At 46.0% G+C, this 54,550-nt stretch overlaps 1 protein-coding gene across 1 annotated transcript; it reads left to right on the plus strand.

The window, feature by feature from the left end:
• On the plus strand, positions 22,378-52,253 carry LOC102159232. The gene is made up of 10 exons (XM_021079867.1): positions 22,378-22,383; positions 23,132-23,453; positions 23,610-23,743; positions 23,782-24,047; positions 25,670-25,715; positions 29,355-29,909; positions 35,751-36,087; positions 36,261-36,675; positions 48,246-48,291; positions 51,719-52,253. Exons 1-10 carry the CDS (start codon positions 22,378-22,380, stop codon positions 52,064-52,066), a joined length of 2,475 nt encoding a protein of 824 aa, XP_020935526.1. The 3' UTR covers positions 52,067-52,253.

A 54,550-nucleotide genomic window follows, 5' to 3' on the forward strand; every position in this document is an offset into this window, starting at 1 on the left:
GCTTGGAATCCAAGCTGCATCTGCGACCTCCACACCACCTCACAGCCACATCGGATTCCCAACCCGCTGAGCAAGGCCACGGATCGAACCCGCATCCTCACGGATACAAGTCTGATTCATTTCTGCTAGGGAACTCCCAATGTTGTGTCTTTTTGTATCACTATGTGCTTCAGTCAATAAGCCTATGTTGGCTGCTTCATATATGTGAGCTCTGTGCCGGGAAATGGGTCAGGAGAGGGTTATTTAACCCAACAAGTAGATCTTCCTAGGCCTATTCATTTTATTCCTAGAATCCAGAAAGTAATAATGTAATAATAGTTGCCGTGTATTAAGTTCCTATTCTGGGCCCAACAAAAGGACAAGCACTATAAAAGTTATAATCAGGTGCACAGCGGGGTCTAATTCATATTTTTTTGTCTTTTTAGGGCTGCACCCACAGCATACGGAAGTTCCCAGGCTAGGGGTCTAAGTGGAGCTGTAGCCGCCAGCCTACACCACAGCCACAGCAACTTGGGATCCGAGCCACATCTGTGACCTACACCACAGCTCACGGCAACGCTGGATCCTTAACCTGTTGATCAAGACCAGGGAACCCATGTCCTCATGGATGCTAGTCAGGTTTGTTAACCACTGACCATGATGGGAACTCCTTATTCATATTTTAACAATTAGATCACTCTGGCTCCCAAGTGGAGAAGCATCCTAGGAGAAAAAAGGTGAAGGCAGGGAGGCAGGAGGCTAATATAACACCCCACCTTAAGATGGCAGTGCTTAGGTTTAAGGCATGTAGGAAAAGTGAAAGGTTCGGGGAGGTGTTTTTGAGGCAAGTCCAGAGGATATGCTGATGGATGTTTGAAGTTGGAGAAAGAGAATGAGACAGCCGACCTGCATTAACTCATTGAACCCTCATAAAACCCCTATGATGTCACCACTCTTAGTCTCCCCACTTGTCCGGTGAGGAAGCTGAAGGTCAGACAGGTTCATGCCTTGGTCCACAAAACTCTGCGAGTCAGGCTTTGGACCTGCTCTCCTAACTGCCTCCTCCCCATGACTAGTGGCCTTTTTTTCTTCCCACAATGTACCTCTCTTCCTATTTTCTTTCTTTTTTTTGTCTATTGTCTTTTCTAGGGCCACACCTGCAGCACATGGAGGTTCCCAGGCTAGGGATCCAATCAGAGCTGTAGCTACGGCCTACACCACAGCCACAGCAACATGGGATCTGAGCCACGTCTGCGACCCACATCACAGCTCACGGCAATGGCAGATCCTTAACCCACTGAGCAAGGCCAGGGATTGAACCTGTGTCCTCATGGATCCTAGTGGATTCGTTTCCACTGAGCCACGATGAGAACTTCCTATTTTCTTTTTTTCTTACCCCATTTCTTTATTTTTTGTCTTCTTCTTCCCTCCTCCTTGACTGAGGATAGATAAGATTGTGTTTAGTCCAGAGGGCGTCAGTCAGTCAAAGAGGCAAGTAACCGAGTCCTAGGTCAGGCTGATGCCCTGATGCTGCAAAGGGCAAGGGCCTTTCTCTGCTCAGAATCACCACAAAGACCATGGTTTCCAGTATTGCCTCTCTTGGCAAGCTTCAGACTTGCGTCTGCCTCTCCATTTAACGTGCCAAAAATGTAAAAAAAAAACCCAAAAAACAAAAAACAAAACAACGAATAACCAGTATTTGTAAGTACACAAAATTTAAAAAAGAATAGGGCGCTCCCATTGTGGCTCAATGGTAATGAATCCAACTAGTTAGTATCCATGAGGATTCAGGTTCGATCCCTGGCCCCACTCAGTGGGTTAGGGATCCGCAATTTTCATGAGCTGTGGTGTAGGTCACAGATGTGGCACAGATCCTGAGTTGCTGTGGCTGTGGTGTCGCCGGTGGCTACAGCTCCTATTCGACCCCTAGCCTGGGAATTTCCATGTGCCATGGGCGCAGTCCTAAAAAGCAAATAAATAAATAAATAAGATTAAAAAGAATATAACACTGCTTCAGAGTACACAAGATCTTCCTAAAAATAAAGGACTTGTGAATTGTCCACCCTTAGAAAGGGTCTCTATATCCTTCCTCATGACAGACTCTCTAGGGGTTTTTCTTTGTGATTCGGCTTATTGGGGAAGGCTGTGTAATTATGAGTCCATATCACACAGGAGGAGGCCCAAGTCGAGTAAGCTGTCTGATATCCTGAATCTTTTTTTTTTTCAGGTAGAATACTTTATTTTGAGGGATCCATAATCTAAAAAGAATTCTTACAGTCTAACAGATCATTTCTTTTCAAAACCAAGAAGCATTTCATGTTAAATGTGTAAATGTTTTATATTTCAAAGGGAAAATAGCATTTTTTGGCCTTAAATTATTGAACTAGAGTTGATTTACAGTCTTTCAGGCGTACGGCAAAGTGATTCAGTCATATATATGTGACATATACATGTTAATATATATATATTCTTTTTCTGATTCTTTCCATTATCGGTTATTACAAGATATTGGATATAGTTCCCAGGGCTAGATGGTAGGTCCTTTATCCTAAATCTTTTTTTCAATGGCATATGGAAGTTCCCAGGCCAGGGACTGAATCTGAGCTGAAGCTGTGACCTATGCTGCAAGTGTGGCAACACTGGATCCTTTAACCTACTGTACCAGGCAGGGGGGATAGAACCCAGGCCTCCAAAGTGACCCAAGCCAATGCAGTCAGATTCTTTTTTTTTTTTTTTTGTCTTGTTTTGTCTCTCTCTCTCCCCTTTTTTTTTTTTTTTTTTTTTTTTTTTTGGTAGCACCTGCTGCATATGGAGGTTCCCAGGCTAGGGGTCGAATTGGAGCTACAGCTGCAGGCCTACGCTATAGCCACTCGGGATCCAAGCCACATCTGTGACCTACACCACAGCTCATGGCAACGCCAGATTGTTAACCCACTAAGCAAGACTAGGGATCGAACCTGCAACCTCATGGTTCTAGTCAGATTCATTAACCACTCTGCCATGATGGGAACTCCTCTAAATAGTTTTCAAATATTAACTCAATTTTCTTCACTACAACACTAATTGGGAATCCTATGCAATGGTTCTCGGGTGCACTAAGCATTGGGCAGAGGTCTGTATTTGTACTCTGACCTGGATTTGTCACTAAAATCCTGTAGCACCTGGACTTTCTCAAGAGGGGCATCAGGTTCCTTCCTTCCTCCCTCCCTTCCTTTCTTTCCCATAACTGTGGTGTATGGAAGTCCCCAGGCTAGGGGCCGAATTGGAGCTGCAGCTGCCGGCCTATACCACAGCCACAGCAACGCAGGATCCGAGCCACATCTGCGACCTATGCTACAGCTTGCAGCAACGCTGTATCTTTAACCCACTAAGTGAGGCCAGGGATCGAACCTGCATCTTCATGGATAATAGTCAGGTTCGTTACTGCTGAGCCACAACAGGAACTCCCCACATTAGGTTTCTCGCAGAATGCATCTGAGCACCCAGAGTGCTTGGCAGACCTGGCCAGAGGATCCTGCTCTCAGAGGTCCAGGTAGCACAGAGGGCTTTGACTTCAGCATCACTACAAAGACTGAAAGCAAGCAGCCTCCAGCAAATCATTTCTGTTTAATTGCTAGCTTCTTCAGGATTACTGGCTGCTGGGTATGGAGGACTGGGTCAGGAGACATATCCAAACTGCTCCAGAACTAGAATGAAGTCTCTCTCTTTCCTCTCTGTGCCCAAATCAGCTTGTAAAATCAAGCAAAGCCTCTTCCTCTGGGCAGACACCCCACCAAGTGAGGAGTACTGGGCTGAGCTGCAATATAAGTCCCATTCAGTATACTTCTACACACCCCACAGGCACACATGTTTTCTAAACTCATGATTTCATTGATCAGAAACCTTTAAGTGGCTTTGTAAAAAATTTTGTATATATACACACACACACACATATATATATACACACTCTTTAATAGATTGTTATACAGTATTTGAGTGAATAGTGAAAATATATTTGCTCTTAGAATCATGTGCGCTAACAAGAAATGTTACAAAGAAAATATCTTTGGAGTTCGTTTTTTTTTTTTTTTTTTTTGCTTTTTTTAGGGCCGCACCTTAGGGATATGGAAGTTCCCAGGTTAGGGGTCCAATTGGAGCTGCAGCTGCTGGGCTACACTACAGCTCAGGGCAGCGCTAGATCCTTAACCCACTAAGCAGGGCAAGGGATGAACTTGCATCCTCATGAATACTAGCTGGGTTCGTAACCCACTGAACCACAATGGGAACTCCCTCTTTGGAGTTCTCTTATGGTTCAGTGGGTTAAGGATCCAGCAGCTGTTATCACAACAGTTCAATCCCTGGCATCTTTGATAAATTCTGTCAGCCTCAAAATTTTTTAAGTATTTTTATGTGTTATAAATATATAACGATATATCTGTAAATAATATAGAAAACATTTATAATACTCTAAAATTATAACATTATATTCAATATTTATATTTTAATTATTTAATACATCATTTTAAATATTATATAAAATATATTATTTATATTTAATATATTATATCAAACTGTTATAAATATATTATTTATATTATGTAAATATAAATATAATATTTATATACTGTACAAAATAACATGACATTCTTTATACATATATAAACCTGAAGCTCAACCTGAAGCTGACATACTGTCACCGAGACCAGACACCTCAAGAGGACCTGTCTCTGCTGCTGGCTACACTTCTGGACCTGACCAGGGATCTCGCTACGGACGTCAGTGCAGAGATGCACAGCTCCATCAGCAGCACCGAGTACAGGGAGTCTCTCTGTGGGTGCAACCTCAATGAAACCCATAACCTGGGAGTCAGCAAGGATGGGGAAGAACAGCATGTTCGGTGCCTGGATGGTGGCAAGTGCTTTAGTGAACTCCAGAAATCGACCTTTCCCTGGGGCAGCAGAGCCGATAGGAGAGAAGGAGGAAATACGGTCCAAACCTAAGGAAAGAGCACCAGCACCAGCAGCAAAAGGCCATGCTGGCTTGGGTGCTCCTGGCCCCACGGACTGAGGACCTCAGGAGCGCTGGGCTGAAGCCCAGGCAGCCCTGGGACAGGCAGCAGGCCCTCTACGACACCGCTTTCACCTCATTGCAGCTACAGGACCACAAGAACATTTTACAACAAATTTCCTGTCAGGACAAGTTAGCAAGGTAAGTGGCATGCTCAGGTGGCCTCCACTTTCCGGGAGGCACTGGCTGGGCCCAGGCCTCTTTCTCTCACCTGGAGCCTCTTTCCTCCTTTCCTAAGTGAAAGGCAAACTGGAAGTTCCAATGCCACTAATAAGAAATGCTATAAAAAGAATGCCTTTAATGAATCTTGTCAGCCTCAAAAATTTTTTAAACATATATTTTATATTTTATATAAATGCCATATTTTACATAAAAACTTGCCTTTAGGTGCCAGGCTGGAGGTAGTGTGTCCTGGCACCAGGCTAAATTTTTTTTGTCTTTTGTCTTTTTAGGGCCGCACTCACGGCATATGGAAGTTCCCAGGCTAGGGGTCCAATCGGAGCTGTGGCTGCTGGACTACACCACAGCCACAAAAATGTGGGATCCGAGCAGCTGTGATCTACACCACAGCTCACAGCAACACTGGATCCTTAACCCACTGAGTACGTTCAGGGAACCTGCATCCTCATGGAGACAACACTGGGTTCTTAACCTGCTGAGCCACATCAGAACTCCAGGCTAAATATTTTCATGCAGCATTAAAATGAATCAAACAAGGGAACTTGGGCCTGATGCTGTGTTTTTGTAAACAGCATTTAATTTGAACCAGGGTTGTGATCAGAGTGAGGCATGGCCAGTTGTGCAAGTAGAGGGTCAGATCCTCTCTGTATTTAACATTTTGATAATTTGTTCAAAATAATTAATTTTGATATTTATTTGGCCACACCCATGGCACGTGGAAGTTCTGAGGCCAAGGGATCGAACCCATGCCACCGCAGTGATCCAAGCCACGGTAGTGACAATGCTGGATTCTTAACCTTCTAGGCCACCTTGATTTTGATTTTTTTTTAATTGTGCAAAAAGTATCATTTATCGGGACTCCTGACATTGGAGGTCCCTTAAATTTAGTGTGGAGGGAAAACCATCACCAAAGCAAGGCCTCAAGCTAGATATTCCTGGATATTGTACCGGGGGGAGAAGTATTGTGAGATGGGTATTTAAAAGCAAGCATGATGAATGGAACATGGTGTATTTCATTTCATCTACAACCCCAAACACTGAATATTTGTGGTTTTCTACCTTCAGAAAGGAGCTTGCAGAGTTCCCTTTGTGGCGCAGTGGTTAACGAATCCGACTAGGAACTATGAGGTTGCGGGTTCGATCCCTGCCCTTGCTCAGTGGGTTAATGATCCGGCGTTGCCGTGAGCTGTGGTGTAGGTCACAGACGCAGCTCGTATCCCGCGTTGCTGTGGCTCTGGCATAGGCCGGTGGCTCCGGCTCTGATTCGACCCCTAGCCTGGGAACCTCCATATGCCGCAGGATCGGCCCAAAGAAATAGCAAAAAGACAAAAAAAAAAAAAAAAAAGAAAGGAGCTTGCATGTATGTGACTGAAGCCAAAACACAGGTTAGTAAAACTGGAAAAAATTATTTGTTGAAGCAGCCATTCTAAAACCTGCTTCAGGGTTTGGACGCCTTTGTCCTAGACATTTTTCCCCCTCTTTTTTTCAGCCGCATTTGCGACATTATGGAAGTTCCCGGGCCCGGGATGGGATCTGAGCCAGAGCTGGGACCTATGCCATGTCGGATCCTTAGCCCGCTGGCGCTGGGGATCAAACCCGCACCTTCACAGAGACAAGCCAGATCATTAACCTGCTGCATCACAGCGGGAACTCTAGGCATTCTTAGTTGTGTGTTTTTGTTGCCTTTTCCATGTTTGCAGAATAAGTTTGGAACTTTGGGTCTCTGTGGTGGAAAGTGGGATATGTAAACTCCTGCTTGTGGGCATTTCCTATTACCACAGGGAATGCGATTTTCTAAAGGAAAAAAAAAATAGAACTGAACTTCTAGTCCTTGCATACAATTAGAAAAAAATATATGGATAATACATAATTAATACATCAATGTGTTATATATAATATAAATAAATATGTGCATAGCTCTATGTAGCATATATATATATATATATATATATATATATATATATATGGAGGACTTCTGTGTGGAGACTATCTGTAAGATAGGAATAAAATTGATAAGAGGAATAAATGACATAACATACACAAGTACCCAGCACAATTCCTAGCCACAGAAGACGCCCTCAGAAATGTTCACTACTGTTACTCCGTAATATATCCTTATCACCGTGATATATTACCTGTGGAATATGTGGCATAATGAAAAGAGGCCCGATTAGGAACACACATTCTGGTTCTTTTAGAGATACACACTAAAATACTTACAGATGAGATGTGATGTCTAGATTTGCATCTGAATAATCCAGGGGCAGATGCAGGTGTGTTGGAGAATTGGTTGGGGTATTGATGAAACAAAGTTGGCTATGAATAATAGTTGAAACCAAGTGATGAGTACATTGGAGTTCATCCTGTGATTCTCTCTGCTTTTATATATGTTTGACATTACACATAATAAAAAAAACCCATGTTTTTGGAGTTCTCTTGTGGCACAGCAGGTTAAGGATCTGGCATTGTCACTGCAGCGGCTTGGGTGGCTGCTGTGCTGCAGGTTTGATCCCTGGCCTGGGAACTTCAGCATGTGGCAGGCATAGCAAACAACAACAAAAACACAAAACACATTTTTTTTTTCTGGCCACCCCAAGGCATATGGAAGTTCCCAGGCCAGGGACAGAATCTGAGCCAGAGCTGCAACCTATGCCACAGCTGCAGCAACGCCAGATCTTTAACCCATGGCACCGGACTGGGGATCAAACCAGCACTTCCACAGAGAGGAGCTGGATCGTTAACCCACTGTGCCACAGCGGGAACTCCCAACAACATGTTTTTAAATGACCAGGGTTGCAAACTCAAATGCTGACAAGGCCAGGCAGGTAGCATAAGAACAGCAAGGAGGGTGGGAACTGGCAGACTGGGGAAGAGTAAGGACCCTTCCAAAGGAGATGGCCGGTACTCAGCTCCAGCTCAGTGTTGCTGGGCAAGAAAGTTGGGCCAAGACTGCCAGGTTTTCCAGTTTTTCAAGGTTGGCCCCAAATTAAAATGTTTATATGAAACCTTCCATTCTTTAAATGTTGGCAACTGAAAAAGGTTTATCGAAAAGCATGCTGGCTGTCTAAAGCAGGTCTGCAGAATAGACTCAGGTTCAGCTGCCAACTTATAGCCTTTGCCTGAGAAGCCAAAGTTAAACAGTTTTCATTTTCTGGAGCAGAGGAATGTAATTGAAAGCACACCTAAAGCTAATAATTGGATGCCATTGTTCTACCCTGTAATTTCTCATCATAAGTCCTGCTCCTATATGTGCCTCAGTCTCTCCCCTCTGTGCCTACCTGTGAGTTTCTCTCACTTGATCCTTCACTCGACTTACCTAGTTCTGATCTCAAATTTCTGACCCCTGAGGAATAAGACATCATGATTGTCTAGGACAGGAAGTCCCACGGTAATGAACCAGGTCCCACTTGTCCTATTCATACTTGTGGGCACATTTTGTAGCTGTTATTTATTTATTTATTTTTGGCCCTGCCCATGGCAGGTGGAAGTTCCAGGGCCAGGGATCGAACCTGTGCCACAGCAACGACCCAAGCCACAGTAGTGACAATACTGGATCTTTAACCTTCTTGACCACCAGGGAACTCCTGTAGCTGTTATTATTGATAAGCAGGCATCTTGGGAGACTCTTAAGAAACATCATGCCTCAGGGACAAGGTAACAGGCTAGGAAGTTCATAGTACCCTGGAGAAGAAAAAGGGGATTTATGAAACTATCATCTCATGTGATCAAGAACATTTTCCCGAAGTTCAGCAACTCTTTCAATCTTCCTTCTTTTTCTTCTGCTATAGTAAGTAAACTTTTTTTTTTTGTCCTTTTGTCTCTTCTGGGGCCACACCTGCGGCATATGGAGGTTCCCAAGCTAAGGGTCCAATCGGAGCTTTAGGTGCTGGCCTACGCCAGAGCCATGGCAATGCCAGATCCCAGTCACGTCTGCGACCTACACCACAACTCACAGCAACACCGGAGCCTTAACCCACTGAGCAAGGCCAGGAATTGAACCTGCAACCTCATGATTCCTAGTCGGATTCGTTAACCACTGAGCCACGACGGGAACTCCAAGTAAGTAAACTTTAAATGTAATACTTTTTATTTTTAAAAAGTGTATATGGTATGATGCCAGTCTTATTAGATTCTCTTGCTGCACACACATCCGCATTTACCCTCTCTTCTTCATCCTTGTGTGCATAGGGATGTCTCTGGGAAGGTTCATCAACATCATCAGCCCTGATTATTTCATCTTCATGAGATGTGAGTAGATTAGTTCTTTATACTTTTGACCTTTACAGATTCCTTGAATTTTCATAACACCAATTATTATTTTATGACTAAAATAAAGTTTTATGTAAAGGAACAAATGGGAGTTCCCATTGCGGCTCAGCGGGTTAAGAACCCAACTAGTATCCATGAGCATGTGGGTTTGATTCCTGGCCTCACTCAGTAGGTTAAGGATCTGGTGGTGCCGCAAGCTGTGGCGTAGGTTGTGGGTGTGGCTGTGGCGAAGGCAGGCAGCTGCAGCTCGGATTTGACTTCTAGCCTGGGAACTTCCATATGCCACAGATGTGGCCCTAAAAAAAATAAATAAATAAATAAATAAAAGAAGTTACAGAAATTTGAAATTTTAAAAAAGAATCAATATTTTAATCTTGACTTTGAAGAATGGGAAATAAACTTGCATTGGCAGATAAAATGCAGGACCCTGACCTTTTTTTGGTCTTTTTTATGGCATATGGAAGTTCCCCAACTAGAGCTCGAATCGGAGCTTCAGGTGCTGGCCTAGCCACAGCTATAGCAACACCAGATCCAAGCCACATCTGTGGTCTACACCGCAGCTTGAGGCAATGCTGGATCCTTAACCCACTGAGTGAGGCCAGGGATTGAACCTGAATCCTCATGGATACTAGTCGGATTCTTAACCCGCCGAGCCTCAACAGAAACTCCAGGACCCTGACCTATATTTAAATTTCAAATAAACAAGCAGCGTTTTAGTATGTCTCAAATATTGCATGGGACATTCTTATGCAGAAATATATTTGTTGTTTATCAGCAATTAAAACATAACTCAGCCACCTGTATTTTTTATGCTAAATATTGCTACTGTAATACAAACATATTGTGATTTCCATAGGACATACTTTCAGTACTTTGTACTCTTCTCCCCATTCTAATTTATATTTTAAAAAGAGATTTTAAAAATATGTACTTCAATTTGAGCCATTCCTGTATTATACACACATACAGTATATATGCAGATATATACATAGATATATGACAGTATACACCCTATATTTTATACTATGATACACACACACACACACACACACACACACCGAACACAAAATGAATTGACTGTCCTGTTGAAATGGCCTCTCAGTGAAATATGTCCATCGCCAGTCCCTTCAGTTATTTCAAACACGGGGCTGAGAAAGAACACGGTCTCCCGTTCCGCTTAGACTCTCCTGAGGAACCGGAAGGATGCAGGGAACCGGTGGCACCGGTGACTCTTCCATGGATGCGCACAGCCCTTCCCGTCGTCCTCAGGAGCGCGCTCTAGGCGCGGGAAGGGCTTGCTCGACTCACCTGGAACCGTCTCCAAGGTTTCCTCTGCTTTGGGCGGGTACCCGGCATCGGCGGTCTGGAAGCCAAGGCGCCAGCTCGAGAGCGCCCCCTCTTTTCGCCGCGGCGACGGCGCTGGGGTCCCGTTCTGCTGCTTGGAGGGGGAGGCCTCGGGCTCCGGGGGGGAGGGTCGCAGTTGATCAAAGAGCCTCGAGCTCGCGGGGCCGCCGCTCTCCCTCGCATTCTTGCTCTCGGCCCGAGGACCCGGGTGACCTCGGCCATCCGCTGGGTGGCCTGACCCGAGGCTCCCGAAACCAGCCCTGCGGCTCCGGCTCGCGGTGCGGTTCGCGAGTGCGGTCCTCGGCCCCGCGGGGCGCCCCCTCCGCTTCCGCCTCCTTGTCTGCCAAGCGCGTCTGCTGCTCGCGCTGCTGCTGCGGGAGCGACTAGCCGGGACTCAGCCTCCTGGACGGGAACCGGGAGGAGGTGAGTGATGCGGCCGCACCTTCGCTCAGAGAAGCTCACCTGCCTTCTGAGTCCGCCTTATCTCTCATTCGCTTCTAAAAGGTCCCACTTAAGCATTTTCTTCCTTCTTTGTGCTCATCTTCATCCTTTAATTCAATCCATTCGCGCCAGCCCCTTATAAATCCCACTCCATATTCTCACTCTTCCTCAGGTCCATTCACTAAGTGTGCTGGTCTCCCACGTCCCTTTCCACCTCCCGATTTGCAACAGACACGACCAAACATCTAATCTACTGGAATTTACTTTATGTTTTTGTTCCCCACGACTCTGAGCTCATGGGAGGAAGGAGCCCTGTTTTATTCATCAGAGAATTCGCAGTGCCTGACCCTAAGCCGGCGCTCAACCGTTGCTTCTTGAGTGATGAACACACCTCTTTGGTTTAAGATAATAACAGGACATGTAAGTGGAAATTCTTTGTTGAGAGTTGGGAAGGGTGGAGAATGAAAGTTAAAGTAAGAGAGGAGAAAAAAGCCTTTCTAAGATCTCCCTATAATAATTGGGTATTGTTCCTATTATTATAATAAATGCTGTTCTTTTAAATATCCCTGCCTGGTGCTATGTATCATTTTCTTTCTCCTTGTCTTCTATTTCTATGTTTATTTTATTGTACCTTAGTTTTTTTCAGCTTTATTGTATAACTGACAAAATTGTTTGTATTTAAGTCGTACAAGTTAAATGTTTACAGCGTGAATTGACAGCCACAAGTAATTAACATTACTGTCACCTCACATGGTTTCCCTTCCCCCTCTTTGTGGTGCCAGCACTTAAAATCTACCCCTTAGTACATTTCAAGTATCAATACAGTAGTGTTAACTACAGTCATCATGCTGTATATTAGATCTCCAGAACTTATTTCTCTTGCCTAATTCTACTCTCTGCTTCTATGAGTTGAACTCTTAGATTCCACAAATAAGTGAGATCATGCAGTATTTGTCGTTCTGTATCTGGCTTATTTCATTTAGTATAATGTCCTCTGGGCTCCATTTTATTTCCTTTGTTTAATACCCAGAAGTGAGATTGCTGGATCATAGGATAGTTCCTTTTTTTTTTTTTTTTGTCTTGTCTTTTCCAGGGCCACACCCACGGCATATGGAGGTTCCCAGGCTAGGGGTCGAATCGGAGCTGTAGCCCCTGGCCTACGCCAGAGCCACCACAACACGGGATCCAAGCTGCGTCTGCGACCTATACCACAGCTCACTGAACGCCAGATCTTTAACCCACTGAGCCAGGCCAGGGATCGAACCTGAAACCTCATGGTTCCTAGTCGGATGCGTTAACCACTGAGCCACGACGGAAACTCCTATTTTTAATTTTCTTGAGAAACCTCCATACCGTTTTCTATAATGATTGTACCAATTTACATTTCCACCGACAGTATGCAAGGATTCCCTTTCCTCCATATTCCAGCCAGTACTGGTTATCTCTTGTCTTTTTGATAATAGCGATTCTGACAGGTGTGAGATGATATTTCATTATGGTTTTTTTTTTTTTTTGTCTTTTTGCCGTTTCTTTGGGCCGCTCCCGCGGCATATGGAGGTTCCCAGGCTAGGGTCGAATCGGAGCTGTAGCCGCCGGCCTACGCCAGAGCCACAGCAACTCGGGATCCGAGCCGCGTCTGCAACCTACACCACAGCTCATGGCAACGCCACAGCTCATGGCAACGCCACTGAACAAGGGCAGGGACCGAACCCACAACCTTATGGTTCCTAGTCGGATTCGTTAACCACTGCGCCACGACGGGAACGCCTTCATTATGGTTTTGATTTGCATTTCCCTTGTGAACAGTGAAGGCAAGCACCTTTTTCTTTTGCTTTTTTTTTTTTTTTTTTTTTTAGGGCTGCACATGCGGCATATGGAAGTTCCCAGGCTAGGAGTCCAAACGGAGCTGCAGTTGCTGGCCTATGCCACAGCCACAGCAACACCAGACCTGAGCTGCATCTTCAACCTATGCTGCCCCTGCAGCAATGCCAGATCCTTAACCCACTGTGCCAGGCCAGAGATGGAGCCTATGTCTGGGTGTTCTAGAGATGCTGTGCATCCCGTTGCTCCACAGCAGAAACTCCCTTTGCTCATTTTAAAGTTAGTTAATTAATTTGTTTACTTTTATTGAAGTGTAGTTGATGTATTTTTGCCCACTTTAAAATTTGGTTATTTTGTGCTTTGTTGTTTTGTTCTTTTGCTGTTGAATTGAGTTCCTTGTATATTTTAGAGATTAACCTCTTATAAGACATATGCTTTGCAAATATTTTCTTGAATTCCATAGGTTGCCATTTCACTTTGGCGATTGTTTGCTGGGTAGAAAGCCTTTTAGTTTGATGCAGTCCCACTTGTCTATTTTTACTTTTGTTGTCTGTGCTTTTGGCATCATAACCAAAAGTCGTTGCCATGACCAATGTCAGGAAACTTTTCCTTATGTTTTCTTCTAGCAGTTTTACTATTTTAGGTTTTATGTTAAATTTTTTACTAATTGGCACTCATTACCCTACCCCTTTTCTTTTTTTTTTTCTTTTTAAGCCACACCTGCAGCATATGGAAGCTCCTGGGCTAGGGGTCGAATCGGAGCTGCAGGTGCTGGCATATGCCACAGCCACAGCAATGCCAGATCTGAGCCATGTCTGCGACCTACACCACAGCTCATGGCAACGCTGGATGCCTAACCCACTGAGCGAGTCCAGGGATCAAACCCGCATCCTCCTGGATACTAATTGGGTTCATAACCTGCTGAGCCACAACGGAACTCCCTCTTTTTCTTTTTTTACCTTTTAAAAATTGGCAGGATTTCCCTTGTGCATCAGGTTAAGGATCTGGTGTTGTGACTGCAGTGGCTTGGGTTGCTGCTGTGGCATGGGTTAGATCCCTGGCCTGGGAACTTCCATGCTGTGGGCCCGGCCCAAAAAACCTGCAAAATAGTTGAGGTACAATATTATATAAGTTACAGGTTTATAACATAGTGATTTATAATTTTATAAGATTATATTCCATTTAAAGTTATTATAAAGTATTTACTATATTCCCTGTGTTATACGATATATCCTTCTAGTTCATTTATTTTAGTTCATTTATTTTATACATAACGGTTTGTACCTCTTAATCCTCTACCCCCGTCTTGCCCCTTCCACCTTCCCTCTTCCCACTGGTAACCACTAGTTTGTTCTCTATCTCTGTGAACAGATTTATCGGGGGCTGGTGATACATACTTGGAAGATGTTGATGATTAGATAGACCCAGAACTAGAAGAAGCTTATGAAAAGTTTTGTTTGGCATCAGAGTGTAAGCAAAAACAGCAAAATTAAATTTCAGTGTATGTTTTATTTATTTATTTGGTCTTTTTGTCTTTTCTAGGGCCACACCCAGGGCATATGGAGGTTAGGGGTCCAATCCGACCTGTAGCCTCCAGCCTATGCCAGAGCCACAGCAAAGCAGCAACGCGGGATCCGAGCCGCGTCTGCGACCTACACCACAGCTCACGGCAACACCGGATCCTTAACCCACTGATCGAGGCCAGGGATTGAACCTGCAACCTCATTGTTCCTAGTCAGATTCATTAACCACTGAGCCACGATGGGAACTCCTGTATATAAGTTTTATAAAGCAATTTAGGTTATGGTGATTTAGCAGAACAAAGGAAAGCAAGAAAATATGTCACACTTTTACCAGATTAAAGATGTTGAATTATGTTACCAATGTACACAACTTTAATTTTGTTTAACACTCTGCCAAAATAAACTTTATTCCCTATAATTTAAAATGTATAGGAGTTCCCACTGTAGCACAGTGGGTTAATGATCCGGCTTGTCTCTGTAGAGGTGCCAATTAGATCCCTAGCTCGGTGCAGTGGGTTAAGGATCAAGCACTTCTAGAGCTGTGACATAGTTTGAAGCTCTGGCTTGGATTTGATTCCGGGCCTGGGAACTTCCATATGCTTCAGAGGCAGCCAAAAAAGAAGAAAATATGTATATAATAGTTGATTATATGCATTTAATTCCACTGTTTTGGCTAAAATAAAACAATTTTGAAATAAACGAAATGTTGAAAGTAAATTTTGCCAGCTGGTTAGAAGCTTTTTCTTTCTTTTTTTTTTTTTTTTTTTGTCTTTTTGCCATTTCTTGGGCCGCTCCCACGGCATATGGAGGTTCCCAGGCTAGGTAGGCGTCGAATCGAGCTGTAGCCACTGGTCTACGCCACAGCCACAGCAACGTGGGATCCGAGCCTCGTCTACAACCTACACCACAGCTCACGGCAATGCCAGATCCTTAACCCACTGAGCGAGGCCAGGGATCAAACCTGCAACCTCATGGTTCCTAGTCAGATTCGTTAACCACTGCACCACGACGGGAACTCCTCCTTCCTTCCTTCCTTCCTTCCTTCCTCCTTTCTTTCTTTCTTTCTTTCTTTCTTTCTTTCGTTCTTTTCTTTCGTTCTTTCGTTCTTTCTTTCTTTCTTTCTTTCTTTTTCTTTCTTTCTTTCTTCCTTTTTATTTCTTTCTGGCCATGCCCACAGCATGGAGAAGTCCCTGGGCCAGGGATCAAGCCTGTGCCAGAGCAGTGACCTGAGGACAGTCATAGCAGGGACAATGCTGGATCCTTAACCCACGAGCCACCAGGGAATACCAGAAGTTTATCCTTTATTTATTTATTATTAGTATTATTATTGGCCGAACTCTTCGAATGTGGAAGTTCCTGGGCCAGGGATCAAACCCGAGCCACAACTGCAGCAATGCCAGATTCTTAACCCGCTGTACCACACAGGAACTTCAGAAGCTTATCCTTTATAGGCTAAACTTTTTTTTTTTTTCTGTCTTTTTGCTATTTCTTGGGCCGCTTCCGCGGCATATGGAGGTTCCCAGGCTAGGGGTCCAATCGGAGCTGTAGCCACCAGCCTACGCCAGAGCCACAGCAACGCGGGATCCGAGCCGTGTCTGCAACCTACACCACAGCTCACAGCAACGCCGGATCGTTAACCCACTGAGCAAGGGCAGGGACCGAACCCACAACCTCATGGTTCCTAGTCGGATTCATTCACTACTGCACCACGACGGGAACTCCAGCTTATCCTTTAAATTCTACTTTTCTTGAGGGAAAAAGTCTTAGCCTAGAAATACATATTACTGCAAAATGCAATATCCTTTTTTTGATGTGAATATTATAGCATTCATTTAGTTTTCCATTTACTGTCTCAGTGAATTGAGTTTCAAATATGAATCACAGTCATGCATATCTTTAGCATATCTATAGTCTTAGACTATATCATTAACAACTGATTTACATATACAGATACTGTTTGATTTCAAAGGCTTTTAAAAAAGGGATTAAAAAAAGACTTAGAACTCCCAACTAAACAACCAAGATTCTTCACTGAGGATTTATTGCAGTTACAGAATTGTTCTTTTTTTTTTTTTTACCTAACCTTATTACCCTAAAGCCTAGATATTATTCTGTTTTATTTATATGACTTTATCACTTTCATTTTATAGCATGTATTACATTGACTTTTATGCTAGAGAATTTTACTAGATATTTGTCACTCAAGTTTTCATCTGCTTTCCTCTTTCTTTTTGCTTTTTTTTTTTTTTTTTTTTGTCTTTTTAGGGCCTCATCCTTGGCATATGGATGTTCCCAGGCTAGGGGTTGAATCGGAGCTGCAGCTGCCAGCCGATGCCACAGCCACAGCAATGCCAGATCCAAGTCGAATCTTCGACCTACACCACAGCTCACAGGAAGGCTGGATCCTTAACCCACTGATCAGGGCCAGGGATCAAACCTACATCCTCATGGATACTAGTCAGGTTCTTAACCCGCTGAGCCACAACAGGAACTCGTTCATCTGCTTTCTTTTTCTTTTTTTTTTTTTTTGGTCTTTTTGTCTTTTTGTTGTTGTTGTTGTTGCTATTTCTTGGGCCGCTCCCGTGGCATATGGAGGTTCCCAGGCTAGGGGTCAAATCGGAGCTGTAGCCACCGGCCTACACCAGAGCCACAGCAACTCGGGATCCGAGCCGCGTCTGCAACCTACACCACAGCTCACGGCAACGCCGGATCGTTAACCCACTGAGCAAGGGCAGGGACCAAACCCGCAACCTCATGGTTCCTAGTCGGATTCGTTAACCACTGCGCCACGACGGGAACTCCTGCTTTCTGATATATAGACCTTGAGAATCACTTTTCTAATACTTTTACCATAACGTGGTACCACCTCAGCCCTATTTTACTAATATTTTTACCTAATGTCAAAAATCTTTTTCGGCTAACTAAAAGTAAAACTTATGTACAAGAGGATTGCTTGTAAATATGCATGTAAATAGTTATGTTAATAACACATTGTTTTACCTTTGGTACATCATTGTTAATACAGTTAGCTTTCCTTTCTGCTTGTTTGTTCAGTCCACTTTCTCTTTCTGCTGTTTCTTTTTTTTTTTAATCTTTTTTTTTTTTTTTTTTTTTTTAGTGTCGCACTTGAGGCACATGGAGGTTCCCAGGCTAGGGGTTGAATCGGAACTGTAGCTGCGGCCTATACCACAGCCACAGCAACAAAGGATCCGAGCCGCATCTGTGTCCACAGCTCACAGCAATGCCAGATCCTTAGCCCACTGAGCAAGGCCAGGGATCAAATCTGCATCCTCATGGAGGCTAGTCAGATTCTTTTCCACTGAGCTACGACGGGAACTCCATGCCACTTTGTTTTTACTGGATGTTTAAATTTTTAGTGCATTTTGAGTTGAGATTTTTTTCGGTTAAGCTTCCAATTTCATTTTCTGCCTGTGGCTCTCCAGTTTCTTGTTCCAGATTATACGTGATTTTAAGTTACCTATTTTCCTTCTCTCCATGACTTGTTTATGTCTTTGGTCCTTTTTACAGTACCTGGACACTTAATTAAACAATTATACATAGACAAATGTGTATGTGTTCAGCTCCAATTCGATCCCTGCCCTGGGAACTTCCATATGCCACAGGTGCAGCCCTAAAAAGACCAAAAAATAAAAATAAATAAATAAAAAATAAAGAGAGAGAGAGAGTGACTCGAACACCAATGTGTGATAGGTGTCTAGTGAATCGGTCCCATTTCAAGGGAAGTAAGAGCTCAGAAGTCCAGAGTACTAGAGGCTGGGAAAGCTTCTTCCAAGAGATGGGATTGAGCTAGATCTCGAAACATCTAAAAGTCAACAATAGGAGTTCCCGTCGTGGCACAGTGGTTAACGAATCTGACTAGGAACCATGAGGTTGCAGGTTCGATCCCTGGCCTTGCTCAGTGGGTTAAGGGTCTGGCGTTGCCATGAGCTGTGGTGTAGGTTGCAGACGAGGCTCGGATCCCACGTTGCTGTGGCTCTGGCATAGGCCAGTGGCTACGGCTCTGATTAGACCCCTAGCCTGGTAACCTCCATATGCCGTGGGAGCGGCTCTAGAAAAGGCAAAAAGACCAAAAAAAAAAAAAAAAAAAGTCGACAGTAATTAGCATATTGCATTTCTTTTTTTCTTTTTAGGGCCATGCCGCAGCATATGGAAGTTCCCAGGCCAGGGGTCGAATCAGAGATGCAGCTGTGGCCTACATACACCACAGCCACAGCAACAGCGGATCCGAGCCGCATCTGCAATGTATGCCTCAATGTATCTTGCGGCAATGCCAGATCCTTGACCCACTGGGTGAGGCTGGGGGTCAAACCTCCATCCTCACAGAGACAACATGGGGTCCTGAGCCTGCTAAGACACAATGGGAACTCCCCACGTTGCATTTCTTTTACCACTGAGTAGACTAAAGGCAAAGAGCTTTCCCCAATCCTAGCAAGGATCAAGAATGTCATGTAAGGGTAATTGCAGCTCTAGGTGGGATTTGATCCCTGGCCTGGGAACTTCCATATGCCGAGAGTGTGGCTGAAAAAGAAAAAAAAAAGAATGTCAAGTCAGGTCTCCCTCTGAAGGACGCCCACAGAGAATTCAGCTTCAGGGAGCAGCCCTTTGAGGCTCGAGCCCAGGCTGCCTTAGGTAAAGCCATCCTTAGGGAGGTGCCTGGTTCATGTTTCACCACATGGAGCACAAACAGCAGTCATTCTACAAGCTTGCTGGTCATAATGACCTAATATATCAGGTACAATTTAAAGAAAAATCATAGAATGTTGCCCTTAATGCCTGGTTAATGCACTGTCCCAGTGTCTGGACTGGATTTAGTGTGCAAATGATTCAGCTTTCTGGAACAAACCTGAAGCACCCATGCTGTCCCTAGATAGGGCAATGAATGCAAAAATGGAGGCACTTTTGTTGAGTTCCCTGGTGACTCAGAGGATTAAAGTTCTGGCATTGTCACTGCAGCAGCTTGGCTCTCTACGGTGATGTGGGTTCAATCTCTGGCCCAGGAACTTCCACAAGCTCTGGTTGTAGCAAAACACAAGCCAAAACAAAACGGAATCGCTTTTATTGCCACATATCACCAGCAGTAGTAGATATCCAGGGGGTGTCATTAATTTCCTCCTTCCCTTTCTAAGGCTGAGGTAAGATATGCAAATGCACCCTGAGTTTTCTTCTTTTTTTATCAGTGTAGACAGAGAAAAAGTTATATCCTAAAAAAACCAACTATAAAAAGTCACTTTTGAAGCAATCAGGCAATTCTGAATACAAGTGACTGGGTGAGGATAGCAAGGGATTATCATTACCATTCAGGTGCCCAGGTGGCACTGTGGTTTTGTAGGGAAAAGTGTATTTTTTAGAAAGTGCATGTACATAAAGATGCAGGGATGAAAAAACATGTTGTCTTGAGTTTCTTTTATTAAAAATTTTTTTTTTCTTTTTAGGACTGCACTCATGACGACTTATAGAGATTCCCAGGCTAGGGGTCAAATCAGAGCTGTAGCCACTGGCCTATGCCACAGCCACACCAGATCCTTTAACAGCCTTGGCCAGGGATTGAACCTGCATCCTTCATGGATACTAGTTGGGTTCTTAACCCACTGAGCCACAACAGGAACTCTGAGTTTCTTTTAAATTAGCACAGCAAGGAGGAGTTCCTGCTGTGGCGCAATGGATTAAGAATCCAGCTGCAGCAGTTTGAGTCGCTGTGGAGGCATGGGTTCAATCTCTTACCCATCACAGTAGGTTAAAGGTTCCAGTGTTGGAGTTCCCGTCATGGCTCAGTGGTTAACGAATCTGACGAGGAACGATGAGGTTTTGGGTTCGATCCCTGGCCTTGCTCAGTGGGTTAAGGATCTAGCGTTGCTGTGGCTCTGGTGTAGGCCGGCAGCTATGGCTCCGATTAGACTCCTAGCCTGGGAACCTCCATAAGCCACAAAAGCGGCCCTAGAAATGGCAAAAAGACAAAAAGAAAAAAAAAAGGGATCCAGTATTGCCTCTGCTGTGGTGTAGGTCACAGCTGCAGCTCGGATTCAATCCCTGGCCTGGGAACTTCCATATGCTTTGGGTTCAGCCATAAAAAAAAATTAGCAAAGTAAGAAGAGGAGAGTGGGTGGTGAGGAAGAGAAGGAGAGAAGGGTAAAAAGAAGGAAGAGAGCAAATAAAGGAGAAAGTGAGGCAAAACAAGATAGATGAAGCAAGTTTGGCAAAATCTTGATAAATATTGACTCTGGATGATGATTTCTATGGGGATTCATTATTGCATTACTGTATTCTTTCTACTTTTGTGTATGTTTGAAAATGCCATGATAAGTGGTATTTTTAAAAAATAAGGTCGGACTTCCTGTTGTGCAGTGGTTAAGGAATCCGACTAGGAACCATGAGGTTGAGGGTTCAATCCCTGGCCTTGCTCAGTGGGTTAAGGATCCGGCATTGCTGTGAACTATGGTGTGGGTCACAGACATGGCTTGGATCCTGCGTTGCTGTGGCTGTGGTGTAGGCCAGTGGCTACAGCTCCGATATGACCCCTAGCCTGGGAACCTCCATATGCCGCGGGAAGCAGCCCTAGAAAAGAAAAAAAGAAAAGAAAAGAAAAGAAAAAGGTCAAATCCCTTAATACAAATGACAATAATAAAAATCACCCCTTATAATTTTACTCAGTTAAAATGAAAAGTATCTTTCCATCCTTCATTGTAGCTTGACGAGAATTATGTGACAAGCAATACATAGAAACAACCCAAGTGTCCATTGAGGGATGAATGGATAAAGGAGGAGAAAAGGACAGAGAGAAGGAAGGGAATACATATACAGTGGGATATTATTCAGCCCCTACAAAGAAGGAAATCCTGCCATTTTCAACAACATGGATGAGTCTAGAGAACATTATGCTAAGTGGAATCTAGACAGAGAGACACTGAAGAAAAAAAAAGTATTCTGTAAGATGATTATTGCTATTTTAGTTAATAGCTATAGTAATAGTAGTCACCTTATTTTACTGTTGGGAAACTGAAGCTCAGAGAGAAATGAGGCATGCTTAGTGTCACGTGACAAGAATACGGGAGCCAAAATTCTTGCTATGAGGACGGAACCAGAAGATCAATGCTGTGAGCTGAAACCAGAGTCAGGTGTTCCAACTGCAAAGCCTAGCATCTTTGCTCCAAACCCTGGTCTTCGTATTTTGGGAGGGCCTGAAGCACACAGTGGTACAAAAATACAAGGTAGGGACATTCTCTTCATGAGAAAACATCTTCTCTTTATTGCTAACACTCAGAGATGATAACCATCTTTATCTCCTCTCATGGACCCTCATGAAAAATAATTAAAAGACTGAAGATGGGAGGCAACATGGTCATTTATAAAGATTTAAAAAATCGTCTCTATTAATCCTTATAACTACCTCATGAATTAGGTACTGTTGTCATCTCGACTTTGCAGATAAGGAAACTAAGGCTAAAGGCGAATAAGCAACATGGGTTAGCCAGGTAGCAAGTGGTGAGAAAGCAAGGTTTCTGATGTCAGCAGAAGAGGTAACATCTTGGCCAAAGTCAGACAGAGGCTGTCAGATTGCAATCTCTTAACAACTTTTTGAAAGTGAACCTGCCAGCCAAACAATTTAGCTGTTTTCTTACCCATTCTCTGGGCACATGAGGCAGGGTGTATTTATCTATTAGGTACAGTACATGAGGGGACTAGGGTCCATATACATTTGGGGCTTATGAAAATGTTTAATTTCTGATATAAAATAGGGTTGATGTAAATGGTGGTCATGCAGGTAAAAATAAGTTATTTCAAGTATATTGTTAAATATAGGGTTCGTTGTTAGAAGCTAGTCTTTTTTTTTCTCCCAGGGATCAAACCTGCACCACACCAGTGACCTGAGCCACAGCAGTGACAACATCAATCCTTAACTGCTAGGCCACCAGGAAACGCTAACTTTGTCTCAGCCTTATCGCAAAACTTAGGGCAAGCAAACTATTAGCTAATAATACAGTTGAACCCTGAAGAACACAACTTTAAACTGGGCAGGTCAGGTTACACTGCGGATTTTCTCTATAAATTTACGGGCGACTCTACATAGCCGCGTTTTCCATGTCACCGTGGCTATGGAGGGCCGACTACGGAACTACGGAACTCCAACACCTGCGAGTTTCGGTATCCGCGCATTTCCGTATGCCCTGCAGGGTCCTGGATCCAACGCCCCCGGGGATACCAAGCGGCCTCTGTATTCGCTTGATAACTAGTCCCTGCTGGGTACTGGCGGCTGGAGTTGGAGGGCTGGGCCAAGACATAGCCCCCCAAGTCTATGGAGCTACAAGGAGGTCTCGCTGTTTCTCGCCACAAATGGGCTCTCCCAATCCAGCACCCGCCCTCGGTCTGGGAGGACGCGCGACCAAGGGCGGAGCAGTCAGCTAGGTTGCAACTTGGGGCCCCAGCGTTGCGCTCCCACGCATGCTCCCACCCACACCCCTTTCCCGCCCCGTTCTGCCGCCCCCCCACCCCGTCCGGCCCCTGCCCCCTAGACGGCTAAGCCTCTGCCGCATGCGCACCTCAACCGTCCCGACCCCCAGCGGGCGGTGGGAAGCCCACAGGGGGCGTCTACCCAGACACCCTGTAACGCCACCATTCGCCAGAGGAGCGTGAAAGGTGCCAGATCGCCGGGCCGCCGCGATCTCAGCAGATCCAGTGCCGCCTCCTCCGCTGAAGCGCACAGCGTCCTCGACAGCACTCGGGCCATGGAGCCTCTGTCTCAGAGCAGCCACGATGCCAACGTAGATGCGGCTGCCGCCGCCGCCGCCGGCTGCCTCAGCCCCGGGGTCCACGAGGAGCGGGAAGGAGCGCAGGGTCAGTGACGGTTGGCTGCTGCGGGAGACGAACTTTCCCTGGGAGGGACGCGCGGCAGGACCCCCGTCAGACGCAGCCCCTCCCCTCCCCTCGTCGTCCCCCCAGCCCGGCCCGCTCGACGGCCTGATGTTTCTCTTTGGGTTTCCCGCCTTACAGAAGCCAAGTCCGTGGGGGTCTTGGTTACCGGAGACGGGGGAGAGGAGCAGATGGCTCAGTCCGAACCTGAGCAGGGGGCAGCGGCGGAAGGGAAAGAGGCGGGAGATGAAGGAGAAGGCGATGAAGGCGGCGATGTCGGTGTGGGAGCCGCGGGCCCCGCGGGCGGCGAAAGCCCCGAGACGGAGGTCGAGGTGGAGGCCGAGATCGAGTCGAGGTGGAGGCGGAGGCCGAGGCCGAGCCCATGGATGAGGACGCGGTCCAGGCGGGAGCGGGCGGCGCGGAGGGCGGAGACCTGGGCGGGGCGGAGCAGCCCCCTCGGGCCGCCGTCGAGGCCGCAGACGCGGCGCAGCGGGTGCCCCGGGCCAAGTTCACGCAGGTGCAGGTGCAGGAGCTGGAGCGCATTTTCCGTCGCATTCAGTACCCCGACGTGCTCACGCGGTAAGCGGGCGGCTGGGGTGTCGCGGGGGTCGGGCGAACGTGGGGCAGGTTCCCGGGCGGGCCGCGGGCGCTCTCGCGGGTCCCTCTTCTCTGCTCCGGACGTGAAAGCCCCCGAGGCCTTGGGGCTGGGGTCCTAGGGTGAAGGTGAGGGCTCTGCCTGGCGGAAATCAAGGTCGATATTTCTGAGTGGTGTTTTAGCAAATCACGGCGGGAATCTGTGGGGTGCAGGTTAACATAAATAACGTTCAGTTAGAACTAGGGCAGAGATAAGGGTGAGAAGCCTGAGGTGTAGCAAATCAGGGTAGGATCCTACTTTTATTCAAAAATTTAATAAATCTGTTCATCTTTCGTTACTTTTGCATCGATATTTATATTTTAAAATGCTGCATTTGAAAATTATTTTTCTTGATTAGTGATTTTTCTGTATGCCTGTATATTTTGCCCTTGAGAGAACACTGTCTCTAGAGCAAGAGACAAGGAGTTCTCTGGTGGCCTAGTGGGTTAAGGATTTAGCATTGTCACTGCTATGGCTCCGGTTTGCTGCTGTGGCACCTGTTAATTTTAAAAATAAAGCAAACTACAGATTACAGAGTAGTGTATTCGGTTGGCGCTGGAGAGTTGGTGATTTTAAAAAATGTCTTTTTTCTTTTTCTTTTTAGGACCGCATCTGTGGCATATGAAAGTTCCCAGGCTAGGGGTGGAATCCGAGCTACAGCTTCGGGCCTTCGCCACAGTAACAGCCACGCTGGATCCTTAACCTACTGAGTGATGCCAGGGATCAAACCCGCATCCTCATGGATACTAATCCGGTTCGTTAACCGCTGAGCCATGACAGGAACTCCCTAAAAAATTTAAAGTAATCTCAACCAAAGAATGAACTGCAGTTTGTGCCCTCCTTTCATATCTACTAGTACATACTGTTCATCACTGATTGTTCATCACTGGTTGGTCAACTGATCAAGCAAGCTATTTTAAGGCTCTAATTTAATCAATAAAATAAGCAAGAGCAATGAACGTTGGTAAAGATATTTCCTCAGAGATTTTTATTCATTTTGAAGTTGGTAACAAAAGGAGACTGTGAATTAGAATTTCTTGTGTTCTTGGGAACTCTCTGTTACTGGTGAGACTTTCTTTAAACACTTTGTTAACTTAATTTCACTGTAAATCCTGAAGAAGTATGGTTTTCCTATTGCAGAAATTGGCTCATAAAATCAATGACATTTTCCGGAAAGATATTTTTATTTTTTCTATTTTTATTATTTATTTATTTATTCATTTTTCTGTCTTTCTGTCTTTTCTAGGGCCGCACCCGCGGCATGTGGAGGTTTCCAGGCTAGGGGTCGAATCGGAGCTGTAGCCACCGGTCTACACCAGAGGCACAGCAACACGGGATCCAAGCCATGTCTGCGACCTACACCACAGCTCACAGCAACACCGGATCCTTAACCCACTGAGCAAGGCCAGAAATTGAACCCACAACCTCATGGTTCCTAGTCGGATTCGTTAACCACTGAGCCACCATGGGAACTCCCAGAAAGATATTTTTAAAGGATGAAATAATATCCTATATTCAGTTCCATCCACAACCCCAAATACTGAACACTTCCAATTTTCTCCCTTAGGCAGGAGATTGCAAGACGCTTGGGAGTGACTGAAGCCAGAGTGCAGGTCAGTAACCTAAAAAAAACCAACTTGACAGGGCAGCTATTCTAAAACCTTCTTCTGGTCTTAGACACCTCTGTCCTGGGCATTCTCACATTGGTTGGGTTTTGTAGCCTTTTCCATGTTTGGGAAATAAAGTTTGAAGTTTGGGGTCTTGGTCAGTGGTAAATGGGCTAAGTAAACCCCAGCCTTTGGAAATTGCCCATTACCAGAGGAACAGGATTTCCTAAAAGAAAAAAAATGACCACAGTATACTATTCCTTGCATACAAAGGTAGATATAATGTATATAATACATATATACATGTTCTGTATATACACCTTTGTATAAATTACCTATATAAACTTATATGTTATAGTCACTGAATTATATACACACATGTGCACACACACACAGAGTTCCCTGGTCCCTTCTAACACTGGTATCCTTTAGACAGCACTTCTGCGTGGAGTCCCACAGGAGTTCAGTCTGAAGTGGAAATTATTCAAATTAATGCACCGAGGGGTCCAATTATACTAAATTATTTAAAACCAAGCATAAGCCCTTTGCATAAGGAGGGAATTTATGAGTATTTAGGCATTGGAGAGAAGGGATGATCCATACTCAGAACATAGCAGATGAGCAGCTCTATATGTTTGGTTAAACCGAAACTGATGGGGAGGGGAGAGCATAGAGTCCAGTCTGGTCTCCCCACCGTTGTTGTTTCATTGTCTTTTCCACAGAGAGTGGTTTCTGTTTATAGAACAAAATAAGATGCTCTCAGAAGTTTTGTTAGGGAAGAAAATACTTTTAGGACTTCAGAGTATTTTTAAATTGTTCCAAAGCACCATTTTGTCAGCTGATGACGTAGACACGGGGATGTCAGCTGACAGACAGTCTTTGGGTCCCGCACTGTCCCACTGGAGGCAGCTCCCTGCCTGGAGCAGGGCTTGCAGCCAGTGTACTGAGGGGCAGCACTGATTTCCTTGTCCTGACGCCCTGGGGCACCCTACTTCTCCAGCACCCACTCGGGGCTCTCCCTCCCCACCCCCCGCTTGGCCATCCTGCAGGGGCCCCTGTTCGGGAGGCACAGCTGTGGGCTGAGGGATGGCGCTGCCTGCCTGGTGCCCAGGTCAGTCCAGGCAGGGAAAACGGTGAGCTTTCCTCTGACCTCAGATGGCCTTCTAGCACAGCCCCGTGCCTGGACCCCAGTCCTGGTGACATTCTCTGGGACAAAGCAGTTGTCTACTGGGAAGGCAGGAGGGGAGAGCCCCCGCCCCCAGCAGGTCTTCGAGCTGGATAACCACTTGTGGGAGTGTAGGGGGCCAAGCTACTCTGGGGCAGCCTAAGCCAGGATCAGCCAGTGCTCAGGAAAGCCGGAGGCCCCAGGCCCAGCGCTGCCGTGTAAGGCCTAGCCTGTTGTATCCAATTGGGCGCTCCCAGCAACTACAAATGTCTGAGGTAAGAAACAAGGCTGCCCAGGGATCCTGCAGAGCTGAACTTGGCCTCCAGCCCAAGGGCTGAGGAGAAAAGAGAGCCCCCTCCCTGACCCCTTCCCCATGGGAGAGAGGCCCTCTCCTGCTGTAGTTTCTAAATGTTCAGTAAAGCAGTGAAGAGAGTGGCACTCCTAAACCTTAATTTTCTGGAATTCTTTGATACGCCAGCCTGAAAGGGTCGCTAGTATAGGTTGTACATTATAGTACACGACAGAGGGTAAGTTGCAACCTTTGAAATTTATGAAAAAATGAAACGAACTAAAACAGCAATTTCAAACAGAGTTCCACTAAGAAAGGTGGAAGTTAGGCAAGAATTATTCAGAGTGGAGCTTAGGCCGTGGGGATGCCTCACACATCCAGATTTTGAGTACCAACAAATTTTGGTAGTACCAATATCCTCTTGAGGAATTACTTCCTTTCTGCAGTATGGAGAGATGGGCTGTGTGGAATGTGTTGGGGTGGGTCCTCAGTTCAGGCTGGATGCTTACCTGGGAAAGTTGAAATACTTTTACTCTTGCTTAGTGAGTGATGACTAATTTGAGGGTCAGTGGATCAGGAGTGATTGCTTGAGACCATGGAAAACCCTAAGTTGTATCAAAGAAGTATTTGGGGGAAAAAAAGAGGGGAAAAAAATCAGGATGACCTTATTAGTAGCTCTGCTGCAGAGAGCCTGTGTGCAGGCAGCGATGCAGACGGGCCGCAGGGCTGGGGGGTACGGGGCGTGGGGAAAGCAGCACTAGCCTCCTGAGGCCCCGGGCTGGGCTCACAGTCAGGTCTGGCCAGGGCTTGGGAGGCCAGGCCTCTGCTTTCTCAAGCAGGCACAGCTGGGTCACAGGAAAAGAAAAGCTGGACTTTTGGTGAATTGCTTTTCCTAGGCTTATGTAGTGGTCTCTTAGTGGAGTTCAGAAGGGAAAAGAGCAACAAGAAAGAAGGAAAAGGAATGTTTTCATCTATTTCAAAACTCCACAGCATGAATTTCCCAAAGAAAAATTCAGTGGACACCCCTTCCCTCACTGTGCCATAAGAGTTATTTTATGAAGCTAGTATTGGAAAGACCTCAGTAGGCTGCTTTGCTTTTTTTTTTTTTTTTTTTTGGTTTTTAGGGCCACGCCCTCAGCATATGGAAGTCAGAGCTGCAGCTGCCGGCCCACACCACAGCCACAGCAACTCAGGATCCGAGCCTGGTCTGTGACCTACACTACAGCTCACTGCAATACCGGATCCTTAACCCACTGATTGAGGCCAGGGATCAACCCCCATCCTCTTGGAAAAGAGTCAGATTCATTACCACTGAGCCACAGCAGGAACTCCCCGCTTTGCATTTTGCTATGTTTATATGCACATTTGACCACAGGTATGCTTGGTCTTCCCCCCCTCCCCCCCGCAAAGGGGCTCTTTCACACCAGCTTTTCTAGATTCCATATTCATGCAGCAGAAGGACCCAAATCCTAAGAGGAGGAGGCCCTTGGCTCATGTCACATTTGCAGACCGGAAGCATCCCCAAATAGTAAATACAATGCCATTCACTGGGATGCCGAGGGCACCGTGGGGTCCACAGCACTATTAACAGCTTTGAGTGGCTCACAGTTGGCAGGTACTTAGGCAGGAGCCATTTTGTGACTCCTGGCCCACGCGGTTGTCTGTGACCGGCTTCCTAAAGTGCAGGTCGCACCCTCTTGCCTTAAGTATGAGGGGCGGGATGCGCTCTCCGATCCCCTGGGGGAGCAGCAGGGCCCAGAGGGCCCAAGCCTGCTGGGCAACAGAGGCTGAGGGCTGAGGTCCTGCAGCTGAAGCCAGAGGGGTCGCTGGCCGCTGGAGCCGAAGGTCAGTTGTCAGGACACAGACCTACCCGGTGAAGAGGTAACAGCAGGTACAGAGGGCGCGGTGTGCCTGCTCCACCTGCATGGAAGAGTGGGGGAAGTGACGGTGAAGGTGGGTGGGAGGGGGAGACCGAGCCAGAGGCCAGCCCAGAGGCTGGCAGCTGCTGGGCGCTCGCCAAGGGTGAGCTGGGGGCGGCCCTCGGGTAGTTGAGCCAGAAGGAAACGGCTTCCCCTGAAGCAGTTTAAAACCTCGCCGGCACCCAGCGTTCCGGGCGGCATTCTTGCGCGTCTGGCATTCAGTGCTCAGGGTACCGAAGTTAGCAGTGCCCCCTTTTTGTCTCTGCTTGAAGGTTTGGTTTAAGAACCGAAGGTCCAAGTGGAGGAGCCGCCAGAGGGCAGTGAGGTGCAGAAGCGTGTCCCCTGTGCTCCTGGTCCCCCGTGTCGTCGTCAGCTTGGGCGGACCCTTCGGTGCCACCCTCATTCAGGAGCCGCCTCGGATGTGGGTTCTGATGGAGCCCCTGCCGCTGGGGCACTTCCCGGGGCACTTCCTGGGGCACTTCCCGGGGCACTTCCTGGGGCACTTCCCGGGGCCCAACCTGGGGCCGCCCCTGCCGCTCCTGATGCCTCTGCTGCCCCTGCCGCCCTTCCCACCCTTCCTGCCCTTCCCGCCCCTGCCGCACCTGCCGCCCCTGCTGCCCTTCCCCCCCTTCCCGCCCTTCCCGCCTCTGCCACTCCTGCCACCCTGCCACTCCTGCCACCCTTCCCTCCTCTGCCCTGGCTCCTCCCACCTTTGCTCCCCTGTGGCTGCCCTCACCCTCACGCGGCCTGGTTTGATCCCCTGCCACCAGGGGTCTTTCTGTAGCCCCAGGTTCCTCTCCAAAGGTCTCTGTGACCCTTTCTTCAAAGTGCCTTTGAGCCAGATTCGAATTCTGCATACCTCAGCCTTAGGAACAGTTCACCAAATGCCCACTAAGTGTATTAAATGCAAGTGCAGAGTCACTGACCCACGATTTTAGGGCTTGTTTTTGTGTGTTCAATAAAGTTGTGAATTCTCCGTGTCTTTGGTTTGTGTGTCCAGCCGAGGGTCAAGGAGGCCTCCTCTTGTGCAGTAAGAGCCCTGAATCCCCCTCAGTAGGCGGGGCACAGCTCAGAAGTTTTCCTGGTGGCCCTGAGGGGTTTACAGCGACCCACCCATTCTCCACTCTCTCTCTCCCATCACCACATCCTCCCTGCCCCGGCCCCACCAGCTCACTGGGACCACAGATGGGCGAGATGGGTGGCAGGAGTCTCTAAGGAGAGAACAGTGTTGCAAGGCAAGCCTGAGCCCCATTCGTGGTGACGAGCTCGGGTACAAGGACGACTCCAAGGGAAACCTCTGCTGTAGCTACTCACAGGGCTTTCTGGAGAAAAGCCTCACTCCCAGTTCTGTCACCGCCTTCCCTTGTGGAGGGGACCTGGGCATAGCACCTGCTCTGATAGGAGGGAGGGTCCCACTTCTGCAAAAGATCCGAAGAGGAGGCTCCCTCTAGGCCAGAGTGAGGCCCTTCTCCCTTCCCCTCTCCCACCCGCAGACGTGGAAATCGTATTACTGCTCCTTTCCTGGCTCAGACCTGACAATCGGACCTCTAAGTGTATTTTGTCACCTTCAACATCCTTGACAGAATCCAGTTCCAGCTAATTCACCACTGAAAGGGGTCCTCTTGGTTGAGTGCTGCCTGAAGTAAGGAGGAGATGGTCACAGAGCAGAGAGCCAGGATAATCACTTCATGAAAAGCAAGCCTATAAATCAATTATACTCCAATATAGAATAAAAATTTAAAACAAAAGAAGCCATTGGTATTTTGATAGAGATTGTATTGAATATGTAGATTGCTTTATGTCACATGACCATTTTAACAATATTAATTCCATTCTTTCAGTCTATGAGCATGATAATTCTTTCCATCTGTTTTTGTTGTCTTCAGTTTCTTTCATTAATATCTTATAGTTTGGGTTTTTGTTTTGTTTTGTTTTGTTTTTGTTTTTGTTTTTTGCTCTTTAGGGCTGCACACACAGCATATGTAGATTCCCAGGCTAGGGGTCAGATCGGAGCTGTAGCTGCTGGCCTACACAATATCTTATAGTTTTTTGAATATAAATCTTTTTACCTCTTACTTAGAATTACTCTTAGGTATTTAATTCTTTTTGATGTGATGGTAAATAGGATTGTTTTCTTTTTCTTTTCTTTTTTGTTTTTAGGGCCGTGGGTGTGGTGTACGGATGTTCCCAGGCTAGGGCTCAAATTGGAGCTACAGCTGCCTGCCTAACCACAGCCACAGCAACATCAGATATGAGCTGCCTCTGCAACCTACAGCACAGCTCATGGCAACCCCAGATCCTTAACCCACTGAGCAAGGCCAGGGATCGAACCCTGTCAGCTGACATTCCAGTGCCTACTTCATCAGGTGACAAATGGAGTTCCCACTCTGGTGCAAAGGGTTAAGAACCCTACTGCAGCATCTTAGGCCACTGCAAAGGAACAGGTTGGATTCTTGGCCTGGCGCAGTGGGTTAACGATCCAGCATTGCCGCAGCTGTGGCTCTGATTCAATCCCTGACCTGGGAACTTCCATATGCCAAGGGTGTGGGCATAAAAAAATAAAAATAAACAGTGAAACCCCTTTTCACAGATAAAATGACATAAATCACCCCTTATATTTATATACAATTAAAGTTAATACATATCTTTACATACTTCATTCTGACTTCATAATAATACTGTAAGATGATTGTCTTTATTTAAGCAAATAGTAGTAGTAAGAGTAATAGCTGTTTACAGTTGGGGAAACTGAGGCTCAGGGACAATAAGGCTTCTCAGGGTCATGTAGTGAGAACTCAAGGCCAAAGCTCTTGCTGTGAGCAGGAAAGCAGAAGCACCCTAGAACCAGCTGCATGTGTTCCAACTCCAGAGCCTGCTTATATTACTAGATTCTTTGGTCTTTTCTATTATTATTATTTGGGTGGAAGGAAGTGGTTAGGAATATCATTCCCCACTTTTTCAGATGAAAGGTACACAGACTATTGGAATGCCACCACACACGTGAAACTTTACATCAAATTCAAGGGGACTCTCAATCCTCTTGACTGATGGCTGACTCTGGCCTCCAAGTAAGCACTTGGGATCTGTATCTTGCTCTCCATGCCCAGTAACTGCAATGAACTGAACCAAGAGCCAGCCTAGAGACTCCCCCTTTATAAACGCATCCTAAAATACTGCTTTCATTAAGGCACTTCCCTTGTATAAAACTATTAATTTTTCGGAGTTCCCGTCGTGGCTCAGTGGTTAACGAATCTGACTGGGAACCATGAGGTTGCGGGTTCGATCCCTGGCCTTGCTCAGTGGGTTGGGGATCCAGCGTTGCTGTGAGCTGTGGTGTAGGTCGCAGACATGGCTCAGATCCCGCATTGCTGTGGCTCTGGCCTAGGCCAGTGGCTACAGCTCAGATTCGATCCCTAGCCTGGGAACCTCCATATTTCATGGGAGCAGCCCAAGAAAACAGCAAAAAGACAAAAAAAAAAACTATTAATTTTTCATATTCCCAAGTGCAGACATTCTAACTCTTTCCATAAACTCAATCCCAACCTAAATTTATTTTATTTTTAAATTTTTTCCGCTCTATAGCATGGGGACCAAGTTACACATACATGTATACATACTTTTTCTTCCCATTGTTGTGTTGCGATGTAAGTATCTAGACATAGTTCTCAATGCTACACAGCAGGATCTCATTGTAAATCCATTCCTAGAGCAATAGTTTGCATCCGTTAACCCCAAGCTCCAGATCCCTCCCACTCCCTCCCTCTCCCCTGGGACAGCCACAAGTCTATTCTCCAAGTCCATGATTCTCTAACCTAACTTTTAAATTTTACTTCCCACCCAATACAGAGTTCTCATCAGGATTCCCCTCCAGCACTCTCAAGGTCAGCTCTTGACATGCATTCATTCTCTTGGCCAACCTCTTTGGATTGGGGTTCCCTGAGATAAGTATGATACTTGGCCACCCCTGGGGCTGCTCATACTACCTCCTTGAATTGCAATTCCATGCACAGTCTGCTTAGCATTTAACAAAATTTGACTCATTCTGTGAAGTCCAATGGAAACCCCATTACTCCTCAAAGAAGCCCAATCTGCTTCTGTCACCTGCTGCTGAGAACAAAGTGTCTTCAAAGGCTTGAATCCTGGCCTGCTACCTTTGTGCTGTGTAACCTGGGAAAGTCACTGAACCTCTCTGAGCCCCCATTTCTTTGGTTAGCAACTGAGGAGAATGATACTCCCGCCACAGGTGCTGGCTTTAAGGTGGATTAGGCAGGCCCTGGTGCACAGTGAGCACCCACATGATGTCACCAGTGTGATCCAGCACAGCTGTGTGCCACTCCACAGACTCTCATATATGCCACTCCAGAGGAGCAGGGGCGACCCTCCGTGTCCAGCCTCTTCAGTCACAGTGCAGGCCCTTGTGTAGACTGACCCCACTCAGTCCCATCCTCTCAGCTCCAGCCTCGGCTAAAGTTACCTGGGCCCTCACCATGGGCCTTACTTGTTTTCCTTCATGTAAATGTCATGCTACTGAAGGGCAGGTACCGTCACCATCCCCATTCTACAGATGTGGCACCTGAGGCACAGAGTGGTCAGCTAACTTGCCCAGGGTCACAGAGCAAGTTAGTGGTAGTGGGCCTGGGTACCCAAGAGAAGGGGAGGACTGCAGACCTGAACCAAGGCCAACCTGGGGAGGAAATGGTTAAAATCGGCGAGAGGTACTCATTATTGCCAACTCCTTCCATCTTTTTGAAAAAGAATTGGTCAACAAACCTCTTTTATTTTTTAGGGCCATATCTGCAGCATATGGAAGTCCACGCTGGGGGTCAAACTGGAGCTGCAGCTGCTGGCCTACACCACAGCCACAGCAACGGCAGATCCTGAACCCACTGAGTGAGGCCAGGGATCAAAGCCGCCTCCTCATGGATACTAGTCAGGTACGTAACAACGAGAACTCTAACAAACTTCTTTTAGTTTCTCAGCCATCCTTCAAAACATGAGGCAGGGGACACTTATCCCTTAGGCCCTGGAAGTTAGTGAGGTGACTAGGCCCTAGGATACATTTAGGAGCCCACAAAAATGATTTGGTTTGATCTCAGATGGAATTGAGGAGGATGGTTCTGCAAGGAAACTCAAGATAAATCAAGGACATTGTCAAGTAGAGGACCTGTTGTCAGAGGCTATTTCAATGTTTAGGATATTAACACGTCTTCCAGCATCTATAAAACACTTCCTCAAGGAAAAACCATAGAGCTCTCAACCTGGCTTAGCTCGCTTTTATTTAATGGTAAATAAATTTTATTTATTCCTCAGCAAGGGCTCAGGAAAATATTTCTGGAAAAAGTGAGGAGGCGAAAGAAGCAGAGAGGAAGCAGCGTAAAAAAAGTGGGTAATTCAGCCAGGTCCACACGGTGGGGGGTGGGGGCAGGCACCCCCACAAGGGACATGTATGCTTTTGCAAAGGGTCTATATCCAGAGGCATAGGAGCCAGGCACAAAGGTGCAACGAGGGTTTTATTTATTTATTTATTTAAGCAGCAATGAGGTTTAAAAAACAAAGGTGGGACCTCTGCACTGTGTAAGCATTCTTGAGTGCTCTAAGCACTGTGCAGATTTCTATACCTGCAGTCTGATATGGATTCATTACAGGTCGAGGACTTTATCAAGGGGTGGGCTGGGTTTTGGTTTCCATTGTTTTGTTTGCATGGTGCATTTGAGCACATTACATGGTCAGAAAACCCAAACTTCTGCTCTTGGAGATCCCAGGAGTATGGCAGACTCTGACTTCAGCCTCATTGCAGAAACTAGCTAATAATATGATTGACCTCTGAACCACAGGGCTTTGAACTGTGAAGGTCCACATATACATGTTTGTTTGTTTGTTTGTTTTATAGATATACAGGCGGCCCTCCATATCCACGAGTTTCGCATGAGCAGATATAGAGGGCCGACTACCGGATTTAGGCATCCACTGATTTTGGCATGCACAGCAAGTCCGGGGAACCAGTGCTGGGCAGATAGCAACCGGGCGACCCACGTTAGTTTAATTACTATTCCTTGCTTAGTACTGGTGGCTGGATTTGAAGGACTTCAGCCTTATCGCAAAACTTAGAGCAAGCAAACTATTAGCTAATAATACAGTTGAACCCTGAAGAACACAACTTTAAACTGGGCAGGTCAGGTTACACTGCGGATTTTCTCTATAAATTTACGGGCGACTCTACATAGCCGCGTTTTCCATGTCACCGTGGCTATGGAGGGCCGACTACGGAACTACGGAACTCCAACACCTGCGAGTTTCGGTATCCGCGCATTTCCGTATGCCCTGCAGGGTCCTGGATCCAACGCCCCCGGGGATACCAAGCGGCCTCTGTATTCGCTTGATAACTAGTCCCTGCTGGGTACTGGCGGCTGGAGTTGGAGGGCTGGGCCAAGACATAGCCCCCCAAGTCTATGGAGCTACAAGGAGGTCTCGCTGTTTCTCGCCACAAATGGGCTCTCCCAATCCAGCACCCGCCCTCGGTCTGGGAGGACGCGCGACCAAGGGCGGAGCAGTCAGCTAGGTTGCAACTTGGGGCCCCAGCGTTGCGCTCCCACGCATGCTCCCCACCCACACCCCTTTCCCGCCCCTGTTCTGCCGCCCCCCCACCCCGTCCGGCCCCTGCCCCCTAGACGGCTAAGCCTCTGCCGCATGCGCACCTCAACCGTCCCGACCCCCAGCGGGCGGTGGGAAGCCCACAGGGGGCGTCTACCCAGACACCCTGTAACGCCACCATTCGCCAGAGGAGCGTGAAAGGTGCCAGATCGCCGGGCCGCCGCGATCTCAGCAGATCCAGTGCCGCCTCCTCCGCTGAAGCGCACAGCGTCCTCGACAGCACTCGGGCCATGGAGCCTCTGTCTCAGAGCAGCCACGATGCCAACGTAGATGCGGCTGCCGCCGCCGCCGCCGCCGCCGCCGCCGCCGGCTGCCTCAGCCCCGGGGTCCACGAGGAGCGGGAAGGAGCGCAGGGTCAGTGATGGTTGGCTGCTGCGGAGACGAACTTTCCCTGGGAGGGACGCGCGGCAGGACCCCCGTCAGACGCAGCCCCTCCCCTCCCCTCCCCTCCCTCCCTCCCCTCGTCGTCCCCCCAGCCCGGCCCGCTCGACGGCCTGATGTTTCTCTTTGGGTTTCCCGCCTTACAGAAGCCAAGTCCGTGGGGGTCTTGGTTACCGGAGACGGGGGAGAGGAGCAGATGGCTCAGTCCGAACCTGAGCAGGGGGCAGCGGCGGAAGGGAAAGAGGCGGGAGATGAAGGAGAAGGCGATGAAGGCGGCGATGTCGGTGTGGGAGCCGCGGGCCCCGCGGGCGGCGAAAGCCCCGAGACGGAGGTCGAGGTGGAGGCCGAGATCGAGGTCGAGGTGGAGGCGGAGGCCGAGGCCGAGCCCATGGATGAGGACGCGGTCCAGGCGGGAGCGGGCGGGGCGGAGCAGCCCCCTCGGGCCGCCGTCGAGGCCGCAGACGCGGCGCAGCGGGTGCCCCGGGCCAAGTTCACGCAGGTGCAGGTGCAGGAGCTGGAGCGCATTTTCCGTCGCATTCAGTACCCCGACGTGCTCACGCGGTAAGCGGCCGGCTGGGGTGTCGCGGGGGTCGGGCGAACGTGGGGCGGGTTCCCGGGCGGGCCGCGGGCGCTCTGGCGGGTCCCTCTTCTCTGCTCCGGACGTGAAAGCCCCCGAGGCCTTGGGGCTGGGGTCCTAGGGTGAAGGTGAGGGCTCTGCCTGGCGGAAATCAAGGTCGATATTTCCGAGCAGTATTTGAGTAAGTCTTGTCCGGGAACTCGGCTGCCCGTTAACATAAAGAATGAGTCGCCTGCGGTGTGGTGGAGCTAATGCAGGGTTGGATTCTACTTTTATTTAAAATTTTGGTCATCTGTTATTCATGGATTATATTTGCATTTATTTATTTATTTTGGGGGGGTGGCTAGGGCCACACTCTGCGGCATATGGAAGTTCCCAGGTTAGGGGTTGAATTGGAGCTACAGCTACCTACAGCCACAGCCACAGCAATGCCAGATCCGAGCTGAGCCTGCAACCTACACCACAGCTCATGGCAACCGGATTCCCAACCCAGTGAATGAAGTCCCGGGTCGAATCCACATCCTCATGGATACTAGTCGGTTGGTTTTCCCCTGCGCCGCACCGGGAACTTTTATTTGCATTAATTTAAATACGACATTAAAACATCCTTTATCTAGATTACGAAATTTGTAGCTACCCCTAATATTTGTGCCTGAGGTTGAATTGTCCCTAAAGCAAGCGTTCTACAGTGTGTAGAATGAATGAGTGGCTGAGTACCTGTGAATGCAGGTGAAAATTAAAAGCTATCATTTAAGGTGGGCTGTGTTAAGCACTGTTTTAAAGAGTTTCTCTACATATGGTCATTGAATCTTCACAACAGCCCTATGTGGCAGCTTCTGTTATTATCCTCACTTAACCCGTGAAAAAAGTGAAGCTCAGAGAAGTGAAAAGACTTGCTCAGATGGCAAGCAGAGCCAGGCATGGATTCGAGGAGGCTGGTCCATAGGCAAATCTAGAGGTGATGATATGTTGGGCCAGGCTAGTGGTGAGGGAGAGAAGAGAACAGATTAAAGAGATATTTAGCAGGTGAAATTGACAGCAGTTCAGGGTAGCTTGGTCATGAGGGTAAAAGGAAATGTTCAAGAAACAACTGAATGCCTGGAGTTATATTCACTGAGCTAGGGAATATTAAAAGACAGTAAAAGAAGCTTGCAAGAGACAGAGGAAGAGTGGTTGGAGAGGCTTTAGGCAAACTGTCTCATGGAGACCTCGGTGGGAATGGCAAATGAGTCAGACAGGAAGGGATGGTAAATAGCATCAACTTCAACTCAGGATTTTCTGTTCAACGCAATCACTCCCAAGTCCAGTTGCTTTTGCTGTGGTGTGGTAATTCTCAGGATCAGCCCAATTTCTCCCTTTCTCAAACTCAAGATGCCCCTTGATTTGGATGTCTAGAGCTGCCTGATAGATAACATATTTTTTTCTTCCAGTTTTATTGTGATATAATCAAAGTGTGGTACTGTATAAGTTTAAGGTGAACAGCATAATGATTTGACTTACATATATCGTGAAATGATTATCATAATAAATTTAGTGAACATCCATCATCTCATATAGATACAAAATACAAGAAAAATTTAAAAATCTTTCCTTGTGATGAGAACTCTCAGGATTTACTCTCTTAACTTTCATATATAACATAGAGCAGTGTTAATTATATTTATCATGTTGTATATTATATCCCTAGTACTTATTTATCTTATAACTGGGAGTTTGTACCTTGACTGCCTTGGTCCAACCCCACCCCTCCCCCCACCTCCGGTAACCATTAATCTGATTTCTCTTTTTTTTTCTCTCTCTCTTTTTTTAAGGTTGTACCCTCAGCATATGGAAGTCGAATAAGGGGTCGAATTGGAGCTGTAGCTGCTGGCCTACACCACAGTCACAGCAACACGGGATCTGAACTGGGTCTGTGACCTACACCACAGCTCACAGCAGCACCAGATTCTTAAGCCACTGAGCGAGGGCAGGATCAAACCTGCATCCTCATGGTTACTCGTCAGGTTCATTACTGCTGAGCCACGACAGGAACTCCCTAATCTGATTTCTTTTTCTATGAGTCAGTTTATTTGCTTTTGAAGTATAGTTGACCTACTATAATATGTTAGCTCCTGTTATACAAAATGGTGATTTGATATTTCTCTATATTTCAAAATGATCATCATGATAAATCTAGTTACCAACTGTCACCGTACAAAGATATTTCATAATTATTGACTATATTCCCCACACTGTACATTTCCTACCAGTTACTCTTTTATTTTGCACCTGGGAAGTATGTACCTTTTAATCTCCCTCACCTGTTTCTCTCCTGCCCCCACAGCCTCCCCTCTGGCAACTACCTGTTTATTTTCTGTATCTGTAATTCTGTTTCTGTTTAGTTATGTTTGTTCATTTTTGGTTTTAGATTCCACATGTAAGTGAAATAATATAGCCTTTGTTTTTCTGTTTGACTTATTTCATTTATCATAATACTATGTAGGTCCATCCACGTTGTTGCAAATGACAGAATTTCTTTTTTATGACTGAGAAGCATTCCGTTGCGTGTGTGTCGCGCGCGCGCATCACATCTTCTTAAACCAGTCATCTGTTGATAGGCATTTAAGTTGCTTCCATGTCTTGGCTATTGTAAATAATGCTGCTGCAAACATTGGGATGCAAGAATCATTTGAATTAGTGTTTTCATTTTCTGTGTATATATACCCTGGATTGGAATTGTTGGATGATATGGTAGTTCTATTTTTAATTTTTTGAGGCCCCTCCATACTGCTTTCCATGGTGGTTGCACCCGTTTACAGTGCACCGACAGTATACTACAATTCCCTTTTCGCCACATCCTTGCCAACATTTGTTATTGGTGGACCTTTTGAGGATAGCCATTTTGACAGGTGTGAGGCCATATGTGTGTCATTATGGTTTTGATTTGCATTTCTCTGATTATTAATGATGTTGAGCATTTTTTTTCATGTGCCTGTGAGCCATCTGTATATCTTCTTTGGCAGAATGTCTGTTCAGGTCTTCCGCCTGTTTTGAAATTAAGATCTTTGTTTTGTTTTGATATTGAGTTATATGAGTGGTTTATATAATTTGAATATTAACCTCTTGTCAGTAATATCATTTGCAAAGATTTTCTCCCATTCAGTAGGTTGTCTTTTTCTATTGTTGAAGGTTTATTTCCTTTACTGTGCAAAATCTTTTACGTTTAGTTAGGTTCCATTTGTTTATTTTCACTTTTATTTCTTTTGCCTTAGGAGACCGATTTAAGAAAAAAATTGCTCTGGGGGTGGGGGGATGTGCTGGGCTTGTGGGATGGAAATCCTATAAAATTGGATTGTGATAATCATTGTACAACTACAAATGTAATAAATTCATTGAAAAAAGAAAAAATTGCTCCGATTTATGTCGGTGAATGCTTTGCTTATGTTCTAGGAGTTTTATAGTTTCCAGTCTTAAATTTACGTCTATAAACTATTTTGAGTTTATTTTTGTATATGGTGTTCAGGGAGTGTTCTAATTTCATTCATTTACATGTGACTGTCCAGTTTTTCCAACACCACTTGCTGAAGAGGCTGTCTTTTCTGCATTGTATATTCATCTCTCTTTTGTCAAAGATTAATTGATTGTAGGTGTGTGGGTTTATTTCTGGGCTCTCTACCCTGTTCCATTGATCTATGTGTCTGTTTTTGTGTCAATATGTACTGTTTTGATTACTATAGTATAATTTATAGTAGAATCTGAAGTCTGGAAAGGTTATACCTCCAGATGTGTTCTTTTTCCTTAGGATTGCTTTGGCAATTCTAGGTCTTTTGTGGTCTGTAGATTGCTCTGGGTAGTATAGCCATTTTAATAATATTAATTCTTCCAATCCAAAAACATGGGATATCTTTCCATTTCCTTGCATCATCTTCATTTTCCTTTATCAATGTTTTATAGTTTTCAGTGTATAGGTATTTCTCCTCCTTGATTACATTTACAATTAGGTATTTATTCTTTTTGATGCTATTTTATTTATTTATTTATTGTCGTTTTTGCTATTTCTTGGGCCGCTCCCACAGCATATGGAGGCTCCCAGGCTAGGGGTCCCAGGCTAGGGGTCCACCGGCCTACACCAGAGCCACAGCAACTCGGGATCCGAGCCGCGTCTGCAACCTACACCACAGCTCACGGCAATGCCGGACCCTTAACCCACTGAGCAAGGGCAGGGACCGAACCCGCAACCTCATGGTTCCTAGTCGGATTCGTTAACCACTGCGCCATGACGGGAACTCCTGATGCTATTTTCTTTTTCTTTTTCTTTTTTTCTTTTTACGGCTGTACCCGTGACATAGAGGAGTTCCCGGGCTGGGGTGGAAATAGAACTGCAGCTGCCGGCCTACACCACAGCAACAGCCACAATGGATTCCAGCCGCATATGCCACCTACGCCACAGCTTGTGGCAATGCCGAATCCTTAACCCACTGAGCGAGGCTAGGGATGGAACCTGCACCCTCATGGATGCTATGTTGGGTTCTTAACACAATGAGCCACAGCAGGAACTTCTCTGATGCTATTTTATTTTATTTTCTATAACTCAATGAATTTATTACATTTATAGTTGTACAATGATCCTTTGCTTTGCCCTGGGACCCAGTGCATGTGAAAGTCTGTGTGAGCCTTTTAAGAATGGGGTCTCTGTTGGAGTTTCCATCGTGGCTCAATGGTTAAAGAATCTGACTAGAAACCATGAGGTTGCGGGTTGATCCCTGGCCTTGCTCAGTGGGTTAAGGATCCGGCATTGCCATGAGCTGTGGTGTAGGTTGCAGATGTGGCTTGGATCCCCTGTTGCTGTGGCTCTGGTATAGACCAGTGGCTACAGCTCGGATTAGACCCCTAGCTTGGGAACCTCCATATGCCACGAGAGTGGCCCAAGAAATGGCAAAAAGCCAAAAAAAAAAAAAAAAAAAAGAATGGGGTCTCTGTTTCCCCCAGTCCCGTGGAGCTCCTATCCACAAGTCCCACTGGCCAGATGCTCCAGGGGCTCTTTCTCCCCATGCCAGATCCCCACACATGGGAGTTTGATGTGTGGCTCAGAACTCTCACTCCTGTAGGTGAGTTTCTGTGAACCAGTTACTTTCCAGTCTGTGGGCCTTCCCACCCGGGAGGTGTGGGGTTGTTTATATTGCGAAATCGCCCCTCCTACCTCTTGATGTGGCCTCCTCTTTGTCTTCTGGAGTAGGATATCTTTTTGAAAGTTTCCGGTCCATTTGGTTGAAGATTGATCAGCATTTGGTTGTAATTTTGTTGTTTTTAGGAGAGAAGTTGAGCTCCAGTCCTTCTATTCCGCCACCTTAATCCCATCTCCTCTCTCTTCTAGTATTCTGCCACTGCTTTTTATTAAACATCACAACCATGTCCTTTGAGCCTTGGTTCTTGCTTTGCAGAATATGAGCCATTCTAGAACTCGGAAGTCCAAAATGGATGTCATGGGCAATAATCAAGGTGTTGGCAGGGGCTGTGTCCCTTCTGGAGGCTTCAGGGAGCACGGTTTCCTTGCCTTTTCCAACTTGTAGAGGGACATGCGTTCCTTGACTGGTTGCCCCTTCCTCCATCTTCAAACCTCCCTTTGACTCCACACTCCCACTTCTGCCCTCTGATGCTATTTTAAGTGGGATTTTTTCTTGCTTTCTCTATCTGATAGTTCATCATTAGTTTATAGAAAAGCAACAGATTTCTGTATGTTAAGCTTGAGTCCTGCAACTTTACCAAATTCATTTATTCTAATATTTTTTGGTGGAGACTTTAGGGTTTTCTTTTTTTTAAATTGAGGTACATTAATGTACAACATTATTAAGTTTCAGGTGTACAGCGTAACAACTCACAATTTTTAAAGATTATATTCCATATAACATATAACATATATAACATATGACATATAAGGTATTGGCTATATTCCCTGTGCTGAGCAATATATCCTATAGCTTATTTATTTTATACATAGTAGTTTGTACCCATTAATCCACTACACCTATCTTGCCTCTTCCCCCATTGGTAACCACTAGTTTGTTCTCTATATCTATGAAACTTGTTTCTTTTTTTGTTATAGCCACTAGTATGTTTTATTTTTTAGATTCCACATAAAAGTGATATATACCAGTCCAGCCATGTTGTTGCAAATGGCAAAATTTCATGCTTTTTCTTGTATGTATATACCACACCCATTTCTCTGTTGATGAACAGTTAGGTGTTGTTTCTATATCCTGGCAATTTTAAATAATGCTGCTCTAACCATTGGGGTGTGTTTATCTTTTTGAATTAGTGTTTTTGTTTTTTTCAGATCTATACCCAGGAATGGAATTGCTAAGTCATATGGTAGTTCTATTTTTAGCTTTCTAGAAACCTCCATACTGTTTTCCACACTGGCCACACCAATTTACATTCCCATCAGTAGTGTACAGGGGTTCTCTTTTCACCACATCCTCACCAACATCTGCTATTTGTGTTTTTACTATTATGATTATTATTCTGACAGGTATGAGGTGATATCTAATTGTCTTTTAGTTGCATTTCTCTGATAATTAGTGATGTCTCTTTATTGAGGTGTAGGTGGTTTACAATATTAGTTTCAGATTTGCACCATAGTGATTCAAAATTTTTATAGATTATTCTCTATTTACAATTATTATGAAATATTGACTATATTCCCAATGCTGTAAAATATATCCTTTAAATTAGCCACTCAATTTGATTACTGATAATTTGTCTGTTCATATTTTCTTTTTCTTATTGGTTCAGTCTGGGAGATAGTACATTTCTAGAAATGTTGTTAATTTCTTTAAGGTTGTTCATTTTGTTGGCATATAATTGTTCATAGTAGTCTCATGATCTTTTGTATTTCTTTTGTTTTTTTTTGTCTTTTTGTCTTTTTTTTTTTTTTGGGGCCACACCCAAGGCATATGGAGGTTCCCAGGCTAGGGGTACAGGCAGAGCTGCAGCTGCTAGCCTATACCACAGCCACAGCAACGCCAGATCCTTAACCCACTGAGCAAGGCCAGGGATTGAACCCGCAACCGAATGGTTCCTAGTCGGATTCGTTTCTGCTGCTCCATGATGGGAACTCCTGATCTTTTGTATTTCTGTTGGTGTCGGTTTTAATTTCTCCTTTTTCATTTCTGATTTGATTGACTTGGACCCTCTTTTTCTTGAGAAATTTGGCTAAAGGTTTATCAATTTTATTTACCTTTTCAAAGAATCAGCTCTTTCATTGATATTTTATATTTTTTGGAGTCTCTGTTTCATTCATTTCTGCTCTGATCTTTATGATTTTTTTCCTTCTACTAACTTTGGGCTTTATTCTCCTTTTTCTAGTTCATTTAGGTATATGGTTAGGTTGCTAATTAGAGCTTTTTCTTTTTCTTGTTTCCTGAGTTAGGCTTTTATTATTGTAAACTCCCTCTGAGAACCACTTTTGCTGCATCCCATAGGTTTTGGATTATTGTGTTTTCCTTTTTTTTGCCTTTTCTGGGCTGCTCCTGCGGCATATGGAGGTTCCCAGGCTAGGGGTCTAATCGGAGCTGTAGCCACCAGCCTATGCCAGAGCCACAGCAACGCGGGATCTGAGCTGAATCTGCAACCTACACCACAGTTCACGGCAACACCGGATCCTTAACCCACTGAGCACGGCCAGGAGTTGAACCTGCAACCTCATGATTCCTAGTCAGATTCATTAACCACTGAGCCACAACGGGAACTCCTGTGTTTTCATTTTCATTTGTTTCCAGCTTTTTTTTTTTTTTTTTTGTCTTTTTTTGCCATTTCTTGGGCCGATCCCGCGGCATATGGAGGTTCCCGGGCTAGAGGTCGAATCGGAACTGTAGCTGCCAGCCTACGCCAGAGCCACAGCAACGCAGGATCCGAGCCGCGTCTGTGACCTACACCACAGCTCACGGCAACGCCGGAACCTTGACCCACTGAGCAAGGGCAGGGATCGAACCCGCAACCTCATGGTTCCTAGTCGGATTCGTTAACCACTGCACCACGACGGGAACTCCTATTTCCAGCTATTTTTTGATTTTTTCAGGGACTCAATTATTGTTTTGCCTCCACGTATTGTCGGTTTTTTTTGCAGTTTTTTTTTTTTCTTGTAGTTGACTGCTAGTCACATGCACTGTAGTCAGAAAAGATGCTTTATGTTTCAGTTTTCTTAATTTTTTTTTCTGCACTCATGGCATGTGGAAGTTCCTGGGCTGGGGATCGAACCTGTGCCACAGCAGTCATCCAAGCCACTGCAGCAACAATGGCAGATCCTTAGCCTGCTGTTCCATAAGAGAACTCCAGTTTTCTTAAATTATTTATTTATCTGTTTGTTTGTTTATTATTTTGCTTTTTAGGGATGCACCTGGGGTATATGGAAGTTCCCAGGCTGGGGGTCAAATTGGAGCTACAGCTGCCAGCCTACACCACAGCCACAGCAACGTGGGATCCAAGCCATGTCTGCGACCTACACTACAGCTTGTTGTAACACCAGATCCTTAGCCCACTGAGCGAGGCCAGCGATCAAACCCACATCCTCATGGATACTAGTAGGATTCGTTTCTGCTGAGCCACAACAGGAACTTCTCTTTTAACCTCCTTACTAGCTTTATAAGTGGTTGCTCTGCTACCTTTTTTTTTTTTTTTTTTTTTTGTAAATTTACCTTTACAAATGAGATTTTTCCTTTCATTTTTTTCTTTTTTGTAGCTGTGGCCTTTTCTGCTTAGAGAAGTCCCTTTAACATTTCTTGTAAAGCAGGTTTTGTGATGCTAACTCTTTCAGCTTTTGCTTGTCTGTAAAACTCTTCATTTCTCCTTCAAATCTGAATGATTGCCTTGGTGGGTAGAGGATTCTTTGTTGTAGGATTTTCCCTTTCATTAAATATATCATGTCACTCCCTTCTGGTTTGCAGCATTTCTGCTGAAAAGTCATCTCATGGCTTTATGGGAATTCCCTTTTGTGTGTAACTTGTTTCTTTCCACTTGCTGCTTTTAATTTTTTTTTTCTTGCTTTTTAGGGCCACACCTGCAGCGTATGGAATTTCCTAGGCTAGGGGTTGAGTCGGACCTGAGGCTGCCACTCTACACCACAGCCACAGCAACACCACATCCGAGTCACATCTGTGACCTACCCTGCAGCTCCTGGCAACACAGGATCCTTAACGCACTGAGTGAGGCCAAGGATCAAAACTGCATCCTCATGGATACTAGTTGAGTTCATTACCACTGAGCCACAATGAGAACTCCTGATATTGTCCCTGTTTTAAAATTTTTGCCATTTTAATTACAGTGTGTCTTGCTGTGATCCTCTTTGGGTTGATCCTGTGTTGGCCTTCCTGTGTTTACTAGAGCTGGATGTCTGTTTCCCTTCCCAGGTTGAGGGAGTTTTCAGCTGTTATGTCTTCAAATATGTCTTTTTCCCTTTCTAGCTTTCTTTTCTGTGACCACTATCACGAGAATGTTAGTACTCTTTCTTTTTTCTTTTTTTTTTTTTTTGGTGTTTTTGCCATTTCTTGGGCTGCTCCCACAGCATATGGAGGTTCCCAGGCTAGGGGTCTAATCGGAGCTGTAGCTGCTGGCCTACGCCAGAACAGCAATGGGATCTGAGCCGCATCTGTGACCTACACACCACAGCTCACAGCAACGCCAGATCCTTAACCCACTGAGCAAGGCCAGGGATCAAACCCACAACCTCATGGTTCCTAGTCGGATTAGTTAACCACTAGAGAATGTTAATACTCTTGATGTTGTCTCAGAGGTCTTAAACTCTCCTCATTTATTTTTATTTTTTTCTGTTCAGCTTCAGTGATTTCCACTACTCTGTTTTCCAGCTTGCTGATCTGTTCCTTTGTATCATATAATCTACTTTTGATTCCTTCTAGTGTATCTTTTCTTTCAATTATCGTAGTCTTTATCTCTATTTGGTTCTTCTTTATATTTTCCCAAGTCTTTGTTAAAATTCTCGCCTTGTTCTTCCATTCTCTTCCTGAGTTCTCTGAATGTCTTTATGAGCATTACCTTGAACTCTTTATAAGGTACGTCGTCTATCTCCACTTCACTTAGTTCTTTAGGGTTTTTTTTTTTTTTTTTGTCTTTTTTTAGGGCCTTACCTGCAGCTTATGGAAGTTCTAAGGCTAAGGGTCTAATCAGAGCTACAGCTGCCGACCTGCACCCCAGCCACAGCAACAAGCCGTGTCTGCGACCTACACCACAGCTCACAGAAACTCTGGATCCTTAACCCACTGAGCAAGGCCAGGGATTGAAACCACGTCTTCATGGATACTAGTCTGTTACTGCTGAGCCACAATAGGAACTCCTCTTTAGGGATTTTATATAGTTCTTCATTTGCAACACAGTCCTCTGTCAACCTAACTTTGCATATGTCTCTGTTTTTATTTCTATGTTGTGGGTAGGTTGGTTTTTTTCCCCATCTTGGAAAAGTGACCTTATGTAGATGACATCCTATGGGATCCAGTAGCACACTTCTCTCTGGTCACCAGAGCTATATGCTGTAGGAGTGCCTTCTATATGGGCTGCATGGGCTCTTCTCTGTGGTAGGCTGACTACTGTAGTTCGCCTGGTAGGTATGGCTGGATCTCTGGATCTTTGTTGGTTGCCAGGCCTTGGCTAGTATGGAGGCTGTGGGCTCACTGGTGGTTAGGGTCCAATCCTTGCCAGCTAGGGACTCAGAAGGTCATTTGGCACCCAGCTTGTTTTGGGGTGGTGCTGTGTCCCTGCCTGGCTAGCTGGTTCACCTCAGGCACCCAGGACTGGTGCCAGCAGGCTGATGGGCAGGGCTGCATCACAGTGCTAATAAGCTAGAGGGAGGATTCCAAAATTGTTCTTGCCAGCAGCAGTGTCCTCATGGTAGAATAAACACCCCAAAATGGCTTCTGCTAGTGTCTATGTCCCCAGAATGAGTCCCAGTTGCCTCCTGCCTCTCCAGGAGGTTTTCTAAGATCAAGTGGGTCTAACTTAGGCTTCTTTCAAATTATTGCTTCTGACCTGTGTCTCAGAACTTGTGAGGTTTTGTGTGTGCCCTCTTATAGTGGAGTCTTTATTTCCCACAGCCCTCTGCCTCTCCTGAAAGTAAGCCGTGCTAGCTTTCAAAGTTAAATGTTCTGGGGGCTTGTACTTCCAGTTCAGGACCCCGAGCTGGGGAATCTGATGTGGGGCTCTGTCCCCTTGCTCCTGAGGAGAACCTCTGCAATTTTTCTCCCATTTGTGGGTCACCAACCTGGGAGTGTGGGTCTTAACTATACTCTGTCTCTGCTTTTCCTTGTCCATCTTGGTGTGTTGCCTTCTTTGTATCTTTAGTTGTAGAAGATCTTTTTCTGCTGGTGTTCAGGTCATTCTCATTGATAGCTTCTCTGTAAATATTTTTAAATTTGGTGTGCCCATGGGAGAAGGGTGAGTTTAGGGACTTCCTACTCCACCATCTTGACCACTCTCTGAATAGACATTTAAAAATAGCAGGAAATGTTTATTGAATATTTCACTTAATGCATAATGCCAAATGCTGAATATTTCCATTCCCCCCCCCCAGACAGGCGATTGCAAGACGCTTGGGAGTGACTGAAGCCAGAGTGCAGGTCAGTAAACCTGAAGAAAGCAACTTGGCAGGGCAGCCATTCTAAAACCTGTTTCAGGTCATGGAGATCCTGTCCTGGAAATTCTCAACTTCATGTGTTTTTGTAGCCTTTTCTTTTCTCTCTCTCTCTTTTTTTTTTTTTTTTTTTTTTTTTTTGTCTTTTTAGGGCCACTCCCACGGCATATGGAGGTTCCCAGGCTAGGGGTCAAATCGGAGCTGTAGCCACTGGCCTACGCCAGAGCCACAGCAATGTGGGATCCGAGCCACGTCTGTGACCTACACCATAGCTCACAGCAACGCTGGAACCTTAACCCACTGAGCAAGACCAGGGATTGAACCCACAACCTCATGGTTCCTAGTCGGGTTCGTTTACCACTGTGCCACAACAGGAACTCCACCTTTTTCTTTTTCTTTTCAGCTGTGCCCACAGTGTGCAGAAGTTCCTGTGCTAGGGGTCGAACCCATGCCATGGGAACAACCTGAGCTGCAGCAGTGACAATGCTGCATCCTTAATCCACTGTGCACAAGGCAACTCCTTTGTAGCCTTTTCTATGTTTGGGAAATAAATTTTGAACTTCTGGGGCTGTAGAACCGTATATATAAAGATTATATATAGATTATCATATATAATCTTTATATATTATCTATATGGTATCTCTGTGGAATCATGCTAAGGCTAAGTCTGACTTGGGAATTATTCAAATTAATGCACCAAAGACCTGGTGTGTAAGAGGGTTCAACTTTACTAAACTATTTAAAATGTTTAAAGCTAGGCCTAAGTTCTTTGCATAAAAAGTGAATTTTCAAGTATTCATACATTTTGGTAAGGAAATAATTCACTCTCAGAACATAACATATGAGCAACTGAAGTATGTTTAGTTAAGTTGAGACGGATGGGGAGGGAGACAGCTTAAAATTCCAAGTTCCTGGTCCTCTTGATCTTGTTTTTATGTATTTGGTAAAGCAGTGTAGAGAGTTTCAGCCCTAAATTTGAATTTTCTGAAATTCTTTTATGTGCAGCCAGAAAACATTGCTAACATAGTAGCTGTTACATTACGATGGAGATAGGGAAAAGCTTTACGACCATCAGATATTTGTCTAAATAGTTGTTCCTCTTGTTGCTCAGCAGTAATGAACCCAACTAATATCCCTGAGGATGCAAGTTCAATCCCTGGCCTCATTCAGTGGGTTAAGGATCCAGTGTAGGAGTTCCCGTCGTGGCTAAGTGGTTAACGAATCCACCTAGGAACCATGAGGTGGCGGGTTTGATCCCTGGCCTCGCTCACTGGGTTAAGCATTGCCATGAACTGTGGTGTAGGTTGCCGATGCAGCTCGTGCCTGGCATTGCTGTGGCCGTGGTGTAGACCAGCAGCTGTAGCTCCGATTGGACCCCTAGCCTGGGAACTTCCATATGCTGTGGGTGAGGCCTAAAAGGACAAAAAAAGAGAAATTTGTCAAAATATATGAAACAATAAAACAGAGAACAAAATTGAATAAATTTCCACTGACCTAATAAGGTGGAAGGGTTAGAGAAGAATTGGATACTATCGCTATATTTCTTGGAGATACTGCATTAGGTCTACATTTTGAAACTACCAAATGCATCAGTGAATTTTTTTGAGCAATTTGTAATGCCTGAGAATTTTTTTCTTTCCACTCCATACTATTATGAGGGATTGGTTTTGAAGAATTTGTTTGTGATGGTCAACAGTTGTCTCTCAGTACCTCACCTGTGTTAATTTGAAATACTTGCCCATTTACTCAGGTAGTGATGACTAATTTATAGCTCATGGCACAAAACCTGATTATTTGAGTCTATAGAACACAAATTGTTTCAAAAGAGTATTTTTTTGAAAGAAGAAGATAGAAAGGAAGGAAGGAAGGAAGAAAGATGAAGATGGGTTTACTAGCTCTGCTGCAGAGAGCCTGTGTGCAGGCAGCGATGCAGACGGGCCGCAGGGCTGGGGGGTACGGGGCGTGGGGAAAGCAGCACTGGCCTCCTGAGGCCCCGGGCTGGGCTCACAGTCAGGTCTGGCCAGGGCTTGGGAGGCCAGGCCTCTGCTTTCTCAAGCAGGCACAGCTGGGTCACAGGAAAAGAAAAGCTGGACTTTTGGTGAATTGCTTTTCCTAGGCTTATGTAGTGGTCTCTTAGTGGAGTTCAGAAGGGAAAAGAGCAACAAGAAAGAAGGAAAAGGAATGTTTTCATCTATTTCAAAACTCCACAGCATGAATTTCCCAAAGAAAAATTCAGTGGACACCCCTTCCCTCACTGTGCCATAAGAGTTATTTTATGAAGCTAGTATTGGAAAGACCTCAGTAGGCTGCTTTGCTTTTTTTTTTTTTTTTTTGGTTTTTAGGGCCACGCCCTCAGCATATGGAAGTCAGAGCTGCAGCTGCCGGCCCACACCACAGCCACAGCAACTCAGGATCCGAGCCTGGTCTGTGACCTACACCACAGCTCACTGCAATACTGGATCCTTAACCCACTGATTGAGGCCAGGGATCAACCCCCATCCTCTTGGAAAAGAGTCAGATTCATTACCACTGAGCCACAGCAGGAACTCCCCGCTTTGCATTTTGCTATGTTTATATGCACATTTGACCACAGGTATGCTTGGTCTTCCTCCCCCCCCCCCCCCCCGCAAAGGGGCTCTTTCACACCAGCTTTTCTAGATTCCATATTCATGCAGCAGAAGGACCCAAATCCTAAGAGGAGGAGGCCCTTGGCTCATGTCACATTTGCAGACCGGAAGCATCCCCAAATAGTAAATACAATGCCATTCACTGGGATGCCGAGGGCACCGTGGGGTCCACAGCACTATTAACAGCTTTGAGTGGCTCACAGTTGGCAGGTACTTAGGCAGGAGCCATTTTGTGACTCCTGGCCCACGCGGTTGTCTGTGACCGGCTTCCTAAAGTGCAGGTCGCACCCTCTTGCCTTAAGTATGAGGGGCGGGATGCGCTCTCCGATCCCCTGGGGGAGCAGCAGGGCCCAGAGGGCCCAAGCCTGCTGGGCAACAGAGGCTGAGGGCTGAGGTCCTGCAGCTGAAGCCAGAGGGGTCGCTGGCCGCTGGAGCCGAAGGTCAGTTGTCAGGACACAGACCTACCCGGTGAAGAGGTAACAGCAGGTACAGAGGGCGCGGTGTGCCTGCTCCACCTGCATGGAAGAGTGGGGGAAGTGACGGTGAAGGTGGGTGGGAGGGGGAGACCGAGCCAGAGGCCAGCCCAGAGGCTGGCAGCTGCTGGGCGCTCGCCAAGGGTGAGCTGGGGGCGGCCCTCGGGTAGTTGAGCCAGAAGGAAACGGCTTCCCCTGAAGCAGTTTAAAACCTCGCCGGCACCCAGCGTTCCGGGCGGCATTCTTGCGCGTCTGGCATTCAGTGCTCAGGGTACCGAAGTTAGCAGTGCCCCCTTTTTGTCTCTGCTTGAAGGTTTGGTTTAAGAACCGAAGGTCCAAGTGGAGGAGCCGCCAGAGGGCAGTGAGGTGCAGAAGCGTGTCCCCTGTGCTCCTGGTCCCCCGTGTCGTCGTCAGCTTGGGCGGACCCTTCGGTGCCACCCTCATTCAGGAGCCGCCTCGGATGTGGGTTCTGATGGAGCCCCTGCCGCTGGGGCACTTCCCGGGGCCCAACCTGGGGCCGCCCCTGCCGCCCCTGCCACCCCTGCCACCCCTGCCACCCTTCCCTCCTCTGCCCTGGCTCCTCCCACCTTTGCTCCCCTGTGGCTGCCCTCACCCTCTCGCGGCCTGGCTTGATCCCCTGCCACCAGGGGTCTTTCTGTAGCCCCAGGTTCCTCTCCAAAGGTCCCTGTGACCCTTTCTTCAAAGTGCCTTTGAGCCAGATTCGAATTCTGCATACCTCAGCCTTAGGAACAGTTCACCAAATGCCCACTAAGTGTATTAAATGCAAGTGCAGAGTCACTGACCCACGATTTTAGGGCATGTTTTTGTGTGTTCAATAAAGTTGTGAATTCTCCGTGTCTTTGGTTTGTGTGTCCAGCCGAGGGTCAAGGAGGCCTCCTCTTGTGCAGTAAGAGTCCTGAATCCCCCTCAGTAGGCGGGGCACAGCTCAGAAGTTTTCCTGGTGGCCCTGAGGGGTTTACAGCGACCCACCCATTCTCCACTCTCTCTCTCCCATCACCACATCCTCCCTGCCCCGGCCCCACCAGCTCACTGGGACCACAGATGGGCGAGATGGGTGGCAGGAGTCTCTAAGGAGAGAACAGTGTTGCAAGGCAAGCCTGAGCCCCATTCGTGGTGACGAGCTCGGGTACAAGGACGACTCCAAGGGAAACCTCTGCTGTAGCTACTCACAGGGCTTTCTGGAGAAAAGCCTCACTCCCAGTTCTGTCACCGCCTTCCCTTGTGGAGGGGACCTGGGCATAACACCTGCTCTGATAGGAGGGAGGGTCCCACTTCTGCAAAAGATCCGAAGAGGAGGCTCCCTCTAGGCCAGAGTGAGGCCCTTCTCCCTTCCCCTCTCCCACCCGCAGACGTGGAAATCGTATTACTGCTCCTTTCCTGGCTCAGACCTGACAATCGGACCTCTAAGTGTATTTTGTCACCTTCAACATCCTTGACAGAATCCAGTTCCAGCTAATTCACCACTGAAAGGGGTCCTCTTGTTGAGTGCTTCCTGAGGAGCTCAGGAACAAGGAGGACATTGATTAGGTCAATTTTTTGGGGGGGGGTGTGGTCTTTTCAGTGCCACACCTGTGCCATATGGAGGTTCCCAGCCTAATGGTTGAATTGGAGCTGTAGGCTGGCCTATGCCACAGCCACAGCAATGTGGGATCCAAGCCGTGTCTACAACCTCCACCACAGCTCATGGCAATGCCAGATGCTTAATCCACTGAACAAGGCCAGGGATCTCACCTGCATCCTCATGGATACTAGTCCGATTCGTTTCCGCTGAGCCAGGATAGGAACTCCCAAGGTCAAATGTTTGCAGACAACTTTTACAACATTTTGGCTTTTGACTTTATATGCCCCTGACTTTTTCACTTCCCTGGAACATTCTTTTGGTTTTACCTGCTTCTGTATCTCCCGATTTGTAGCTCCTAAACCCCCAAATGCACTCCCTTCTTATTTGCAGCCCTCTGCATTTTCTTGGTTGACACCTCTTAAGATCGAAGTCTGAGAAGCTATCTAGCTACTGGTAAACTAGATTTCAAGCTTCTAAAGCCAAACATTCATACTTTAAGTAATTAAAATCTGTATAATTAGAACTAGAATGCCTTTTCACTTAAAAACCATATAAAATGACTAGAAACTGATCTTGAACGACATATTGTTGATGTAGGATATGATGGGACTAGTTGGGGGGGGGCTGGGTGGGTAACAAGGTGCAATTTCCCTTCACCGGGTTCTATTGGTGGACACTGTACTATTATAAATCCCTCTTCTTTATTAGTACCTTACATCTATTATGCCTTTACTCTGTGGCAAGCAGTGTGCTAAATAATTTACTCAGATCATCTTATTTGATGCTCAAATAAATCCCTAGATCAAGCTACTATTATCACCATTCAAGAGGAGGAAACTGTTTTGCATTGTCACAAAGCTCATAAGAGAACCAGAATTTGAAGCCAAGTCTGTCTGACTCCAGAGTCCATGCTTTGTCAGATTTCATACAACGTTCAAACCCTGCGATGCCACATTAACACAACCTGGCTTCTCATTGCAGCTCTGCCACATCCTAGCTGTTTGTCCCTAGGGAATTTGCCTAACCTCTATGGTTTCATCATTCTTTTCTGTAAGATGGGAATATAATTCATCGGGTCTTAGAATTGATGAGAGGAATAAATGATACATATATAAGTGGTCTCCCACAATGCCTAGCCACAGAGTTAGCATACAGAATTACTACTATGACTCCATATCATCACCTACTATCACATCATAACCTGTCATTCCACCTTTCCTATATAGCATATAGGATAATGGCCTGATTAGAAGGCAGAAGATCTGGGTTCTTGTTGCAGCTCTATTATTTTGTCTATATCTTTAAACAAACCTGCTATATCTCTGTTGTTCCATATGTAGAAGTGAAATAGTTATAGACTTACTCATAGGCTTACTTGGAATAGGTGTAGTGGTGAAGGATATCAGGCATGTTTCAACAAATTTTTTAAAATAATGGATTCAATGTATTTTGCAAACACTCATCAAATGCATTTTTTGCTAGAATTTGGAGGATCCTATTTATGTTTCTACTCTCCACCACACTTCCCAGACCAATGCTTCTCATTTGTCCTTCCTCCCCAAA

This window comes from Sus scrofa, chromosome X (assembly GCF_000003025.6).
Source record: "Sus scrofa isolate TJ Tabasco breed Duroc chromosome X, Sscrofa11.1, whole genome shotgun sequence".
Classification (NCBI taxonomy): Eukaryota; Metazoa; Chordata; class Mammalia; order Artiodactyla; family Suidae; genus Sus; species Sus scrofa.

Excerpts from the sequence above, each read along its gene's own strand:
- LOC102159232 (XM_021079867.1), top strand. Across the intron at positions 23,454-23,609 it reads GGAGCGGGAAGGAGCGCAGG|AAGCCAAGTCCGTGGGGGTC; the intron begins GTCAGTGACGGT and ends CCCGCCTTACAG. Across the intron at positions 23,744-23,781 it reads AAGGCGATGAAGGCGGCGAT|CCCCGAGACGGAGGTCGAGG; the intron begins GTCGGTGTGGGA and ends GGGCGGCGAAAG.